This window comes from Jaculus jaculus, chromosome 8 (genome assembly GCF_020740685.1).
Source record: "Jaculus jaculus isolate mJacJac1 chromosome 8, mJacJac1.mat.Y.cur, whole genome shotgun sequence".
NCBI classification, from domain to species: Eukaryota; Metazoa; Chordata; class Mammalia; order Rodentia; family Dipodidae; genus Jaculus; species Jaculus jaculus.
This window is the reverse complement of record NC_059109.1, coordinates 11,844,254-11,895,733: the sequence shown is the minus strand read 5'-3', so window position 1 is coordinate 11,895,733 and position 51,480 is coordinate 11,844,254. Positions and strand designations below refer to the sequence as shown.

The 51,480-nt window shown below is 49.5% G+C and overlaps 3 protein-coding genes across 9 annotated transcripts; 1 reads left to right on the top strand and 2 right to left on the bottom strand.

The window, feature by feature from the left end:
- Positions 1 to 3,196: 3,196 nt before the first annotated feature.
- Dlk2 (delta like non-canonical Notch ligand 2) lies at positions 3,197 to 24,510 on the top strand. Of its 6 annotated transcripts, none has more exons than XM_045156224.1 (6): positions 3,197 to 3,297; positions 18,818 to 18,954; positions 19,244 to 19,307; positions 22,140 to 22,270; positions 22,664 to 22,808; positions 23,587 to 24,510. In XM_045156224.1, exons 2-6 carry the CDS (start codon positions 18,876 to 18,878, stop codon positions 24,320 to 24,322), a joined length of 1,155 nt encoding a protein of 384 aa, XP_045012159.1. In that variant the 5' UTR covers positions 3,197 to 3,297; positions 18,818 to 18,875; the 3' UTR covers positions 24,323 to 24,510. The 6 variants fall into 6 exon arrangements, with proteins under 6 accessions (XP_045012159.1, XP_004649529.2, XP_045012158.1 ...); XM_004649472.2 differs by lacking the exon at positions 3,197 to 3,297 and adding an exon at positions 17,537 to 17,657; XM_045156223.1 differs by lacking the exon at positions 3,197 to 3,297 and adding an exon at positions 17,709 to 17,770.
- Positions 17,973 to 18,596, bottom strand: LOC101604410 (basic salivary proline-rich protein 3-like). Its single transcript, XM_004649734.2, has one exon. The coding sequence runs from the start codon at positions 18,594 to 18,596 to the stop codon at positions 17,973 to 17,975; it is 624 nt and encodes a 207-aa protein (XP_004649791.2).
- On the bottom strand, positions 24,434 to 50,868 carry Abcc10 (ATP binding cassette subfamily C member 10). 2 transcript variants are annotated; one of them, XM_045156218.1, is made up of 22 exons: positions 50,730 to 50,867; positions 50,363 to 50,527; positions 44,508 to 45,729; positions 44,171 to 44,398; positions 42,944 to 43,100; positions 42,578 to 42,687; positions 39,192 to 39,271; positions 38,536 to 38,707; positions 37,312 to 37,410; positions 36,592 to 36,781; positions 35,156 to 35,233; positions 33,440 to 33,634; positions 32,370 to 32,523; positions 32,010 to 32,199; positions 29,389 to 29,732; positions 28,717 to 28,886; positions 28,133 to 28,293; positions 27,142 to 27,395; positions 26,006 to 26,151; positions 25,828 to 25,925; positions 25,176 to 25,288; positions 24,434 to 24,919 (listed from the first exon to the last, which is right to left on the bottom strand). In XM_045156218.1, exons 2-22 carry the CDS (start codon positions 50,521 to 50,523, stop codon positions 24,757 to 24,759), a joined length of 4,485 nt encoding a protein of 1,494 aa, XP_045012153.1. In that variant the 5' UTR covers positions 50,524 to 50,527; positions 50,730 to 50,867; the 3' UTR covers positions 24,434 to 24,756. The 2 variants fall into 2 exon arrangements, with proteins under 2 accessions (XP_045012153.1, XP_045012154.1); XM_045156219.1 differs by having other exon boundaries at positions 24,771 to 24,919; positions 25,159 to 25,288; positions 50,730 to 50,868.
- Between the last annotated feature and the right edge of the window lie 612 nt (positions 50,869 to 51,480).

Genomic DNA, 51,480 nt, shown 5'->3' with positions numbered 1-51,480 from the left:
GTTAGCCTGGGCTAGAGCAAGACCCTACCACAAAAAACAAAAGAAAACAAAAAAAGAGAGAGAGAAATTATATATATATATTTTTTTCATATTCCTTACGGTTATCTTCAGGTACATTTTGCATTTTTTTTTCTAATTAGTCCTTAATGGTAGGTATATCCTTAATTTAAATTTGTTAGTCCCTGTTGTGAAAGAATGAATCAGAAGGGTAGATCAAAAAGTGGATTGTACAGTCGAGTGTGGTGGCTCACGCCTTTAATCCCAGCATTCTGGAGGCAGAGGTAGGATCACCATGAGTTCGAGGTCACCCTGAGACTACATAATGAATTCCAGGTCAGCCTGAGCTACAGTGAGACCCTACAAAAAAAGGGTCTGGACAGATGACTCATAGGTTAAGGCGATTCCGCAGGACCCATATAAAGCCAGACACGCAAGGTGGCGCATGTGTCTGGAGTTCCTTTCGCAGTAGCTAGAGGCCCTGGTATGCCTGTTCTTTTATCACCTCTCTCCTTCTCTTAAATAAATAAATAAATGCTTTTTTTCCCTAGCCCTTGATTTTTTTATATTAATTTATCTTTTTATTGACAACTTCCATAATTGTAGACAATAATTTATGGTAATTCCCTCACTCCCCACTCTCCATCGTATCCCCTCCCCCTCTCAATCAATCTCTCTTGTTTTGATGTCATCATCTTTTCCCTCCTATTATGACGGTTTTGTGTAGGTAGTGTCAGGCACTGTGAGGTCATGGATATCCAGGCCAAATAAATGCTTTTAAAAAAAATGCCAAAGCGGGGCATGGTGACACATGCTTTTAATCCCAGCACTCAGGAGGCAGAGGTAGGAGGATCGCGGTGAGTTGGAGGCCACCCTGAGACTACAGAGTGATTTTCAGGTCAGCCTGGACTACAGTGAAACCCTACCTCAAAAAAAACAAAAAGAAAAGAAATTTGCATTTCAATCATTTTCCCTTACCTTGCTTTAATGTTTGCTTTAATAAAAAGTGTCATTATCTGGGCTGGAGAGATGGCTTAGCGGTTAAGCGCTTGCCTGTGAAGCCTAAGGACCCCGGTTCGAGGCTTGGTTCCCCAGGTCCCACGTTAGCCAGATGCACAAGGGGGCGCACGCATCTGGAGTTCGTTTGCAGTGGCTGGTAGCCCTGGCGCGCCCATTCTCTCTCTCTCTCTCTCTCTCTCTCTCTCTCTCTCTGCCTCCTTCTCTGTCTGTTGCTCTCAAATAAATAAATAAAAAAATAAACCAAAAAAAAAAATTAAAAAAAAAAAAAAGTGTCATTATCTGGGCTGGAGAGATGGCTTAGTTAAGTGCTTGCCTGTGAAGCCTAAGGACCCCAGTTCGAGGCTCGATTCCCCAGGACCCACATTAGCCAGATGCACAAGGGGGCACATGCGTCTAGAGTTCATTTGCAGAGGCTTGGAGCCCTGGCATGCCCATTCTCTCTGTCTCTCTGTCTCTCTGTCTCTCTCTCTCTCTCTCTCTGTCACACTCAAATAAATAAACAAAAATGAACAAAAAAAAATTTTAAGTGTCATTATCTGATACCATATTAATATTTCATTTATTGCTGGGTATGGTGGCACACACCTTTAATCCCAGCACTTGGGAGTCAGAGGTAGGAGGATCTCCATGAGTTCAAGGCTACTCTGAGACTACAGAGTGATTTTCAGGTCAGCCTGAGCTAGAGTGAGACCTTACCTCAAAAAAAAAAAAAAAAAAAAAATCATTTATTGACTATGTACCTCACTACTTGCAAACTCCAGAAGATTTATTTTCCTACTTATCACCGTGTCTCCAGTGTGTAAAACAATGCTTGGAGCTGGGGAGATTGCTCAGTGGTTAAGGTACTTCAAAGCCTAATGACCCTGGTTTGATTCCCCAGTACCTACATAAAGCCAGATGCACAAGGTGGCACATGCTTCTGAAGTTCATTTGCAGCATCTAGAGGCCCTGGCACATCCATTCTCTGTCTCTCCCTCTCTCCTTGCAAATTATATATATTGCAATGCCTGTATTCTTTGATAAATAAATGGCCTGGAGATGAGTGATGGAAAGATTCTGCAATATAGTAGTGAAACAGAGGAGTTGAAAATACTATGAAATAGAAGACGGGTATGGTGGCGCATACCTCTAATCCCAGCACTTGAGAGACAGAGGTAGGAAGATCACCTTGAGTTCAAGGCCACCCTGAGACTCCATAGTGAATTCCAGGTCAGCCTGGGCTAGAGTGAGACCCTACCACAAAAAAAAAAAAAAAAAAAGAAAGAAAGAAAGAAAGAAAGAAAGAAAGAAAGAAAGAAAGAAAGAAAGAAAGAAAGAAAAGAAAAGAAAAGAAAAGAAAAGAAAAGAAAAGAAAAGAAAAGAAAAGAAAAGAAAAGAAAAGAAATAGGACTAGAAAGATGACTTTGTGATTAAAGGCACCTGCTTGCAAAGTCTGCTGTCCCAGGTTCAATTCCTCAGTACCCATATAAGCCAGATGCACAAAATGCATGTATCTTGAGTTTATTTACAGTAGTAATGGGCCCTGGAAGGCCCATTCTTTCTCTGTCATTCTTCACAAATAAAGAAATGTCACAAAAAATATTATCAAATTTAAAAAAAAATTCTGCCACTCATGGTGGCACATGCCTTTAATCCCAGAATTCAGGAGGCAGAGGTAGGAGGATCACCGTGAGTTTAAGGCTAGCCTAGAACCACACAGGGGTAGAGTGAGACCCTACCTCTAAAAAACAAAACAAAAAAAAAAATAGGGCTGGAGAAATGGCTTAGTGGGTAAGGCGCCTGCCTGTAAAACCAAGGACCTCAATTCAATTTCCCAGGACCTACATAAGCCAAATGCACAAGGTGGTACATGCATCTGTAGTTCGTTTGCAGCGGCTGGAGGCCCCAGCATGCTCATTCTCTCTCTCTCAAATAAAAATTAAATTAATTTTTTTTTAATTGCAAAAGAAGCCGGGCATGGTGGCACACGCCTTTAATCCCAGCACTCGGGAGGCAGAGGTAGGAGGATCACTGAGAGTTCGAGGCCACCCTGAGACTACATAGTGAATTCCAGGTCAGCCTGAGCCAGAGTGAGACCCTATCTCAAAAAAAAAAAAAAAAAAATTGCAAAAGAAAATGTACCCATGAATGTATCATTTGCTGCTAACCAGAAAAGTAGCAAAGACAGGCTCCAGACTTAATTGAAGAGAACCTGAGATGAGAGCCAGGTGGAGTTCTGAACCTGTGTCCTCTGGGAGCAGAGTCATTCTGAAAAGGCCCAAGGGACAACAAACCAACCAGGTAAAGGAAATGGGGTGGGCTGGTGGCCAGGGGGTTTACTCAGACCGAAACACAACATCCACCCTAAGCCTGGGCCTCTCTTGGCCAGATGGTTCCGGAGGAGCCTTAGCATCTGTCCCTACATAAATTATCCAGGGCTTCTTCCTGCCAGTCTTCTCTGGTGACAGCCGGAACAATTGTCCAGGAATTCCATCTGCTCCTCCTGTCCTTCTCCCATCCTCGGCTCATCAACATTTCATTGCAGAGAGGTGTCCTGTTTCCCAGGGTCTAGAGAAGAAGCTGGGTGCACCCCACAAGATGGTTTCAAGCACCTTCCCTGCCCCTCCCATCAACACACACAAATAAAATCATAGCAGAACTACCTAGAGCTCATCTTTATTTTTCATCCTGTCTGTGCTTTTCTACCCCATGAAGCTTTTTTTTTTTCTATAATAAAATTACTCTTAAAAAAGTAAGTTAAGGGGGCTTGAGAGGTGGCTTAGCGGTTAAGCACTTGCCTGTGAAGCCTAAGTGCACCGGTTCGAGGCTTGATTCCCCAGGACCCACATAAGCCAGATGCACAAGGTGGCGCATGCATCTGGAGTTCATTTGCCATGCCTGGAAGCCTTGATGCATCCATTCTCCTCCCCTCTCCCTCTCTCTCTCTTCCTCTTTCTCTTTGTGTCTGTTGCTCTCAAATAAATAAAAATAAAAATAAACAAAGAAAAAAATAATTTAAGGGCTGGGGGGATGGGTTAGCAGTTAAGGCGTTTGCCTGCAAAGCCAAAGGACCCTGATTCAATTCCCCAGGACCCATGTTAGCCAAATGCACAAGGGCACGTGTATCTGGAGTTCATTTGCAGTGGCTGGAGGCCCTGGAGAGCCCATTCTCTCTCTCTCTCTCTCCCTCTTTCTCTGTCAAATAAATAAATAAATAAAAGTTTTTAAAGTAATTTAAGGGCTGGAGAGATGGCTTAGTGGTTAAGGCACTTGCCTTTGGAGCCTAATGAGCCAGGCTTAATTCCCCAGGACCATGTAAGCCAGATGCATAAGGTGGCACATGTGTCTGGAGTTTGCAGTGGCTAGGGGCCCTGGGTTGCCCATTCTATCTCCCTCTGCCTCTTTCTCTCTATCTCTATCTCTCTCAAATAAATATTAATTATTTTAACTTAAAGAGTAATTTTAGCCAGGCATGGTGGCACACGTCTTTAATTCCAGCACTCGAGGGGCAGAGGGTAGGAGTATGCTGTGAGTTTAAGGCCAGCCTGAGACATAGTGAATTCCAGGTCAGCCTGGGCTCGAGAGAGACCCTACCTTGAAAAAAAGAAAGAAAGGGTGCACCTTTAATCCCAGCACTCGGGAGGCAGAGGTAGGAGGATTGCCGTGAGTTCAAGGCTACCCTGAGACTCCATAGTGAATTCCAGGTCATCCTGGGCTAGAGACCCTACCTCGAAAAACCAAAAAAGAAAGAAAAAAGAAGAAAAAGAAAAACAACAATGATAATTATTATTAATAAATAAAAAATTTAAAGAAGCCAGGCGTAGTAACTCATGCCTTTAATCCCAGCACTTGGGAGGCAGAGGTAGGAGGATTGTCGTGAGTTCAAGGCCACCCTGAGTCTACAGAGTAAATTGCAGGTCAGCCTGGGCTAGAGTGAAACCCCTACCTCTAAAAAAAATTATTTTTTTAAGAAGATAACAAAAATAGACCACAAACTCAGATGTTGAAGCCAGAAGTTGGCCCATATTTTTATTGGTGACCTTGACTGGACATGCTGAATATTAAGAATGTAGTTGTTATGATTCTTTCACAGCCAGGTGCTGTGGTACCTGCTCATAATTCCAGCATGTGGGAGGACCAGAAGGTCAAGGCTATCTTCTGTCATACAGGGAGTTAAAGAGCAGGCAGGGTGCATGAGCTTGTCTCAAATTTCCAACCTTCAGTCCCAGGTTCCAGAAACTTCAGGGAAGCCTGTAGGAAGGACTCCTTGAGCTACAGGAGAGACTGGATGCTGACCCACCTGCGATTTTTTTTTGGATGCTTTTGCCTCCTCTTCACCTGGGCAGTTCTAGGTGGCAGAGGCTCCCAGGTGTGTCTACAGAGTTAATTCCAGGTCAGCCTGGACCAGAGTGAGACCCTACCTCGAAAAAAAAAAAAAAAAAAAGAAGTGAAAAGATCCCTGAGGTAGGCCCTCGCTATAGTCCAGGCTGACCTGGAATTCGCCATGTAGTCTCAGGCCGGCCTCAAAGTCACAGCGATCCTCCTGCCTCCAGAGTGCTGGGATCACAGGCTGTGCGCGCCACCACACCCACTTTAGAAGTGACTCTCTTGTCCTTCCAAGTCTGTGTGCACATTTCTGCACGTGCTCACAGGTCCAGATAGACCTGCTTCCTCTTTTGACATTTCAGAAAGGAGTTGCATGGCTCCCCCTTCCACCCATGGAGGACATGGGCCTCTGTCACCACTCAAACCATGGCCACCAGGGTCAGCAATTCCCCCTAACCCAGGCCCCGCCTCTTCCAGCACCTTTAACCGTGCCCATCTCCCCAGCCCCTCCTCCTTTGGCCTGGACAGGTGTTCCCGGGAACCCCAAGCATAGCATCCAAGGCTGAGACTTGGCACAACAGCCCCTGAGGCACCCAATTGGCTCTGCCAACACACACACACACACACACAGCCAAAAGGTAGGAACAATGGCTGCACTTTGATTTCAGCTCTTGGCTCCAATTCCTGCTGTGAGGTAGGGTGGGGGTGGATGGAGGACCAGAAGCAGCCAAAGGGAGGAAACATTTATTTCAAGACCCAAAGGCCTCAGTGCCATCATCAAGGTTCACGAAAATGGACTCCTTAGATATATCTCACTCCCTCCCAGAACAGCTCAGCCCCTACATTAAAACTGTACTGGGCTGGCCAGAACTGACTTGGAGAATATCAGCAGAGCTCAGGTAGATAAATGATTGCCCAAACCTGGTGAGGAGCAGAACCATACCTATCCCTAGGTCCCCATGAGCCCCAAAACCCACAGGTACATCTGTGTCCTCCCCACCACCACCACCACCATTTACTTGAAGTATGTGTATGGTTAGTGGGTCTGTCTGTGTTTTTCTTTTAAATATTTTTTTATTCAAATGGTAAAGTGTGGGGGTGGGGAGGGAGGGAATTACCATGGGATATATTTTGTAATCATGGAAAATGTTAATAAAAATTAAAAATAAATAAATAAATATTTATTTATTTATTTGCAAGCAGAAAGACAAAGAGACACAGAGACAGAGAGAGAAAGGGGGCACCAGTGCATCTTACCACTGCAAATCAACTTCAGATGCCTGTGTCACTTCGTGCATCTGGCTTACGTGAGGATTGGGGAATCAAACCCAGGCTGTCAGGCTTTGCTGACATGCAGACAAACGCCTTAACTGCTGAGCCATCTTTCTAGCCCCTGCTTTTATTTAATTAATTAATTTATTTATTTGGTTTTTTGAGATAGGGTCTCACTCTAGCTCAGGCTGACCTGGATGGAATTCACTATGTAGTCTCAGGGTGGCCCAGAACTCACAGCGATTATCCTACCTTTGCCTCCCAAGGGCTGGGATTAAAGGTGTGTGCCACCACGCCTGGCTATTTTTTTTTTTAATTTTTATTTATTTATTTATTTGAGAGCGACAGACACAGAGAGAAAGACAGAGAGAGGGAGAGAGAGAGAATGGGCGCGCCAGGGCTTCCAGCCTCTGCAAACGAACTCCAGACGCGTGTGCCCCCTGGTGCATCTGGCTAACGTGGGACCTAGGGAACCGAGCCTCGAACCGGGGTCCTTAGGCTTCACAGGCAAGCGCTTAACCGCTAAGCCATCTCTCCAGCCCTATTTATTTTTTAATTCCATTTTATTTTGGTTTTCCGATGTAGGGTCTCACTATAGCCCAGGCTGACCTGGAATTCACTATGTAGTCTCAGGGAGGCCTCGAACTCACTGTGATCCTCTGCCTCCCGAGTGCTGGGATTGAATGTGTGTGCCACTATACCAGGCTAAGTGCCTTATTATTTTTTTTATTTTTATTTTATTTGTTTGGGAGGTGGAGGAGGAAAAAGAGAGAGAATAGCCTATTGCAGATGAACTCCAGATGCATGTGTAACTTTGTGGGTCTGACTTTACATGGGGACTAGGGAATCAAACCTGGCCATCAGACTTTGCAAGCAAGTGCCTTTAAGCATTGAGCCATCTCTCCAGCCCTGTCTACCCTTTTACATGCTTGAGATCAGGAGCTCAGCGTGTTTTTTCTGATTGTATTGATCTGTTTGCTTTAGCTCTCACTTTTTTTTTTTTTCTTTTGGTTTTTCGAGGTAGGGTCTCACTCTAGCTCAGGCTGGCCTGAGCTGCACTTTGATTTCAGCTCTTGGCTCCAATTCCTGCTGTGAGGTAGGGTGGGGGTGGATTTCTGGAATTCAGTCTCAGGGTGATCTTGAATTCATGGCAATCCTCCTACCTCTGCCTCCGAGTGCTGGGATTAAAGGCATGTGCCACCACACCTAAAACACAGCTTGGCCTCCACACTGCCTACCCTAGACCTAGTAAATGAATTCTCAAATTTCCTGCCTGTATCTGTGGGATCCTTTTCACAGAAAAAGACTTGTGTATTATCAAATTAGTTAAGAGGTAAAACAACAGGGAATGGGAGTCACTCATTCAGTGACTCATCTATAAATAGTTCTCATCTTGGGCTGTCAGAGTCTTACATGATTATCAATACTGTGGGAGGCAGAGGTAGGAGGATTGCCGTGAGTTTGAGGCTAGACTGAGACTAATTCTAGGCCAGCCTGGGCAAAAGTGAGACACTACCTGAGAAAACCAAAATACCATTGTGGAAAAGGTGGCAGAAAGAATGTAAGAGCCAAAGGAAGGGTAGGACTCCTTACAACATGCTCCTCCAGACACAAAATGGCCTGGATATCCATGACCTCACAGTGCCTGGCACTACCTACCCAAGACCATCATAATAGGAAGAAAAGATCATGACATCAAAATAAGAGAGAGACTGAGAGGAGGAGTGGATATGATGGAGAATGGAATTTCAAAGGGGAAAGGGGGAGGGGTGGGAGGAGGGATTACCATAGGATATTGTTTACAATTATGGAAGTTGTCAATAAAAAAAATTAAAAAAATAAAATAAAATAAAAAAATAGGGCTGGAGAAATGGCTTAGCGGTTAAGCACTTGCCTGTGAAGCCTAAGGACCCCGGTTCGAGGCTCGGTTCCCCAGGTCCCACGTTAGCCAGATGCACAAGGGGGCGCACGCATCTGGAGTTCGTTTGCAGAGGCTGGAAGCCCTGGCGTGCCCATCCTTTCTCTCTCCCTCTATCTGTCTTTCTCCCTGTGTCTGTCACTCTCAAATAAATAAATAAAAAATGAACAAAAAATATTTAAAAAAAAATAAAATTTGAGCCAGGTGTGGTGGCGCACGTCTTTAATCCCAGCACTCAGGAGGCAGAGATAGGAGGATTGCCATGAGTTTGAGGCCACCCTGAGACTACATAGTTAATTCCAGGTCAGCCTGAGCCAGAGTGAGACCCTACCTTGAAAAAAAAGAAAGAAAGAAAAGAAAAGAAATAAAAGTTGAGCAGAGGGCTGAGTAAAATGAGGGGATGAACTATGAATATATCTGGTTTGAAGCATTCCCAAAGAGAAAACAGTGAGTGCAAAAGACTTAAGGTAAGGACCATGTTCATGTGTTCCAGGATCAACACAGAGGCCAGGCTGAGCAGAGTGAGGCCTCCTGCTGCTGCAGACCATCTCCAGGCACATCCACCACTTAGCACATCTGGCTTTAGGTGAACGATTTTTATTTTTACTAGTTTTATTTTATTTATTTGAGGAAGAGAGAGAGAATGGGTACACCAGGGCCATCAGCATCTGCAAATGAACTCTAGACACATGTGCCACCTTCTGGAACTGGCTTATATGGGTCCTGGAGAATCAAACCTGGGTTCTTTGGTTTTGCAGGCAAGTGCCACCCTGAGACTACATAGTGAATTCCAGGTCAGCCTGCACTAGAGTGAGACCCTACCTCGAAAAGAAAACAGCAAAACAAACAAACAGAAAAGATGGGCTGGAGGGATGGCTTAGCCGTTAAGGTGTTTGTCTGCAAAGCCAAAGGACCTAGGTTCAGTTCCCTAGGACACACATTAGCCAGATGCACGAGGTGGCACACTGGTCTGGAGTTCTTTTGCAGTGGCTGGAGGCCCTGGTGCACCCATTCTCTCTCATTCTCTTTCTCTGTCAAATAAATAAATATAAATTTTAAAAGATTTAATAAAATGATGGGGGGTTTAGCCAGGTGTGGTTGCACACTTTAATCCTAGCACTTGGGAGGCAGAAGTAGGAGGATCACCGTGAGTTCGAGGCCACCCTGAGACTCCATAGTGAATTCCAGGTCAGCCTGGGCTAAAGTGAGACCCTACATCAAAAAAAAAAAAAAAAAAAAAAAAAGATGGGTGAAAGGATAGGATCCAATACACAGGCAAACTGATGATGCTGAAGAGCTGGGGAGAAAGACAGAGCCCTGCTATTACAGCACAAGAGGGGATGGAACTGGTACCCAAGTGGAGAGGCTCCCCTAGGTAAGAGGGCAGGCAACAGAAGGATGATATAGTGTTTGGAGACAGATATATGTAGGTGTTTCTCCATGAACCAAGATCATCAGCAGAGTGAGCAGAAAGGAGGGGATGGAGGTTGGAGGAGAGAGGAGAATAAAACAGCTGTCGGGGCCGGAGAGATGAGACAGCTTAGCAGTTAAAGGCATGCCTGCAAAGTCTAAGGACCCAGGTTCGATTCTCCAGGTCCCATGTAAGCCAGATGCACAAGGTGTTGCATGCATCTGGAGTTCATTTGCAGTAGCTAGAGGCCCTGACATGCCCATTCTCTCTCTCTCTCTCTTCCTCTCTGTTTCTCTCAAAGAAAAATAAAATAAAATTTTAAAAACTCTGGCACTAGGCTGGGCTAAGGTATATAAGCTCTGAACCACCAAGAATCAGAGTCCAGGCTTAGGAAGAGGTTCCCCTGGAACCACATTAGCACAGAAACAAACTGATCCTCCACCCAGTCTCTGGTGCCTGGATCAATAAGATCAATGGATGAGACAGGGACGATTTAGCCTCATCGAGAATAGCCTACCACACTTTTGGAGACCCTACAAAATGTTGTAATTAATTCATTCATTAATTTTATTTACTTTGGGTGCTTGAGAGAGATCTTGCTATATAGTCAAGACTGGCCTTGAACTCCCAGAAAAAGCCAGAAAATGTTTAAAGAAAGCACCCTACCACAGCATTCTGAGCACTCAGGTAAACATGTGCTACCACTTCCGGCCTGTTAAGAAGAATAAAATAGGCAGATGTACTTGGATATGGTGGCACTTTTGTTTTGTTTTGGTTTGAGGTAGCGTCTCACTTTAGCCCAGGCTGACCTGCTAGGCTGGTCTTAAGCTCAACAATGATCCTCCTACCTCTGCGTCCCAAGTGCTAGGATCAAAGGCGTAAAATAAAAGGGGGACAGATGTGATGTTTGCATGCCAGTAATTTCAGCCAAGTGAAGATGGGAGGATCCAGAGTTCAAGGTCATCCTCACCAGTTTGAACCAGTTTGGGCTACATGTGAAGCCTGTCTTAAAAGAGGGGGAGGGGCTGTAAAGATAGCTCAGTGGTTAAGGTGCTTGTCTATAAAACCCAAGAACCCAAGTTTGATTCTCTAGAACCCACATAAAGCACAAGGTAGCGCATGTGTCTAGAGTTCCTTTGTGGTGGCTAGATGCCCTGGTCTGCTCAGTCATTCTATCTGCCTTTTCCTCTGTCTCTCTTAAAAAAATAAATAAAATATTTTAAAAGTTGGGGGGGGTGACTAGAGCATAATTCTACCTCAAAAAACAACAACAAAGAAGAATAAACTGGGCAGGGTGTGGTGGCGCACATGTTTAATCCCAGCACTAAGGAGGCAGAGGTAGGAGGATCACCATGAGGCTACCATGAGACTACATAGTGAATTACAGGTCAGCCTGACCTAGAGTGAGACCATACCTTGAAAAAAAAAATTCCGGAGTGGTGGCGCACGCCTTTAATACCAGCACTCGGGGGGCAGAGGTAGGAGGGTCACCGTGAGTTCAAGGCCACCCTGAGACTACATAGAGAATTCCAAGTCAGCCTGAGCTAAAGTGAGACCCTACCTCGAAAAGCCAAAAAATAAAATAATAATAATTATTATAATAATTCCAGATCAGCCTAGGCTAAAGCAGAACCCTACCTTAAAAAAACCAAAACAAAAACTGAGATTATAGAATATATGAAACTATTGGTAACAACAAAGCGTAAGGCAGAACCACCCTTTTCCTCAGAGATTTAAAAAAAAAAGCGAGAACATGAAAAACTGATTTTGAGCTGGAGAGATGGCTCAAGCAGTCAAGGCACTTGCTTGCAAAGCCTAACAACCTGGGTTTGATTCCCCAGTATCCACATAAAGCCAGAAACACAAAGTGGTGCATGTATCTGGAGTTTGTCTACAGCAGCTAGAGGTCCTATGCACCTATTCTGTGTGTGTGTTTGTCTCTCTCTGCTCGCAAATAAATAAAATATAAATTATGAAAAAAAAAAGAAAAGGGCTGGAGAGATGGCTTAGGGGCTAAGCGCTTGCCTGTGAAGCCTAAGGATTCTGGTTCGAGGCTTGATTTCCCAGTACCCATGTAAGCCAGATGCACAAGGTGGCACACACATCTGGAGTTCCTTTGTAGTGGCTGGAGGCCCTGGCGCATCCATTCTCTCTCTCTCCCTCTGACTCTTTCTCCTTGTCTGTCGCTATCAAATAAATAAATAAAAATAAACAAAAAAAAAAAAAGAAAAGAAAAGAAAAGAAAAGCTGGTTTTGTTGGGTATCAATCGTTACGTTAACAAAATGTAGTGGCATACCCCCCGCCAATCTTTTTGGAGATAAGGTCTCACTCTAGCTCAGGATGACTCATAATTCATTCTGTAACTCAGGCTGAACTTGAAATCATGGTGATCCTCCTACCTCAGCCTCCCAAATGCTGGGATTAAAGACATCAACCACCAATGCCTGATCTAAATCCCCAGAATCCAGTGACATATAAACACCACTAACAATTTCCTTTGGCAATGCAGGTTGTGCTCTGCTGAGCACTTCTATTGGTTTTGCCTGGGATCACCCATGTGACCACAGTGCTCTGGAAGTATGGTGGGGATGGGTGATCCAATGTGACTGCCTATCTGGTTGCTGTCCAGGGTGCCTTGATTTTCCTTTATGAGACTTCTCATCTTCCAATAAGCCAGCCTGGCCTTCTTTTTTATTTTTATTTTCTTATTTTAGAGAGAGTGAGAGAGAGAGAGAGAGAGAATTAGCGCGTGCCAGGGCCTCAGCCACTGCAATCGAACTCCAGATGATTGCGCCACCTAGTGGGCATGTGCCACCTTGTGCTTGCTTCACCTTTGTGTGTCTGGCTTACATGGGATCTGAAGAGTTGAACATGGGTCCTTAGACTGTGCAGGCAGGAGCTTTAACTGCTAAACCCTCTCTCCAGCTCCCCCCACTTTTAAATTTATTTATTTGAGAGAGAGAGAGAGAAAGAGACACGGTGTGTGAGAGAGAAAATGGGCATGCCAGGGCCTCTAGCCACTGCAAACAAACTCCAAATGCATGCATCACTTTGAGCATTTGGCTTTATGTGGGTACTGGGGAATCAAACTTGGGTCCTTTGGCTTTACAAGCATGTGCACTAACCACTAAGCCATCAATCCAACCGCAGCCTTGACTTCTTTATATCTTGTTGAAGGTTCTCTAAGACCGTCAAGAGACAAACTCCAAAATTTCTAGAGACCTAAGCTCTAGGCCATTTCTACATCATTCTATTAGTCAAAGCAACTCATAAAGCCTGCCTAGCTTCAAGGGACACACCTCTTGCTTGGAGGAACGGCAAAATCACTGGAAAAAGTCATATGGAGCAGGAGGGAGTGTAGTAGTCATCCTTGAAACAATCTATGACACTTATTGGAAGAATTGTCTGTGTTACACTAAATGATCAAGAACCAGACTCAGGGGCTGGGGAGATGGTTCTACAGTTAAAGGCGCTTGTTTACAAAGCCTGATGGCCTGGGTTACATTCCCCAGTACTCACATAAAGCCAGATACACAAAGTAGCACATGCATCTGGAGTTTGTTCTCAATGGCAAGAGGTCCTGGTGTGCCTATACTCACTCTCTTTCTCTGCAAATAATTTTTAAAGTATATATATATTATATTAAATATATATATTATTATTATTGGTTTTTCGAGGTAGGGTCTCATTCTAGTCCAGGCTGACCTGGAATTCACTATGTAGTTTCAGGCTGGCCTTGAACTCACAGCAATCCTCCTGCCTCTGCCTCCCGAGTGCTGGGATTAAAGGCGTGCACCAGCACACCCAGCTCTTACTTTTTTTTTTTTGTATTTTACTTTTATTTATTTATTTGAGATAGGGAAAGACAGAGAGAGAGAGAGAATGGGCGCACCAGGTCTTCCAGCTATTGCAAACAAATTCTAGACACATGCACCCCCTTGTGCATCTGGCTAACGTGGGTCCTGGGGAATCCAGCCTTGAACCGGGGTGCTTAGGCTTCATAGGCAAGTGCTTAACCACTAAGCCATCTCTCCAGCCCTATTTTAATTTATTTATTTACAAGGAGACAGAGAGAGAGAGAGAGGCAGGGAGCATATGAATGAATGAACAGGCATTCTAGGGCCTCTTGCCGCTTGCAAAGGAACGCCAGTGCATGAGCTACTTTGAGTGTCTGGCTTTATGTGGGTACTTCAGAATCAAACCCAGGACAACAGACTTTTCAAGCAAGCACTTTAATCCCTGAACCATTTCTTTAACCCCCTGTTGTTGCTTCCTTTAAAAAAAAAAAAACTGGGGCTGGAGAGATGGCTTAGCGGTTAAGCGCTTGCCTGTGAAGCCTAAGGACCCCGGTTCGAGGCTCGGTTCCCCAGGTCCCACGTTAGCCAGATGCACAAGGGGGCGCATGCGTCTGGAGTTCGTTTGCAGAGGCTGGAAGCCCTGGCGTGCCCATTCTGTCTCTCTCCCTCTATCTGTCATTCTCTCTGTGTCTGTCGCTCTCAAATAAATAAATAATTTAAAAAAAAAAAAAAAACTGGGCCAGGCGTGGTGGCGCACGCCTAACATGCCTTTAATCCCAGCACTCGGGAGGCAGAGGCAGAGGTAGGAGGATTGCATTGAGTTCAAGGCCACCCTGAGACTCCACAGTGAATCCCAGGTCAGCCTGAGCTAGGGTGAGACCCTATGTCGAAAAACCAAAAAAAAAAAAAAAAAAAGGGGGGGGGTGGGGGACTGGAGATGGCTTAGCAGTTAAGGAACTTGCCTGCGGAGCCTAAGAACTCAGGTTCAATTCCCCAGTACCCATGTAAACACCAGGTGGCGCACACATCTGGAGGTTGCAGTGGTTAGAGGCCCTAGAATGCCTGTTTTCTATCTATCTACCTGCCTCTCTCTCAAATAAATAAATAAAATACTTAAAACAGAACCAGGCACAATCCGCAGCACCAAAAAAGAAAAAAAAAATCAGCAGGAATTAGAAGTGGGAGTAAAGAGAGTGACAGAAAACCAGGAGTGAAAATCTTCAGAGCATGAGGGGGAGGTAAGTGACATCATCTGATACCATCAGCTTCAAACACGCTTCATCTGTATAGTTTTATCAGTGAACTTTTATACAGTTCCTCAATGAAAAGGAGTTGCTCATTCTTCACAACCTCTTTGGCTCAGTCACTCATCACTGAAACTTGTGGCAAGGGCTGAAGCTGTCATAGCCACATGGAGTGCTTGTCTAGCATGCACAAGGCTTTGAGATCGATCCCAGAACTGACAAAAAAAAAGAGTGGCAATATCATTTACAAGGGATATGTGTTTCCAGTGTTTAGAATCATATCTGGCACCATGTACTAACAGAGATGCTCAATGTTGTGTGTGTGTGTGTGTGTGCATATATATATTGGTTTTTCAAAGAAAGGTCTTACTCTAGCCCGTTCACTATTTAGTCTCAGGGTGGCCTTGAACTCACAGCAATCCTCCTACCTCTGTCTCCCAGTGCTGGGATTAAAGGTCTGTGCCACCATGCCTGGCTGCCATAGACAAGTTTTAGGGGTTCCAGTTCTTCCTGTCTGGGTTATATTTTGAGTCTTAGCCTTAGAACTCCAGTTACACTTTCCCTTGGGCTTGGATGGGCAGCCACCATTGCCACAGGTCGGCTTCTGAATGTGGTGGGGTCACAGAGCCATAAGGCGTACATCTGATGGCAATGCTTTCCAAACGATGGCAGTTCCTTCACCATTTTGCTTCTGCTACAGAGATCAAAGAGCTGAAGTGTGTGTGTGTGTGTGTGTGTGTGTGTGTGTGTGTGTGTGACAGCGTCTCGCTATGTAGCTCAGGCTGGCCTCCAATATGAAATCTTCTCTTTTGGACATCCTTAGACTTCATAAAGGTGACATCATAGTCACAAACCAGTGACATTAAATGCTAACATACCATAAACTCTTTCTTTCTACAGTAAAGTTTCCTGAGAAAATTTTTAGGATAAAATAAATAATAGGGGGCTGGAGGGATGGGTTAGCAGTTAAGGCATTTGCCTGCAAAGCCAAAGGATCCAGGTTCGATTCTCCAGGTCCCACGTTAGCCAGATGCACAAGGGGACACACGCCTGGAGTTCGTTTGCAATGGCTGGAGGCCTTGGCGCACCCATTTTTTTTCTCTCTCCCTTTCTCTGTCAAATAAATAAATAATAAAATATTTTAAAAGTAAATAACATGCCTTTAATCCCAGCACTCAGGAGGCAGAGGTAGGAGGATCACCATGAGTTCAAGGTCACCCTTAGACAATATAGTGAATTCCAGGTCAGCCTGGGCTAGTGAGACCCTACCTCGAAAAGCCAAAATAAATAAATAATAATAATAAAAGTAAATAAATAAATACACACACACACACATATATAATAGAAGTTGGGGCGTGGTGGCTCATGCAGAGGTAGGTGGATCGCTGTGGCCAGCCAGAGACTAATTCCAGGTCAGCCTGTGCTAGAGCGAGATCCCACCTTGAAATCGCCACCCCCAATAAAATAAATAATAGAACCATACCATGACTCAAACCTAGAAAATTCTTCAGAAAAGACAGGATCAGAGAGGAGGAGAAACCTTCTGAGAGCCAGTAGCAGCGTGGGTGTGATGTCCAGAGGAGACTGCTCAGGAGAAATGAGGGCAGCAGTTCTGTCCCTGTGGGGATGGCTGTGGAAAGCTGCTCTGCAAAGCTAGAGACTTCTCCCTGCAGTGTCTTGAATTGAAAGATATCACCAAAATAATAATATAATATAATGATAACATAGTAATAAAAAGCATGTCTTGCAGGCGGGAGGCACACACCCTTAATCCCAGCACTCGGGAGGCTGAGGTTGGAGGGTCACTGTGAGTTTGAGGCCAGCCTGAGACTCCATAGTGAATTCCAGGTCAGCCTGGGCTCGAGGGAGACTTTACCTCAAAAATCCAAAAATAATAAGGAATAAATTAATTACTAAAGTGAAAGGTAGCAAAATTTCAACAGGAAGGGTCTTTTTTTAGAGGTAGGGTCTCACTCTGGCCCCAGCTGATTTGGGATTCACTATGTAGTCTCAGGCTGGCCTTGAACTCACAGTCATCCTCCTACCTCAGGCTCCTGAGTGCTGGGATTAAAGGCATGTGCCACCATGCCCAGCTGTTGTTTTTTATTTTTTAAATGTACGTATGTATGTATGTAGAGAGAGAGAGAAAGAGGCACAGAGAGAATGGGCCTCTCTAGCTGCTGCAAATAAACTCCAGATGCATGTGCCACCTTGTGCATCTGGCTTTACATGGGTACTGGGAAATCCAATCCAGGTCCTTAGGCAAGCGCTTTTAACCGTTGAGCCATCCCTCTAGCCCCAGGAAGGGTTTTCTTGCCTTTGGCACTTTTGTCCTATGCAAAGCAGAAACTCCATTAGGTCCTTGTAGGTATTTGGACCATTGGCTTGCAGAGTAATTAGTTCTTCCCATCTTCCAGCAAGACTCTTTAAATCCCAGCTCTCTGAAATAGTGGAAGATTAGCTCAGGGCTAGGAACGGAGGTGATGGGGTTCAGAGGCAGGGACGCGCGCCTGTGTGTGTGTGTGTGTGTGTGTGTGTGTGTGTGTGTGTGTGTACACACACACTACCAGGGGCGTTTCCAGCCCCGGTTGTCTTCCCAGAGATGGTTTTGGAATGGAATGGACCTAGAAGACAGAGCTGGCGGATGAAAGGATGACAGGATGGAGGGCGCATCGGGCTGATGTTTACATAGGTATGGTCTATCTTGGAAGGCAATAGCTGGTAATGAAGGACAGAAACCCGGGGAAGAGGAGGCGTTGACAGATGAAGCCGGCGATGAAGGCTCTACAAGAGGGCGAGGCGTGGGTTGGTGACAGAAGGAGGGTGGGTGGGTGTGTGTGGGTGGGTGGTGGTGCAGTAAATGTGCCTAGCGTGTGCACGGGATACAAATGGGAATCTGTAATGGGCAGTGGACGGGGGAGGGGAGGAGAGGGTTAGAGAAAAAAAGCAGGGGCATGCATGCACCCTGGGCTGGCACTCCACAGTGTCGTCCACGTCCTGTGATTTATTATTTATTTTTATTTTTCTCCTCGGGTTGGATGGATGGAAGAAAGCGTGCTTGGGGAGGGTTGGTGACAGCGCAGGGGGTGGGGTGAGGGGCCGGTGGCGGAGGCGAGGTGTGGCCGTGCGTGGCGGGGGGTGGGGGAGAGGCGGGCTCCGCCGGCACACGCCGCCCCTGGCAGGGGGCCCGAGCGCGCGAGGAGCCGCCGCCGCTCGGGGTCGCCTCCAGCCGCACATTCCCCCCGGGCGGGCGAGCGCTCGGCTGGCATGGCAGCCGCCTCGGCCAGCTAGGGGCGGCCTGGTCCCTCGGCGGAGCCCGTCGGATCGCGCCTCGCTCGGCACCCCAGCCGGAGGTGAGACCACCTCCCCACCCCCCCACAGGTGGGCTGGCACGCACCGCGGGGGAGGACGACTCCAGGCCCTGGCGAAGCCACCGAGCCGGGCAGAGAGATAGAAAGGAAGGGGGACCGAGGGGACGTGGGAGCCAGGCCTGGGGGTGGGTGGGTGGGTAGGGGCGGAGACTGCTCGCTGCCGGGAACCGTCCCTCCCCTCCGGTCCCCTCGGTGCTCTCGGCGCGGTCCCCATCCTGGCGGATCTCTCCATCCGGAACGCCGTCCCCAAGCCTGGCCATTCGCGCGCGTGCTGCCCATCCTTTGGCCTCCCTCCCCGCGGACCTGGCTGGTGGGCTTCTTCTGTCTCCAGTGCCCTCGCCTGCTTGCTCATCGCCTTCGTCCTTCCGCGACCCCATTCTCCCCTTCCTCGGTCTCGGAGCCCCTCTCCCTCCCTCCTCCGCTCCTGTCACTTGGAACCCATCCGCGTCTTGCCGCCTCGCAGATAAGTGCTGTCCCACAGGTGCCCCATACGTCTGGCCGTTCATCCCGTCCGACCCTCCCGGGGGCCGGCACTGACCATGCCCAGCGGCTGTCGCTGTCTACATCTCGTGTGCCTGTTGTGCATCTTAGGGACAACCGGTCAGCAGCTTGCCAGAGGTGAGCGTCCCCCGCCCCTTCCCCCACCCCGCGCCCGCCCGGGGCTCGGGTCGCGGCCCTGTCCTGCAGTCCTCGCCTGCACGCTGACCTCTGCCGGCTAGAGATGGCACTGCAGCCGCAAGACCCAAAGGATCCCTATTTTGTGGATGGGACGCACCTCTGTGGCTATAGCTAGAGCCATCCAATTTCCTGGAATCCCCCCCCACCCAGTCCACTCTCTCCCCGAACCCCGCATCCCTGGGAACCAGACCCTGACCCAGATTCACGTTCCCACCTTACTCTCTTGCAGCCGATGACTGCAGCTCCCACTGTGACCTGGCCCACGGCTGCTGCGCGCCTGACGGCTCCTGCAGGTACCTACGTAGAGCACGTGTCTCAAACTTTCCTCTTAGTCCCCAGCCCTCCACACCTGCAGCCAGGTCACACCCTAGGGTACTGTAAGGGGTCTTAAGACTTGTTTGGGCACACACACACAAAACAGGCTAGTCAGCCTCCTCCCCTACATTTTGCCTTTTTTTTTTTTTTTTAAATAAATGGAGTTTGTATCTCCCAGTTTTGACTCTCTCAAGGGATTTTTAAAACGCTGCTCTACCAGGTACCTGTAGAGACACCGGAAGCTTGAGAGCTTGAAGATTTTGAGAGCCACTGGAAAGAGGAAGTTTAGGGGAGCTCCTTACGACTATGGCTGGGGAACAGTGCTCTGATGAAAGAGGCTGCCTGGAAATTTGAGCAATTCATTCATGGGGGTGGCAGAGGCTGCAGCATTTGAGCATAAGAAGTGAGCTGACAGGGGCAGGTTATTACATGGACTAGGGCTAGAATAGGTGGTAGTCTTGGAAGACTTTAAAAAATTAGGTCAGATAGCCAGGCATGGTGGGTATGTGCCTATAATCCCTGTGCTTAAGAGGTGGGGGCAAGGGCCGGAGAGATGGCTTAGTGGTTAAGGGCTTGCCTGTGAAGGCTAAGGACCCCGGTTCAAGGTTCGATTCCCCAGGACCCACCTTAGACAGATGCACAAGGGGGCACATGCGTCTGGAGTTCCTTTGCAGTGGCTGGAGGCCCTGGCGCGCCCATTCTCTCTCTCTTTCTGCCTTTCTCTCTGTGTCTGTCGTTCTCAAATAAATAAATAAATAAATGAACAAAAAATTTAAAAAAAAAAAGAGGTGGAGGCAAGAGGATCTGGAATTCAAGGTCAACTTTGGGTAAATTAGGGAGTTAGCCAGTCTGGGGCTACATGAGACCTTGTCTCTAAAAAATAAAGTTAAGCATTTGTTGCATTTGTTCTGGAGTCAGGTGATATAGTCCTGATAACCTTTCAAGGTCATTAAAAATCCGAGTAAACTGGCCGGGTGTAGTGGCGCGTGCCTTTAATCCCAGCACTCAGGAGGCAGAGGTAGGAGGATCACCCTGAGTTTGAGGCCATCCTGAGACTCCATAGTGAGTTCCAGGTCAGCCTGGGCTAGTGTGAAACCCTACTTCAAAAAACCAAAATCCGGAGCTGGAGAGATGGCTTAGCAGCTAAGTACTTGCCTGTGAAGCCTAAGGACACCAGTTTCAGGCTCCATTCCCCAGGACCCACATTAGCCAGATGCACAAGGGGCACATGCATGTGGAGATCATTTGTAGTGGCTGGAGGCCCTGGTGTGCCCATTCTCTCTCTCCCTCTTTCTGTCACTCTCAAATAAATAAAAATAAACAAATTTATTTAAAAAAAAAAAACACCAAAATCCAAAAACAGAGTAAACCGGAAGTGGTTGGTGCACACCTGTACTCCCAGAACTCTCGAAAGGCAGAGATAGGAGGATCTTGTTTATTCCAGGTCAGCCTGAGCTAGAATGAGAACTTGCCTTGAAACAACAAAAATCTGAGTACAGACAGACGGCTGAGTGATTAAAGGCACTTGCTTGCAAAGCAAACCCCAGTAGCCACATAGTAAAGCAACAAAGGCCCTGATATGGCTAAATCTCACTATCTATGTACCTCAAATCTGTAAGTAAAAATATTATGAGGATGGACATGGTGGCACATACCTTTAATCCTAATATTCAGGAGGCAGGTAAAAGGACCACCATGAGTTCAAGGCCAGCCTGGGATAACACAGTGAGTTCCAGACCAGCCTGGGCTAGAATGAGACCCTACCTCACCCCCTCAAATTATATATATATAGGCATGTATGTATGTGTATATAGAGAAAGTGGGAGATTGAAGATTGAAGGGGGGTGGCTTATCCCTTCCTACCTTTTTTTTTTTTTTTTTTTTGAGGTAGGGTCTCACTCTAGCCCAGGCTGATCTGGAATTCACTATGTAGTCTTAGGGTGACCTTGAACACGTGGTGATCCTTCTACCTCTGCCTCCCAAGTGCTGGGACTCCAGCATCTCTTTCCTTATCTTTTAAAAAATTTATTTATTTGAGAGAGAAAGAGGCAGAGAGGGGGAGAGAGAGAACGGCCACTCTGAGCATACAGCCACTGCAAGCAAACTAGATGTATGCACAACCTTGTGTATCTGGCTTACATGGGTCCTGGGGAATCGAACCTGGGTCCTTTGCCTTTGCAGGCCAAGTGCCTTAATGGCTAAGCCATCCCTCCAGCCCTCTTTCCTTATGTTAATCTAATAGTCTTCCTAAATTAAAAAAAGATTGGAGTACATCAGACATGCAAGAGTGGAGTGGTCCTGGAGGCATTATCTTATTCCTTCAGCACCACCCTTCCAGGGAGGTGTATTCTGTTGCAGGGGAGAAAACAGGTTCTGAGAGGTTAGGCAAAACACAGATGTTGGGACTGGAGAGATGGCTTAGTGGTTAAGGCGTTTGCCTGCAAAGCCAAGGATCCCAGTTTGGCTCTCTAGGACCCACGTAAGGCAGATGCACAAGGTGGCGCATGCATATGCAGTTTGTTTGCAGTGGCTGGAGGCCCTGCTGTGCTCATTCTCTCTCTCTCTGCCTCTTTCAAATAAGTAATACATATTAAAAGAAAAAAAAAGCAGGGTGTGCTGGTGGGTGCACACCTTAGTGGAAAAAAAACCAGAGGTTGAACTTGAACACTGGTGTCTGGTAGTCCGGCTCTATGACTCTACACCTACTCGGGACAGGTCTGCTTTCTCTTGGGGTCCATTATCTACCTGTCATTCCTGGTTTCCATTTCCTTACATCTCCCTAGAGCCCTGACCCTCTTTCTCCCCCTCAGGTGTGACCCGGGCTGGGAGGGGCAGCACTGTGAGCGCTGTGTGAGGATGCCTGGCTGCCAGCATGGTACTTGCCACCAGCCCTGGCAGTGCATCTGCCACAGTGGCTGGGCAGGCAAATTCTGTGACAAAGGTAGGGGGGAAAGAGGGAGCTATTGGCTGGGGAGTCCGTGTGTTCTCGAGCATCTATGAATATTTGTTGTCTTTTATTCCTATTTGACGCCTGAATTGATCCTTAATGTAAGTCTGTGAGTTTGTATTCATTTTAAAGGAGAAGTGGAGGTCCGCAGAAGAGATATAATTTGTCCAAAGTCAGTTTGATGCGGCCTGTCAAAAGCCAGGGCCTGGCACCTCTTAGGTGCAACGTCAGTGTGGTTTTCCCCAGTACGCCACAGCAGCGTGGGGTGGGTTAGTAGTGAGTGGTCCTCACAGAGTGGGGGGTCTTGGCAGGCCCGGCCACGTATGCTATGGGCAGGGCTGGGAACCAGATTTGAGATTTTATCCCAGGGCCTTGTCTCCTCTCCAGATGAGCACATCTGTACTTCGCAATCCCCCTGCCGCAACGGCGGCCAGTGTGTGTATGATGGGGGTGGTGAGTACCACTGCGTGTGCCTACCGGGCTTCCACGGGCATGACTGCGAGCGCAAGGCTGGACCCTGCGAGCAGGCAGGGTGAGTGCTGGGCTCCGGGGGAAGTGACACAGAACCTGCTGACGAGCTGGGGGGGCGGGGCGTGGTGGCGCAGGCCTTTAATCCCAGCACTCGGGAGGCAGATGCAGAAGGATCACTGGGAGTTCGAGGTCATCTTGAGACTACATAGTGAATCACAGGTCAACCTGGGCTAGAGCGAGACCCTACCTTGACAAACAAAACCAAAGGGGGAAAAATATTAGAATCTGGTGATGAGGAAAGAGGCAGGACTGCCAGGAGGGTGAAAACTAAGGGCCAGACTCACGCGAGGGTACTTCAGGGCAGAGCCCACTACCCCACTGTGACAGCGCATCTGGTTAGGGACTCTTGACTTCTCCTACACTTCTGAACCATTTCTTCACCAACTGCAGGATCTGAGGGGATGTGTGTGTGGGGGGGTGTTGAGGGATCTAGAACTTCCTTCCACCTTGTTGGCGTGCAGCCCTTAGGAATGGCCCCACAGCAGCCTCTCACTGCGAATGACGAAACGGCCTGCAGGGCTGGGCTTGTTCTCATTTCCGCTTCAGGCCTAAGCACACGAGAGGGTGATAATAGCGCACGCATGCCCCGCCTTCAGGCCTGACCCTGTACCAACTGCTTGCCACTGGCTTCCCTCACCTACCCTTCACAGTTTGGGAAGTGGGGTACTATTTTTATTCTCATGTTTACATTAAGGCTATTTGAGATACAGCTAGAAAGGAAGAGGCAATGGCCAGGATACTGAGTGTCAAGTTGGTGACAATGTCCTCTCCTACCTCAGCTCCCCGTGTCGGAATGGCGGGCAGTGCCAGGATGAGCAGGGCTTTGCCCTCAACTTCACATGCCGCTGCTTGGCGGGCTTCGTGGGTGCCCGCTGTGAGGTGAATGTAGACGACTGCTTGATGCGGCCTTGCGCTAATGGTGCCACCTGTCTTGATGGCATCAACCGTTTCTCCTGCCTCTGCCCTGAGGGCTTTGCTGGACGCTTCTGCACTGTCAACCTGGATGACTGTGCCAGCCACCCATGCCAGAGAGGGGCCCGCTGTCGGGACCGTGTTCACGACTTTGACTGCCTCTGCCCCAGTGGCTACGGTGGCAAGACTTGTGAGCTTGTCTTACCTGTCCCAGACTCTGCCACCACAGTGAGCACCCCTCTAGGGCCCACCTCGGCTGTGGTAGTACCTGCTACAGGTCCAGCGCCCCGCAGTGCAGGGACGGGCCTGCTGCGGATCTCAGTGAAGGAGGTGGTTCGGAGGCAGGAGGCTGGACTAGGTGAGTCTAGCCTAGTGGCGCTGGTGGTGTTTGGAGCCCTCACTGCTGCCCTGGTCCTGGCCACTGTGTTGCTGACCCTGAGGGCATGGCGCCGGGGCATCTACCCCCCTGGACCCTGTTGCTACCCCACCCCACACTATGCGCCCGCCCGACAGGACCAGGAATGTCAGGTTAGCATGCTGCCAGCCGGGTTCCCCCTGCCACCTGACCTGTCCCCTGAGCCTGGCAAGACCACAGCACTGTGATGGAGGTGGGGGCTTGTCGGCCCCCCTCCTCATCTCCTCCACACCTCAGACTTAAGTGGTCTTTTCTCACCAGCCCTTAGCTTGGTTATATACATAGAGGGGACTTCAGCCTCATAGGAGAAATATTATTTTTTTAATATACAGAATGTAAGATAGAAGTTTTATCAAATAAAACTATGAAAATGCAAGTGGGCTTCTATGACAGAAACACTGACCCAGAATGCCGGGTGAAGACGACCCAAGCTGGACCTGGTTCTGGGGATCCCTTGGCCCTCAACCCACTAAGGAGTGTTTTTTCTGGGAGGAACGCGGGTACCCTCTCCTGTCTGGGGAGCGAGGGAGAGGTAGTGACACAGGAGACTGTAAACGAGCAACTAGCACCTCTGTGCCAGCCCTGCCCAGGTCAGTCAGAGGGGAGAGCCTTGGAGGGAGGCTCAGCGTCCTCCGGGAGGGCAGTGGGCTCTCTGCTGGCTGCTCTGCAGCAGCTGCTGGAACAGTGAATGGGGCTGGTTGCGCAGGGCGGCAGGGGAGTCCAGCTCGACCACTTTCCCGGCTTGGAGCACCAGTACCCGATCTGAGTTTAGGATTGTGTTGAGCCTGTGTGGGACAGTGTGGTCAGCAGGGGAGGGGGAACGATACCCTCAAGCCAACTTGCTCTCCCTTCCTGCCCCTCTGGACTGTACAGGACTGTCCCTGTAGGTTTCAGTCGCTGGGTCCATGCTTGGAGAAGGCCTGCAGAGGGCCCTCAGGACTGTGCCTGGCCAAACAGGGGCTGGAATTCCCCAGCCTTGACCACTGGGGACCTTGAAAGAGTCAGAGGCCCATGCCTCGCTCACCCTGAAGAGTCTCACACCTGTGGGCAATGGTCAGCACTGTCTTGTTGGCAAAGCGTTTGCAGATGGTCTGCTGGAGCAGCTGGTCTGTCTTCTGGTCCACACTTGCTGTGGCTTCGTCAATGCACAAGATCTGAATGGTGTGGAAGCAGAAGGGAAAGAAGAGAAGACCACAGGGCACAACAGCTTACCCTCTGCTGCTCTACACCACTAGTTTTCCCGAAACTTCTCCCAGCCCACCTCCTCCCCAAACCACCTCCTCCCCTGACATGCCTGTTGTTTGTTTTTTCTCTCTCTTTTAAATATCTTATTTATTTGAGAGAGAGAGAGAGAGAGAGAGAGAGAGAATGGGTACACCAGGGCCTCAAGCAAACAACTCCAGATGCATGCACCCTCTTGAGCATCTGGCCTATGTGGGGTCCTGGGGTCCTTTGGCTTTGCAGGCAAATGCCTTAACTACTAAGCCATCTCTCCAGCCCCCCCCCTTTTTTTTTTCCGAGGTAGGGTCTCACTCTCTAGCCAAGGCTGACCTGGAATTTACTATGTAGTCTCAGGGTGGCCTTGAACTCAGAGCAATCCACCTACCTCTGCCTCTGGAGGGCTGGGATTAAAGGTGGGCATCACCACACCTGGCCTGACATGCCTCTTTAATGTCTCTTCCTCTTGTCTTACCTTGGCATCTGTGAGGAGAGCCCTGGCCAGACACAACAGCTGCCTCTGTCCTAGGGACAAGCTCCGGCCCCCTTCGCCCAGCTTTCCATCCAGGCCGCCTGCAAGGCAGAGCTTCTCAACTGTGGGCGGGCCACTCCCTGCTCCTTCCCTGCTCCCCAGGCCAGAGCCCAGCACTCACCCACAGACACGATCACCTCGCTCAAGTGGCACTGCTCCAGCACCTGCCACAGGGCCCTGTCCTCATGTAGGCCTTGGGGATCCAGGTTCTCCCGAACACTCCCACTGAACAAAAAAGGCTCCTGGGGGATGATAGCAAGCTGGGATCTGGGGGACAAGGACGTGGGGTTCAGAGTGGAGATGTAACCACTATCTGTGGCAAAGGTTTTACTATGGGACTAGTACTTCTAGGGAAGTCTGGGGATGAAACACAAATATAACCCCCTCTGCTTCCCACCCCTTCTCTACCAAGTCACCAGTTGGTCAGCTATATACCTACAATGTGCCAGTACTCTGAGTGGTACCAAAGTAAACCAAAAGCCTGGATTCTGACCATAAGGAGCCTACACCTCACAGAGGTTCAAAACTGCAGAGGAAGCTAGGCGTGGTGGTGCATCTCTTTAATGCCAGCACGCAGGAGGCAAAGTAGGACGATCACTGTGAGTTGGAGGCCACCCTGAGACTATAGAGTGAATCTCAGGTCAGTCTGCAGTACAGTGAGACCCTACCTCAACAAAACAAAACAAGAGAGGAAATGACCAGAGCAGAGCAGGAATGGGATGGGGTACTTACAGGTTGGAAGGGCTGGGAGTTATAAGGGCAACTTATAAGGTAAGGCCACCATGACTTGGCAGAGAAGAAAGAGGAGGTGGCGCAGGCAACAGTCACAGGAAGGGCCTGGGATATAGACTCCCTACCTCTTCTACGTCATGGAACTGGGAGGAAATGATACTAGATTAAACCACTAGATGAAGCCACTTGTGGCCAACCGCCTCTTAGATCACAGCTCCTGGGAGGCTCTTGTCTACAAGGCAGTAATTTGTGTCTGAAGTGCAGAGCGTATGCTGGGAAGCACAGGAGAGATGAAGCTGGAATGTGCTCTGGTCAGGGTGAGGAAGACCTGGATCACCAGCTGGGAATATGGACCCGAGACCAGGAGCTCTCCACCCTCGCCTGCTTGCCTTGTCCTCTGCCTTGTCTGCTGAGTGGCCCGGGCTATCTTGAACCTCTACAGGCCTTCCCAGCTATAGTTCTGTGGAGTGCCCATAGTTCCCACTGCCCACCTCCCTGCTCAGCAACTTCCCTCCACCGCCGTACCTGAGCTCAGCCAGTTCCAGCTGGCTGGTATCCACACCATCTAGCAGCACTCGGCCTGCACTGGGCTCCAGCAGCCGGAAGAGAACCAAAAACAGAGAAGACTTGCCGGAACCTGTGCGACCCACAATGCCCAGCTTCTCCCCAGGCTGCACGCAGAAGGTCACCCCATCCAGGGCGTTTGGCAGCCCTGGACGGTACACCAAAACCACATCCTGGAACTCCACACTCCCTTGGGTCAGCCAGCCGATGCCCTGCTGGGAAACCCATGGGTAAGAGATGAAGGCAGAGGGCTGCAGAGATGGCTCAGTGCTGAAAGATGCTTGCTTATAAAACCTAGTGTCCTAGGTTCGATTCCCTAGTACCACGTAAAGCCAGACGCACAAGGTGACACATGCGTCTAGAGTTCATTTGCAGTGGCAGGAGACCCTTGGCATGTCCATATTCACTCTGTGTCTGCCTTTTTCTCTTTATCTCTTAAACAAATAAATAATAAATAAGAGATGGAGGCAGAGTAGTGGTGAAGAGGAGACTAGCAGGTAGAAAGAGGGAGATGGACGAGAAATGGATGGTATGATGGGCTGAAGAGATGGTTTAGTGGTAAAGGCACTTGCATTCAAAGCCTAAGGACCCAGGTTTGAGTCCCCAGGACCCATGTATGCCAGATACACAAGGTGGCATATGTGTCTGGAGCTTATTTGCAGTGGCCGGAGGCCCTGGTACACCCATTCTTCTTCTTTCTCTTTCTCTCTCTCTCTCTCCAATAAATAAGAGAAATGGATGATATGAGAGGAAAGACAAGGAAAATGGAAAGATGGGAGTATGGACATGAGGATGAGAGCCGCAGTGAATAATAATGCTGGCTATAAATGGAGAGAGAGACTTGGTGAAGTAAGGAGAGTGAGGAACAAAAGAAAAGGAGCTGGGGAGACTAGGGCCTTTGGGAGACCTGCCTGGGTACCACAGCCGTGGCCCGAGAGAAATGAAGACCCACCTGCAGGGGCTGGCCCCGGGGCTCCTGCGGCAGGTCACAGGAGTACTCCTCTAGCCGCTCAACACTCACCATCATGGCCTCAGTCTGCGTGAAGCTGCTTACCAGGCCGGAAAGCAGACCCGTCAGGGACAGGGCGTAAGACAGCGACAGGCCCACCAGCCCTGGGGAAGAGGAGTACCAGCTGCTAGGGGAGGCCTGCAGACTGTGGGTGTTTAAGGAAAGTCAGCGGAGAAGCAGGAAGGCGGTGGTTTAGGCCAGGGGCACGGGGGCTAAGCGTGAGGGCAGGGGAGGGATGCGACGAGAGGTGACAGGCTGGGGTAGGCTGCGGCAAAGGGTAAGGGCTGGGGTGGAAGCGGAGACGGGACAAAGATCAGCAGACTTGCCCTAACCCCAGATCCACTACCATCTACACAAGTCACTCCAGACTCAGTTTCCTCAGCGCTCAAGTGGGGGTGATGGGAAGATATCCTGACAGGGGACTCTGGGGGGCAGATGACAACAGTTGGGGGCAATGCAGGGAGGTCCAGGGCGAGGAGTTGGAATGGCTTGTTCCTGAGGTGAGGGTGATGGGTCTCGGACGGTACCTGGGTTGGCGAGGCCCTGCTGGTGTTGCACCAGGGCGATGACCGCGATGGCACTGACCACTGCAGCCCCCATGAGCTGCAGCCGAATGTCTAGCCACTGCGTGGTAGCACAGGAAGCAAACTGGCACCTCTGGTTTAGCTCCAAGAGCTGCTGGTTCTCTTCCTCGAATCTGGGGAGGGCCAGGAGAATGGAAGACATTTCCTTGCTGCACGGACACAGACAGGCTCCTTTCCAGAGGCACAGCCCCTTCCTGGGAACCAACCCACACACCATGGCCCTCACCTCAGGGACTGATACTCTTTTTTTAAATTTATTTATTAGAGATGGGGCAAGGGGGAAGGAGAGTGAGAATAGGCAGGCCAGGGTCTCCGGCCACTGCAAATGAACCCCAGGTGCAGGTGCCACCATGTGCATCTGGCTTACATGGGACCTGGGGAATTGAACGGGGGTCCTTAGGTTTCGCAGGCATGTGCCTTAGCCGCTAAGCCATTAAACCAGCCGCTGGTGCTCTTTTGAAGAGGACACTGCTGTGCTCAGGCTGACCTAGGACTCTACTGTCCCAGGCTGGCCTCGAATGCACTGCGATCCTCCTACCTTTCTCTGCCTACCAAGTGCTGGGATCAAAGACATGCACCACCACACCCAGCTTGAGTGAAGCAAACTGCATGTACCTGTAGGTAGCCCCTGCTGCCCGGAGCACAGGGAGGCCCATCAGGGTGTCGGCCAGGTGGGTGTAGAGTGGAGAAAGGGTGAGGCTGCCCAGGCGCCGCAGCTCCCTGGAGGAGGCCCTGTAGTGGTGCTGCACGTGGTAGTAGATGAGGCTCAAGGCGGGCAGCAGCAGCAGCAGCCAGGGCAGACCAGAGCCCAGCACAGCCAGGAGGCCCAGCAAGCCTACTGAGTTGGCCAGCAGGATATTGAGAAGGAAGGGCAGGCTGTCGTCCACACAGGCCACGTCTGAAGAGAAGCGGTTTAAGATTCGGCCAGTGGGTGTAGAATCAAAGAACGTCACCGGTGCCTGGAAGAGAGGGGTGGTTGGATAAGGGAGGGGGCCAGAAAAGGGATGGTGGGCAACACTGCAGAGGCAGGAGACGAGGAGCAAAATATCCCCAAAGTGGGGGAGCACAGGAGTTGATGGACTTGAAGGAGGAAGTGTCTCAGGGTATAAAGATACTCTCTGGTCCCTCAGGCCCATGGCAATCCCACAAAGGCATGCTGACTCTAATTCTGGGTTGGATATACTCTTTTAAGGGCAAAGAGTTATTCTCTCTCCACAATCAATCTCCAGATAAGAGTTAAATGTCACGGGAACATTGATTACCTGTGGCTGCAAACTGGTAAGTACTATAGGTCAAAGTCATAGTTAAGAGCTCAGGCTTTGGGCTGGAGAGATGGATTAGCAATTAAGGCATTTGCCTGCAAAGCCAAAGGATCCCAGTTTGACTCTCCAGGACCCAAGTAAGCCAGATGCACAAGGGGGTATATGCATCTGGAGTTTGTTTGCAGTGGCTGGAGGCCCTGGCGTGCCCATTCTCTCTCTCTGCTCTGTCTCTCTCTCTCTTTGCCTCTTTCTCTTTCTCAAATAAGTAAGTAAATAAATAATATTTAAAAAAGAGCTAAGGCTTTGAGCCAGGCATGGTGGCATGTACTTAAAAAATGGCTTTCTAGCCAGGTATGGTGGCAAACGCCTTTAATCCCAGCATTTGAGAGGCAGAGGTAGGAGGATCACCATGAGTTCTAGGCCACCCTGAGACTACACAGTGAATTCCAAGTCAGCCCGGGCTAGAGGCAGTCCCTACCTCAACCCTCCTCCCCAAAATAAAAACTAAATAAAAAATTTCCGGGGGCTAGAGAGATGGCTTAATGGTTAAGATGCATGCCTATGGAGCCTAAGAACCCAGACTCAATTTCCCAGTACTCACATAAGCCAGATGCACAAAGTGGCACATGTGTCTGGAGTTTGTTTTCAGTGGCTAGATATGTTGGAGCCCCATTCTCTCTCTTAAATAAAAGATTTATTTAAAAGAAGAAAAGAAAAATGAAAAAATAAGTCAGGCATGGTGGTGCATGTCTTTAATCCCAGCACTCAGGAGGCACAGGTAGGAGGATTGCCATGAGTTTGAAGTCACCCTGAGAATACATAGTGAATAGAGTGCCTCAAAACAAACAAACAAACAAACAAAAAAATAGATGTATATGGGGAAAGTAAAAGACTAGATATACAACAGGGATTAATGTCATTTATTGTTATTTTAAGTCTTTCTTCTTATTTTATTTTATTTTTTTTTTTGAGGTTGGGTTTCATTTCAGCTCAGGCTGACCTGGAATTCACAACGTAGTCTCAGGGTGGCCTTGAATCCATGATGATCCTCCACGGTGATCCTCCTACCTCTGCCTCCAGAGTGCTGGGATTAAAGGTGTGCGCCACCACGCCCAGCTTGGTTTTTATTTTTTGTCAGATAAGGTCTCACTCTGTAACACAGGCTAGCCTGGAACTCACTATTTAACCCAGGCTGGCCTTGAACACAGTATCCTCCTGTCTTAGCCTCCCAAGTGCTGAGATTGTTCATCACACTAGGCAGAAAGGGACCTTAGAAACAGCCATAACTAAAAAATATTTAAAAACCAGGATTTAAAAATATATGTACAGGGCTGGAGTGATGGCTTAGTGGTTAGGTGCTTGCCTTAACCTTAGCCTAGAAGCCTAAGGACCCATGTTTGACTCTCCAGTTCCCACATGAGCCAGATGCAAAAAGGGGAGGAAAGTGCAAGGTTGCACATGCCCACTAGGTGACTCAAGCATCTGGAGTTCAATTACACTGGCTGAGGCTTTGGTGTGCCAATTTCCCCCCCTCTCTCTAAATTAAAAAAAAAAACAGTATGCACAAAGCCAGACTACATCGTGAATTCCAGGTCAACCTGGGCTCGAGTGAGACCCTACCTCAAAAAAACAAAACAAAAAAGCTGTTTTATGTGCATGTATTTTTGTGCAAATATATATATAATATATTTTTTACATTATTATTATTTTTTTTTAATTTTTTTTTTTTTTTTTTGGTTTTTCGGTTTTTCGAGGTAGGGTCTCACTCTGGTCCAGGCTAACCTGGAATTAACTCTGTCATCTCAGGGTGGCCTTGAACTCATGGCAATCCTCCTACCTCTGCCTCCCGAGTGCTGGGATTAAAGGCATGCGCCACCACGCCCGGCTTACATTATTATTTTTTAATCCCAAGTGTTGGGATTAAAGGTATGCACCACAAGCCTAAGGATGTCCCCTGCCCGCCTGGCCCCTCACCAGAAGGACGCGACCCAGCAGGCGGCGATGTAGGGAGGCGGCTGCCTGGAGGGTGCCAGCTGCGAAGAGCGCCGCCCGGACAAGGGTGCACAGAGAGTTGGCGCCTGCGATGGTCGCGTACACCACGAGGTAGAAGCGGATGTCCGAGGAGCCGTTGGGGGCAGCTTTGGACAATGGGAACACCGGGGTGCTGGGTGGTAGGGAGGGGACTGTAGGTGACCAAAAGAAGGACCATTCAGGGTCCCCTCTTTTCCCAGGGCCACCTCTCCCCACCCGTATGAGGTACATCCCCAAACGCTTGCCCCCGCCCCGTAGGCTCCTGGGAGAGCACCACGCCCACTCCCGGCCTCAGCCACTCACTATAGGTTTCCAGGAGAGAAGAGGAGCAGCTGTGCGGAGAGGAGACCCGTGGAGCCTGGGCCGGGAGAGGCTGGCACTTCCTGGGAGCTGTTGCTGTCTTCCTTCAGCTGAGAGATCCAGTGGGACAGCCACCAATCCGCAGCATTGCGTGTTGCTGGTTGGGGGGGGGGGGAGGTAAGGTAAAGCTGGAGAGGCTCATCTGCTCAGGTCTATTCAAACCCTCGTCTTGCTGGTCCATGACTGATCCTCCCCTTCCTGCATCCTCCTGAACCTCCCCATCTTGCTACTCTCCTGAATCTTCGCTAGTGTTTTGTCTTTGTTTTTCTGGGTAAGAAGATCTCACTCTAGCCCAGGCTGACCTGGAATTCACTATGGAGTCTCAGGGTGGCCTCAAACTCATGGCGATCCTCCTACCTCTGCCTCCAGAGTGCTGGGATTAGAGCCTGTGCCATCACACCCAGGTTGAAAAAAATTTTTTTAAATGTTTTTGTGGGCTGGAGAGATGGCTTAGTGGTTAAGCACTTGCCTGTGACGCCTAAGGGCCCTGGTTCAAGGCTCCATTCCCCAGGGCCCATGTTAGCCAGATGCACAAGGGGGTGCACGCATCTGGAGTTCATTTGCAGTGGCTGGAGGCCCTGGCGTGCCCATTCTCTTTCTCTCTCTCTCAAATAAATAAAAATAAACAAAAGATATTAAAAAAAAGTTTTTTGTTTTTTGACGTAGGGTCTCTAGCTCAGGCTGACCTGGAATTCACTAACTAGTCTCACAGTGGCCTCGAACTCACAGCGATCCTGTGCATCCTGAACACTATGATTAAAGGAGTGCACCACCATGTCCACTGAAAAAATGTTATTTTTTTTTTAAAGGATCCTGTTTATTACAATAACATAAAAAGATAGCTATGATGGAGCACATGATCTGGCCCCTGGGATTTTCAGAAATGGGGCACTTTCGTTATTGTCCCAACTGTTGCCCATGCTTGGTGAGGCTCTTGGCTTTGTGAGCACAGTGACAGGCTCCCAGAAGACAGGGCTATGGAAGTTGGTACGGACTCTTGGGGACAGTCTCACCTTGCATGAGGAACAGAGAGATGAGGATGGCGAGAGCCAAACCCCCACCCACGGCCTTCCAGTATGCTCGATACACGTGCCAGGCCACAGCGCCCTCCTTCTTGCTTTCTTCCTGCAGCAGGCGGCCCGGTGTGCTCTGCTCCACCTCCAGCCCGTCCTGTGTTTTTTCTGCATTCTGCACTGACGGTGACCTGCCTGGGAGGGTCAAGGGAGGCCATGGAGGACTTAAGCTTGAAAGAGGGCAGTTGAAAACTCAGGTGTTTCAGAAGAGCAGGGACACTTTAAGAATTAATCCTGGGGGGCTGGAGAGATGGCTTAGCAGTTAAGCACTCGCCTGTGAAGCCTAAGGACCCCGGTTCAAGGCTCGGTTCCCCAGGTCCCACGTTAGCCAGATGCACAAGGGGGCGCATGTGTCTGGAGTTTGTTTGCAGTGGCTGGAGGCCCTGGCACGCCTGTTCTCTCTCTCTCTCCCTATCTGTCTTTCTCTCTGTGTCTGTCTCTCTCAAATAAATAAATTAATTAATTTAAAAAAAATTAATCCTGGGGCTGGAGAGATGGCTCAGTGGTTAAGGTGCTTGCCTGAAAAGCCTAACAACCTGAGTTCGATTCCTTAGCACCCATGTGAGGCCAGATTCACAAAGTGGCGCATGCATCTGGAGCTCCTTTACAGTGGCTAGTGGCCCTGGTATGCCCATTCTCTCTCTTTCTCTCTCCTTCCCTTCCTCGCCTCCTCCCTCTCTCTGCATGAAAATAAATAAATAAATATGAATCGGTCTCTATTGTGTGGCAATGAAGAGCAAGCCCCTAAGACTGGTGATGTAGCTCAGTGGAGAGCATCTGACTGGTATGCCAAGTTCCTGAATTCAACCACCAGGACTACAAGAGGAAACAAGAAAACAATCCTTGGGTTGGAGGGATGGCTTAGTGGTTAAGGCATTTGCCTGCAAAGCCAAAGGACCAAGGTTTGATTCCCCAAGACCCACATTAGCCAGACGCACGAGAGGGCACATGGGCCTAGAGTTCGTTTGCAGGGGCTGGAGGCCTGGCGCATACATTCTCTCTCTCTCTCTTCCTCTTCTCTGTCAAATAAATAAATAAATAAAAATATTTATTTAAAAAAAAAATCCTTGCGGGGCTGGAGAGATGGCTTAGTGGTTAAGCGCTTGCCTGTGAAGCCTAAGGACCCCGGTTCGAGGCTCGGTTCCCCAGGTCCCACGTTAGCCAGATGCACAAGGGGGCGCAAGCGTCTGGAGTTTGTTTGCAGAGGCTGGAAGCCCTGGCGTGCCCATTCTCTCTCTCTCCCTCTATCTGCCTTTCTCTCTGTGTCTGTCGCTCTCAAATAAATTAAAAAAAAAAAAAAATCCTTGCCAGGCGTGGTGGCACATTTTAATCCCAGCACCCGGGGAGGCAGAGGTAGGAGGATCGCAGTGAATTTGAGGCTACCCTGAGACTACATAGTGAAATCCAGATCAGCTGCGGCCAGAAAACCAAACCAAACCAAAACAAAAACCCCCAAACCAAAAAACAGCAACAACAACAACAAACAATCCGTCCACCAAGCATGGTGGCGCACACCTGGAACCTCAGCAGCCAGAAGACTGAGACTGGAGGACTGAGGCCAGCTTGGGATACACAGTGAGATCCTGACTCAACCCGCACCCTCTCCCTCACAGAGAAAGTGGGGGGGAACCCCTTCCTCCCACCCCTGGGGCACACCTGAGTCAGGTACTGGTTCATCCTCAGCCCAGGCTTTGGGATCAGCTTGTACCAACAGCAGGATCTCAGAGGGAGGCCCTGGAAGGCAGAAGGGGGAAATGTGTGGTGGAAGAGGTTGCTGTGCGTCTGTATTACACCCTTCTAGATGTGGATGTGATCCCGTGTCCCTTCTTCCTGGCCCTCCTCCCTATCCCACCTGAGCAGGATTTTGCCCCGTCCCAGGCCTCTTAGCAGGAGTTACCAGGCCCACCACCGTGCACTTGGAGTGCAGCCAGCAGATAAACAAAGGGAGTCGTGGCCACGAGCAAACTCCCCACCGCGTCACTCCTGCCGACACTTAAGCCGTCACTCAGTGACGGCTACCCCAGACGGGCCTCACTTCTTCCTTGTGTCCCTGCCAGGGAACTTGCAGGTGGTCACAGCCCTCTGGATAATAATCCTTCAGAGCTTTCTTTTCTTTCCTTTTTTTTTTTTTGTTTTTTCGAGGTAGGGTTTCACTCTAGTCTAGGCTGGCCTGGAATTCACTCTGAATTCTCAGGGTGGCCTCGAACTCACAGCATCCTCCTACCCCTGCCTCTTAAATGCTGGGATTAAAGGCATGCGCCACCACGCCCGGCTGTTTACTTTTCTTTACAAAAAGGCTGCTCGGAAGCTCACTGCCCTTTCTTCTGTGGGGACATGAGACTGTTCTCAGAGATCCCAGGCCTCTAAGTTCAAGAGCACCCAGTTAGAAAACCCACTGAGTCCCACATCCTTGGGCATGTTGTCAATATCCTTTTTGTTGTTGTTTTTACTGGTTTTTTTTTGGGGGGGAGGGGTCAAGATAGCATCTTGCTCTAACCCAGGCTGACCTGGAACTCACTATGTAATTTCAGGGTGGCCTCGAACTCACAGTGATCTTCCTACCTCTGCCTCTTGAGTACTGGGATTAAAGGCATGTACCACCACGCCCAGTGCTTCTTTCTTTTTCTTTCTTTCTTTCTTTCTTTCTTTCTTTCTTTCTTTCTTTCTTTCTTTCTTTCTTTCTTTCTTTTTTTTATGAGAGAACAAGAATGAGACAGGGTGAGACAGAGAATTGGCACATCGGGGCATTAGCCACAGCAAACAAACTCCAGATGCACCACCTGGTGCACATGTGCCACCTGTGCGTACGCACCACCTTGTGCATCTGGCTTATGTGGATTCTGGGGTCCTTAGGCTTCACAGGCAAGCACCTTAACTGCTAAGCCATCTCTCCAGCCCCCAATATACTTTCCTTCCCACCTGCTCTCTGGTTTCCTCACACCAGGTCTGTGGAAGCAGGAGGTGAGAGCTGGACTCAAGGAACATGTGGGAGGAGCAACAGGGTCTGATGTGGATGTGACACTGCACCCGCCCTCCTTTCCTTTCACACCTGGATGGGTGTCTCCCTCACCACTCGGCCTGGCTCACATTACCCATGCAGATGAGGCGGCCAGCCTCCATCAGCAGCACCACGTCAGCCCTATCCAGATACTCCATGCGGTGGGTGCACAGCAGCCGGGTGGTGTTGCTCAGCACTCCCAGGATGCACCTGTGCAGCAGGTGGTTGGCCACATCTGCATCCACAGCAGCCAGAGGGTCATCAAGGAGATAGAGTGCCTTCTCCTATGGAAAGTAGAAACAAGCAGGTATCGGGGCCCAAGTCCTCTGGCTGGTCCCAGGGGCTCTCCTACACTCTGGTCTCACAGCAGTCAGAAAAGACAGGTGAGCCGGATGTGGTGGCGCACGCCTTTAATCTCAGCACTCGGGAGGCAGAGATAGGAGGAGCACCATGAGTTCAAGGCCACCCTGAGACTACCTAGTGAATTCCAGGTCAGCCTTGCTAAAGTTAAGACCCTGCCTTGAAAACAAACAAAAACAAAAAAGAAAAGACAAGGGAGGGGCTAGAGAGATGGCTTAGCAGTTGAGGCACTTGCCTGCAAAGCCAAAGGACCCAGGTTTGATTCCCCAGTACCCACATAAGCCAGATGCAGAAGTTGACACAGGTGTCTGGATTTTGTTTGCAGTGGCTAGAGGTTGGAGTGTGGGAGGAAGAAACTTACTGCTGATGCAAGTATCTCTAGCCCCAGCTCAGTCAACCTCCCACAGCTCCACACTACCTCACACTCCCGTCCCACCATTCTCCTGTGACTTGCCTGGTAAACAGCACGAGCAAGGGCAATCCGGGCCCGCTGTCCCCCACTGAGGGTCACACCCTTCTCCCCCACTTCTGTTTGGTCTCCGGCGGGTAGCATCTGAGGGAACAGGCACCCCAGTGGTTGGTGAGCTAAAACACCTTCTCCCCTGTTTCATGCCCTTTTGTAGGAAAGAGATGATGAGGTCAAAAGGGCTTGCAAGCTCAAGTGTGGGCCAAGTGAGTCAGAGGAAATAAGCGTTAACTACACCGTCTAACATTTACCAAATACTTACTATGTGCTTAGCACCACTGAGGCATTACTTAATTTAATCCTCCAAAGATTTTCAAAGCAAAGGCAGATTAACTACCTTGCCTATAGAGTGTAGAGACATTTTTCCCCCATGGTAGGGTCTCACTCTAGTCCAGGCTGATCTGGAATTCACTATGTAGTCTCAGGGTGGCCTCAAGCTCACACTGATCCTACAACCTCTGCATCCAGGCTGCTGGGATTAAAGGCCTGTACCACCACGCCTGGCCACAGTGTAGAGACAACTGATAAAGGGAAAGAGGTGCCCCATGGTCAAAGTCAAAGGTCCTTCTTCCCAGGGAAGTTCCAAGTGGTGACAAGTCATGGAGAAAATATGGAGGTTGGCTAGAGAAATCTGGAGTCTCTCTCCAGTGTATTTAGTAAACTGGCTTGGGAAAACCAGAGAACCTAATGGGTTTGGCAGGTTTCCCAGGTTTCCAAATAAGACCTTTGCATTGGTGATTCAATGGTAGCATTCTTGCCTGCCGAATGAGACCCTGACTCTCCTAAACTTTCCCATTTGGGATGGGTTATGAATTAGAACCATGGGTCCCTGAATCTTCATCTGGCCCCCGAGGCCTCAGGGCTCTCCCAGTGGTTACTTGGAACACTAGCCAACCCTACCCTCGGTAAGGTCTGCAGAGGGTGTGTGTGTGTGGGGGGGAGCAACGAAGCAGTTGGACACTCTGAGAGAACCTCAGGCCAACCCTAGATTAATGATGTCTGTGCAGAAGCCTTTCGCAAGAGGCAAGTCTCTGCTTGGGACACGTGAGGAAGCACTCAGCCAGGCGTGGAAGAGGTAGGAGGATCGCCGTGAGTTTGAGGCCACCCTGAGACTACATAGTGAATTCCAGGTCAGCCTGAGCTAGAGTGAGACCCTACCTTGAAAATAAATAAATAAATAAAATAAATTAAAAAAAAAAGATAAGCACTCACACTGAGGTCGTCATCGAGGGCACAGGCCTCCAGCACCTCCCTGTACAGCTGGGCATCAAATGCCTTCCCAAACAGGATGTTGTCTCGGATAGTGGCAAACTGGATCCAGGGTTCCTGGGTGGCCAAGCCAAAACCCTTCGACAGCCCCAACACAGCCACCTGCCCACGCAGCCTGCAGACGGACAGCACAGCAGTGTGGGGACTGGCTCCCTGCTGGGCCCCTCCACACCCAGCGCTGCTCGCACGGCTGCCTTCTCCACAGCATACCCTGTCCTGTCAGGTGTCTCTGAGTTGACAGCCTCTGGGGTCAAGGGGTCCTAATGAAGTTACAGACTGGGAAGGGAAGAAACTGTTCTTTGGTTACAGCCAAACAGCTGTCCTACACAATCAGAATCCTACACAGCTCAGAGTGCGGCTCATTTTCAAATGAAAATCAGGCCTCTTCTCATATCTCTATGGACTCCTTCCCTACCTGGCTGCATTTTACAAAAAAACAGCTGGAAGCAGATGGCATTTCTACCCTCTTCTACCTCTCCATTATAGGGTTATGACCCTCTGGTGTGACAGTGATGAAGACAGGAAACTCTCCCAAGAAAGGGGTGTCTGACACAGCGCAGAGGCAAGGCCAACAATGGGGTACACCAGAGGCACATTACCTGTGCAGCTCCCCAGCAATGGCAGCCAGCAGCGAACTCTTCCCACAGCCCACCTTCCCCACAATGCCCACCAGCATACCCTGCAAGAAAGCCACATGGTGAGTGCCTGTTTACGGGAAAAAGACAGAGGGCAGTGATCTCCCTCATGAAGCCTTGGGGTGCCAATCCCTTGACCAGTGCTTCTCTCTGGACCCCAGTTAGTCTTCAGGCAAAGATGTCAACACCCCAAAGATGATGTGGGCCTCAGCGACTGACTGTACCTAATCCAGACAGACAGGATGCTTTCTTCTCCACACAAATGCTATCAGTCTCACTGGCTGTATGAAGGACATAGATAGGTAGAGAAGCTTGCCAGAGAAGAGAAGAGGTACGTGTCTAAGAATCTGCAATTACCAGGTGTGGTGGCACATGACTTTAATTCCAGCACTCGGGAGGCAGAGGTAGGAGGATTGCTTTGAGTTCAAGGCCACCCTGAGACTACAGAGTGAGTTCCAGGTCAGCCTGGGCTAGAGCAAGAACCTACCTCAAAAAAAAGAAAAAAAGAACTTGCCATGTATGCTGAGGCAGGCGACCCAGACTGCAGAACAGGGAGGAAAGGATTCCAGACTTTGAGCCCTGAAGGCTGAGCTACACTTACAATCACTGTGGGGGGAAAAGCAGTGCTCTGCATACATGCCCTTTCCTGAGATTTGCAGTTAAATGTTATGTTCTGAAAAAGCTGGGGGTGGTGGCACACGCCTTTAATCCCAGCACTTAGGAGGCAGAGGTAAGAGGATCACTGTAAGTCCGAGGCCACCCTTAGTTTACATAATGAATTCCAGGTCAGCCTGGGCTAGAGTGAGACCCTACCTTGAAAACCAAAAGTTCTATTCTGGACTGGAGAGATTTCTCAGTGGTTAAGGCATTTGCCTGCAAAGCCTAAGGACCTAGGTTCAATTCCCTAGTATCCACATAAAGCCAGATACACAAGGTGGCACATGTCTGGAGTCTACATGCAGTGGCTGGAGGCCCTGATGCACTCATTCTCTCTTTCCCTTAAATAAATAAATTAAATCTAAAAAAAAAGTTCTGTTCTGAGCTGGAGAGATAGCTGAGAGATTAAGGTACCTGCCTGCAGAGCTTAAGGACTCAGGTTCAATTCCCCAGAATCCACATAAGCCAGATGTACAAGGTGGTGTATACATCTGGAGTTTGTTTGCAGTGGCTAGAGGCTCTAGCATGCCCATTCTCTATCTGCCCCTCTCTTTCTCACTCTCTCAAATAAAAGTAGGGTCTCACTTTAGTTCAGGCTGACCTGGAATTCACTATGTAGTCTCAGGGTGGCCTTGAGCTCACAGCAATCCTCCTACCTCTGCCTCCCGAGTGCTGGGATTAAAGGTGTGCACCACCACACCTGGAAATGTTCTGTTCTTCCTTCATGGCTTAGCTGTAATGTACATTCATGGAGCCATTACCCTACCCACAAAGAAAATAGTGGAAGCCGGGCAGGGTGGTGCCCATGCCTTTAATCCCAGCACTCAGGAGGCAGAGGTAGGAGGATCGCCATGAGTTTGAGGCTAGCCTGGGCCAGAGTGAGATCCTACCTCAAAAAAAGAAAAAAGAGGGTTGGACAGATGGCTTAGTGGTTAAGGTGCTTGCCTGTGAAGCCTAAGGACACATGTTCTACTTCTGAGGTCCCAAGTAAGCCAGAGACCCAAGGTGATACACGTACACATGGTTGCACATGCACACAAGATGACACATGCTTGTGGAGTTCGGCTGCAGTGGCTGTTGGCCCCGGCGTACCAACTCTCTCTCTCTCTCTCTCTCTCTCTCTCTCTCGACATACATATACAAAAAAAAAAAAAAAAAAAAAGGAAGAAAAAGAAAATAGTGGAACAGGCAGTTAGTCTCAGCAGCTATTTGTCTCTGGAGCCCACACTCTGCCAGCGAGGGTCTATCTATATGCGCTGGGCCCCAGCCTCATCTGTGACCTTCCCTGGGTGTGTGGGTCAGGCAGCTTGTCTCTTGCTGGCTCTCTGCAGCCACACTTCTGCTCAGTGGAGCGGGCGTCAGCGCGCAGCACAAGGCAAGCAGAGCAGCACACAGAGCCGAGAGCGTGACAAGCCGTGGCTGGTTCTGGGCTGCTTCTGAGACCTGGCTGTGTTCCCGCCGTTGGGTTCTGACATTTATCTCTGTATCCTTATTACAAACTCTTGTTTGCTGAAGCTAGTTCCAGTGGGTTTCTGTGACTTACTTCTATATTTAAAAAGAAAAGCCTCTACACATTAGTAAAATTCCTTTGAAATATTCCAGCCTTGTCTTGCCTGAACTAAGAGGAAAACAAAACATACAATGAAAGCCAGAAAAGTGAGCCAAATGTGGTAGAAACAATTCAGCCATCACCAGAGAACTCTGGGTTGAGACATGGGTGAAAGGTTAGACAAAGGTCAGGAGAGACTAAAAACTCAGGACAGGCCGAGGGTGGGCATGGAGGCTTGAACAGAAGTGACCTTCCTAGAAATGGTCCTACTGGCCATGCAGAGTGTGTGGTGGCGCACACCTTTAAGGTCAGCACTCGGGAGGCAGAGGTAGGATGATCATGAGTTTGAAGACAGCCTGAGACTACATAGTGAATCTCAGGTCAGCCCAGACTAGCATGAGACCCTACCCTGAAAAATAATTAAAAAAAAAAAAAATCTAGAAATGCTCCCACTATATGCAGGCTATGCAGGTCACATTATGAGTCACAAGGTGTGGCTGTTTGTCACCAGGATAAATAGGGGTTCATCTATGGCATTTGTAAAATTTCTTGGAAGAGGTTGCTAGATCTCTCCACCAGGCTCCTAGCCTGAGATAAGGGTGGACAAGCTCTGGCATCAGGTTGACCTCTGTAGCTGGTGAAGGTGTTGATACCGGAAGAAGGAGTTAACGTACCAGTGGACTGGGTGGTTGTGAGCTGCCTAGACCAGGGAGAGATGTGACTAGTCTGAAAAACTGGTTAGGAATAGGCTGGAGAGATGGCTTGGTGGTTAAAGGACTTGCCTGGAAAGCCTACCAACTTGGGTTTGATTCCCCAGTACCCATGTAAAACCAGATGCACAAAGTGGTGTATGCATCTGGAGTTCATTTACATAGTGGATAGAGGCCCTGGTATGCCCGTTTTTTCTCTCCCCTTCCAAATAAATAAATAACACAAAAAAGAAATCTTATTTAAAAAAAAAAAAAAAAAACCGGCTGAGATGCAGATACTCTGCCATCTCCTTTCAGAATGGAACAAACTCTCACCAAACTCGCCCCTCCTGCCCAGGAGTGGTACAGGGCCATGCAGGTATAACGGGGTTTGTCCTTGTCTGGGTATCTCCCTTGTTATCTGGGGACCCTCCCAGGGTGTCTGTCCCATGAACCTTTTTCACTTCGAGGTGACTGATGAAGGTCTCCTGGCTGTTTCCAGCTGGGTCCCAGGAGAACAGGGCCTCATGTAGCTCCAACACCGTAGACGGCTCTGTGGGGGGATCTGAACAAGGAAGCAAGCGCTCACCCTGTGCTCATGTTCTACCAGCCTGCTGGGCCGTGAAGGGTAAACCAGTGCCATGCCACCAAGTCACCAGTCCCTTATCTGCCTGCCCAGGGCTAATTCAGTTTCAATCCGAGTCTGTGCTGCTGGCCCTCTGCCCCCATCTCCTCTGGTGGCATCTACACATAGTGCCCGAGAGAGAGGTGACATTCCCCTCCTCACCTGTGCTGGGACCAGTCCTCTAGTGTCCTCTTACCTAGGCTGTAGTAGGCTTGCGGATTGTAGTTTGGAAGGTCGAGGAAACCCTGGATCCGATCCAAGGATACTCTGGACTCCAAGAGGCCATTGATCACCCAGGGGAAGTTGTTGAGGGGAAGGATGAGCATGTGCACCAGCGCCAGGGCTGTGAAGACCTAAGCGGTGTGCGAGTGAGACGTCACCTAAAGCCCGGGGGCTCTGGGCAGGCCTGCTCTGGACTCACCCTGTAGGGGAAGGACAGGGCAGCGGCAGATCTGAGGGCCTGGCTGGGCAACCTTGGGGTTGGAAGCAGTAGTCACTATAAGAATCTTAGAAATTCCAGATATTCCTTCTGGGATCCAGGTTACACACGGCAAGCCCTGGCTTTAACATTGAGCTGTACTCCAAACTCTAAGACCTATCTTTTTCTTTTTTGAGGTAGGGTCTCATTCTTACCCAGGCTGACCTGGAATTCACTATGTAGCCTCAAATTCATGGTGATCCTCCTACCTCTGCCTCCTGAGTGCTGGGATTAAAGGCGTGCCAGCTCCTATCTTGACAAGCACAAAGACCTAGATCACTTAGAGGCCACCTCAGAATCTCTAAGTGTCAACAGTATCACCAGATCTTGACCAGGCCTAGCCCTGAATTATGGATCCCCTGCATCTTGCGACAAAGACCATTAGAATGAGGGTAAAAGTACCTAAGCCTAGTTTGATGCCAGCCTGGGTTACCCCCACGACCTTGTCTAAAGAAAAAAAAAAATCCACCTCCTCCTCTCACCCAAAACAGAGACCTAGCCCCAAGTCTAGACCAGACAGGAAGATGAAAGGGAGAGGAAGAAAGGAATTTCTTCTCATAGAAAAAGCATGTTTCCAGCTGGACGTGGTGGCACAGGCCTTTAATCCCAGCACTCGGGAGGCAGAGGAAGGAGGATTGCTGTGAGTTCCAGGCCACGCTGAGACTACACAGTGAATTCCAGGTCAGTCTGGGCTAGAGCAAGAGCCTACCTTGAAAAAAAAAAAAAAAAAAAGGAAAAGAAAAAGAAAAAGAAAAAGCAAGCAAGCTTCTAGGGTCTGAGAAAACTGGCCCTTCAGAGCGACCCCTTGAATTGGAGAGGAGGAGACTTCAGGGGTCCTGCCAGCGCTGAGGGCTTGAGCCCACACCTTTACTCCCAAGGCAGCCTCTTCACCGCTGCCGCCCTCCTTTCCTTGCCGGGGCTGCCCTCTCCCTCCCTGGCCCTCACCTTGGTGGCGGTGAGTTGGTGGCCCGTGAGAACGTAGGTGATGAAGATGGCAATGGAGACGACAACCGGCAGGGCGGCCCACAGGTACACGCAGGCTGCGTCAAGGTATTTGATGACTCGGAGTCGCCCCAACTCGCGAGCCCGGTGGGCCTCTACTCGGGCCCCCAGGGCCTGCTCCCACCCGAAGAACTTGATGACCCGAATGCCACTCAGCAGCTCCGTCACAAGCTGGAGACGGGAGACAAGAGAGCCGTGGGAAGTGGGGACTCTGCTCACAGCTTTTCTGCCTGGGCCGGGGAGAGGGGACGGGCTCCCCGCCAGCTGAAGGACCCCTCACCTTAACCCGTGCATCCTTGTGCTGTAGCATTTCCTGATTACTGGACATGATGCGGGAGGCAATCACTTTGTTGACAGGTGCTAACAACAGTGCCAAGATGAGACCAGCCATGAAGGCCATGCCCACCTGCTGGTACAGCAGGTAGAGGGTGATGGCCAGCTGCAGGGGCAGGCCCCAGGCCTCGTGGAAGCCACTGGCGAAGCTGAGCAGCCGTTCAGAGTCAGTGCCTAGGAGGTTCAGGGCCTCCCCAACCGGAGGGCGGCTGGGTCCCAGCTGCAAAGCCTTGTGGTACAGGATGCTCATCACGGCCCCACGGACCTGCAGGGTCACCTTCCGTACCTCGTACCCATACTGATTCTGCAGCACAGCGCCTAGCACAGCCCCGCCGGCCAGCCCCAGGGCATAGAGCAGGCCGTGGCTAAGGGGCTCTTGCCCGTCCTCCAGGAAGCTCACTAGGAGAGAGAGCAGCAGAGGCCCCGACAAGCCCAGCAGAGTCCCCACCAGCTTCAGCAGTCCAAGGGCCAGGTAGCACCGTCCAAAGGCCCCATATAGGGCCCTCCACAGCTGGGCCTTCTCCTGCCAGTGCACCAGGAAGGCACGCGCCACGTAGGCGGGATGCAGTTTGCGGGGGAGGCGGCAAACATCTTGGGGTTGCTGGAGTTCTCCGCGGACCCCGCGGGCAAGCAAGGGCGCCAGCCAGGTATAAGAAAAGCGTGACAGCCAACTCTCCCCATCTTCAGCCACCTCGGCTTCTTCACCCTCAGAGGACAGAAAGGGCTCCGGAGTCCAGGGTTCTCGTGGCCCCCCAGGGGCTGCCCAGCCCAGTCCATAGGCCAAGACTGCTGCCAATTGCAGAATGAGAAAGCAAACGCGGGCCAGGGGCCCTGGGAGAAGTGGGGGCAGAAATGTGCCTCTCTGGCAGTGCCAGAGCAGGGTCAACACTAGGGCTGGGGTTGGCAGCAAGGCTGCTAGAGCCAAGGCCAAGGGTCCCCGGGAGCGGCCCTGAGGGGAATGAACCAATGCCCACAAGGCAAGGCTATGGGTAAGCCAGGCCACAGCTGCCATACATCCTGCCAGCACTTCTAGCCCTATGGGCCCCGGGCCCGCCCCGGGGGGCAAAGCAACTGGAAGGAGGTCTATCAGTGAGAAAATAGACAGAAGGGAGGAAGTCGCGAGTCGGAGGCGCCAGCCAGGACTGAATGGTAAGGTGTGATCTGCAGTCCTGGGGATAAAGGGAAAGAGAAAAAGAGGCGTATCATGGCTGACTCAGGACTCAGATGGGTCCATTATCTCTAACAAGTCACCTACTTGCAGGAAATGAACTCCCTTTCCTACCTCGAACATGGTATTCCTACCCACTGGACACTGAAATCCAGAAACCTTCCCAGGCTGCAAAATCCATTTCCTTTCTTTCTTTCTTTTTTTTTTTTTTTTTTTTTTGAGGTAGGGTCTCACTCCAGCCCAGGTTGACCAGGAGTTCACTATGTAGTCTCAGGGTGGCCTTGAACTCACTGTGATCCTCCTACCTCTGCATCCCACAGGCCTTCTAATTCTTTCTTTCAAAACAGGCACTAACAAGTTTAACTTAAGGATATACCTATTATGAAGACTAATTAGAAAAAAATGCAAAATGTACACAAAGATAACTACTAAGGAATATAAATAAATAAATATACATATGTATTTTTTTCTCTCCTTTTTTTGTTTTTTCGAGGCAGGGTCTTGCTCTAGCCCAGGCTGACCTGGAATTCACTATGGAGTCTCAGGGTGGCCTTGAATTTACAGTAATCCTCCTACCTCTGCCTCCCAAGTGCTAGGATTAACGGCATGCACCACCACACCTAGCTCTATATTCATGTTTTACAAAAGGATCCAACTGAGATTACTTTTAATTTCATCTGGAATATTCTGAAATAAAAATTTAACCAGAGGCTGAAGAACTGGCTCAGCAGTTAAGACATTTGCCTGTAAACCCTAATAACCCAGGCTTGATTCCCCAGTATCCACATCAAGCCACATGTACAAAGTGGCACATGCGTCTGGAGTTTGTTTGCAGTAGCTAGATGCACTGGTACACCCATCCTCTTTTTTTTTTTTTAAAAGAGAGAGAGAGAGCGGGGTGTGGTGGCACACACCTTTAATCCCAGTAGAAGGATCACCGTGAGTTCAAAGCCACCTTGAGACTCCATAGTGAATTCCAGGTCAGCCTGGGCTAGAGTGAAACCCTACCTTGAAACACAAAAAACAAAGAAAGAGGGCTGGAGAGATGGCTTAGCGGTTAAGCGCTTGCCTGTGACGCCTAAGGACCCCGGTTCGAGGCTCGGTTCCCCAGGTCCCACGTTAGCCAGATGCACAAGGGGGAGCACGCGTCTGGAGTTCGTTTGCAGAGGCTGGAAGCCCTGGCACACCCGTTCTCTCTCTCTCCCTCTATCTGTCTTTCTCTCTGTGTCTGTCGCTCTCAAATAAATAAATAAATAAATAAATAAATAAATAAATAAATAAAATTTAAAAAAATAGCATTTATAAAAAAACAAAGAGAGAGAGAGAGAATAGGCATGCCAGGGCCTTTCAGACATTGTGAACAAACTCCAGATGCATTCGCCCCCTTTTGGGCATGCATGGCATTGCATGTTTGTGCCACTTGTCTGGCTATATGTGAGATCTAGAGGATTTCAAAAGTTCTTAGGTTTTGCAGGCTAGTGCCTTAACTGCTAAACCATCTCTCCAGCCCCTATCCTCATTTTTTATCTCTTTTTCTCCCACTCTCTTTGATTGCAAATAAATAAATAGTTTAGCCAGGTGTGGAGGCACACACCTTTAATCCCAGCAGTTAGGATGGTGAGGTAGGAAGATCATTATGAGTCTGAGGCCAGCCTGAGACTAAGTGAACTCCAAATCAGCCTGGGCTACAGCAAGATCATACATTAAAAAAAAAAAAAAAAAAAAAAGAAAACAAAAAAAAAAACAGGGGCTGGAGAGATGGCTTAACAGTTAAGGTGTTTGCCTGTAAAGCCAAAGGACTCAGCTTCGATTCTCCAGGACCCACATTAGCCAGATGCACAAGGGGGTGCATGTGTGTGGAGTTTGTTTGCAGTGGCTGGAGGCCCTGGCGCACCCATTCTTTCTCTCTCTCTCCCTCCTTCTTTCTCTGTCAAATAAATAAATAAATAAAAATAAAATATTTTAAAACCCAAAAACTATGTTTTTAATAAAGAAAAGGTCTACCTGAGAAATCAAAGACAGGTTGGCCAGGTGGTACACACCAGTAAGCCCAACACTGGGGAGGTGAGGAAGGAGGCTCAGGAGTCCAAAGACATCCTGGGCTACATGACATTATATCTCACCCCACCCCACAGAAAAAGAATAAAACAGTGTCATCCAATGGTGTATACACCGACACTCCTAGCATTAGAGAGGCAGAGACAGGAGGATTGCCATGAGTTCCAGGCCAGCCTGGTCTATATGGTGAGTTCTACGTCAGTCAGGCAGGGCTCATAGCAAAACCGTGTCTCGAAGGAAAAAAAATCAATTACAGGGCTGGAGAGATGGCTTAGTGGTTAAGGCACTTGCCTGCAAAGTCTAAGGACCCAGGTTTGATTCTCCAGGCCCCATGTTAGCCAGATGCACATTGTAGTGCATGCATCTGGAGTTCATTTGCAGTGGCTGGAGGCCCTGACATGCCCATTCTCTCTCTTTCTCCCCATCTCTAATAAATAATTTTTTTAGTTAAAAAAAAATCAATCACAGAAAAACACCTGCAGCAGTATCAGAGTCCTCAAATGTTTGTATAAAATAAAAACTGGGGCTGGAGAGATGGTGTAGCAGTTAAGGCACTTACCAGCAAAGCCAAAGGACCCAGGTTCAATGACCCAGTACCCACGTAAAGAAAGATTCACAAGGTAGCACAAACTTCTGGAGCTCGTAGAAGCTCTGGCGTACCCATTCTCCCTCTTTCTCTCTCTCTCTCTCTCTCTCTCTCTGCCCCTTTCAAGCCAGGTGTAGTGGTACGCACCTTTAATCCCAGCACTTGGGAGGCAGAGGTAGGAGGATATTTTGCCTGGCTAGGACTGTGCCCATTTTTAATAGCTACACCTCTGAGCAGGCTGTGAGTGCCTGGCCAACCTTCTCTAGACTTTTGTCCTGTTTTACATATGTAAGAGACAAATCAAGATTCTTCTCATTAGGGCTGGGAAGATTGCTCAGTAATTAAGACAGTTGCCTATAAAGTCTTATGGCCCAGGTTTGATTGCCCAATACCTGTGTAAAGCCAGATGCACAAAGTGGTGCACACATCTGGAACTGGTTCTCTGTTTCCCTTCTCTCTCTCTCTGCTTAAATAGTATTTTTTAAGAAGCCAGGCGTGGTGGTGCATGCCTTTAATTCCAGTACTTGAGAGGCAGAGATTGGTGGATCGCTGTGAGTTTGAGGCCACCGTGAGACTACCCAGCGAATTCCAGGTCAGCCTGGGCAAGAGCAAGACCCTACCTCAAAAAACAAAGCAAACAAAAAGATTCCTTGCAGAAGCAAGTATGTGTATCTCCTACCTAAAGGAAAGGATGCGTTAGCTCCCTAACTACTTTTGGATAGACATTCCCTCCATTAGGATAGGAGCTCCCAAAGGCAAAAACCAGATTGTCCTCCAGCTTTCTCAGTAGACAGAGAACGATTTACTTGGCTATATATAGCTATCCAGTAACTAAGTACAAAACTGAGGTGATGGCTGGAGAGATGGTTCAGCGGTTAAGGGGCTTGTCTGTAAAGCCTAACAAACTGGGTTCCATTGCCCAGTACCCAGATGCACAGTGGTGCATGCATTTGGAGCTCATGTGCAGCAGCTGGAGGCCAAAGTGGGTCCTGGAGAATTAAACCGGGATCCTGTGGCTTTGCAGGCAAACTCCTTAACTGCTATAAGCCATTTCTCCAGCCCCAATAAATATCTTTAAACATTTTTTTGATGGGCTGGAGAGATGGCTTAGCAGTTAAGGCACATGCCTGTGAAGCCTAAGGACCCAGGTTTGATTCTCCAGGTACCACATAAGCCAGATGCACATGGTGGCACATGCATCTGGAGTTCGTTTGCAGTGGCTAGAGGCCCTGGCATGCCCATTCTCTCTCTCTCACACTCTCTCTAATAAATAAATAAAATAATAATAATAATAATAATAATAATTTTTTAAAGATTGGTGAGTTTTGCACCTACATCTTAGAACTCTAAACCCAGGAAGTCCTAAGTTTTGATTTTGCTTTCTCATCTACCTACAGCTTCCTCTCCAGCTGGGTATAACTGCTTTTCTTACCCTACGAATACTAAGGTTTTATAGAAGTGATGAAAACCTGGCCCTACAACTTAAACACAAACTGCCTTTTTTTGGTTCACCCAACTTTGTCTCCTTTTCATGATAGCGTATGGACATCTGGAAACCTACAGTAGTGATGATTCCTATCATGCACTGGGCCTTATGCCAGGCACCACTTTATCTGTTTAAATTCCTTATTTTTATTATAAATTAACTTGCAAGCAGAGAGAGAAAGGAGACAGACAGAATGGGTGCGCCATGGCCTCCAGCCACTGAAAACGAACTCTGTGCATCTGGCCTTTACGTGGGTCCTGGGGAATCGAACTCGGGTCGTTAGGCTTTGCAGGCCCCAATCCCGTACTTCATTTGAGCCTCTCAACAAGTGAGAGGGTAGGAAGCTAGCTAGCAAGCTCAAGCACCTCCAGCCCTACCCGCTAGGTGGCAACCCTCAAGCTGTCTTTTGATTCGGCTTCTGCCCTGCTCCTGAGGCCTCCCGGTTCTGGTGACACCGCGGGGCAGATGGGAGTGCGCGGGGCTCAGCCCGCAGCGTCTACCCACCTCGGGGTGCCCAAGTAGCAGGCACTGAGCACGGCGAGGAGCGCGTGGGGCAGGGCGCTGAGCACCAGCTGGGTGAAGCAGTGGCCCGTGGTGTCTCCTTCCCACAGCGGGAGCGGCCGCGCCGCATCCGTGCCACAGAGCTGGGCCAGGAGGCGCTCCATAGACCTGCGACGCCGAGGGAAAGCCGCACAGCGCCTTTAGCAGCGCCCAGCCTCCAAGTCCCGCCCCCCACTTCCGCCCCGAGCCAGGCCCCGCCCCTCACCTCCGCCCCGAGCCAGGCCCCGCCCACTCTCGCGAGCACGCGAACGACGGCGGGATTCTGGTTCCTTGCCCCTACCAGCTCTTTTAGAGTTCCCCTGTCTCCTACCCCGGGGATCCCGAACTGCAAAACCTAAGCAAGTTTCGCGCCAGATCTCGATTATCCTACGTGCAGATGGATGTCAAGGGGTGTCGCGCCCAGCAGCTCCGCTGGTGCCCCGCAGAGACCGGAAGCCCTGCCAAGCGGAGCGCCACTCAACCCTGCGCGCGTGCGCACTGCTCCGCGGTGGCCAGCGCCTCCGCGCATGCGCTTCGCGGCAGCCGTGGCGCTGTTTACTTACAGACCTACCTGTGCCCTGTGGCAATTCATTTTACTCCCCCTCAGGTGGAGTGCCTGTTTCCGTTTGAAGGGTTATTAACCCTTCCCTGAAAACTAAAGGGAACTAAAGAGTTAATAACTGCCCCTAAGCAATAAAGAAGCAACAGAGGTCTTCGGCCTCCTGAAGGTTGACACCTCCCCTGACCCTGACTGATGTACTACTTACTCCCTTTATCCTAGATGGCCTTGAAGGACCAGGGCCTATCTGGGCATCCTCCCTTAGACATTCCTGGCTGAAGAAGCCTATTCTGAACAAGGACGCAAACAGCTACAAGTTTCTTATCAACTGCACCTGGTCCAGTCTGTTTTTCTTAGGATCCTCCAGGTAAGTCTGAACCGCAGCCTGGCTCAGGGCTTCAGCCTGCATCCTAGGGGAAGGCTGCTGATCCTCTCAATAAACTGTAGATCAAGTCCAATATTCTCTTTTGCTTTTCTCTTACACTTTCCTTACACCAGCACCACTTACCTGCCTGGTGCTGGC

Bases quoted from the DNA above. Each gene is read 5' to 3' on its own strand.
- LOC101604410 (XM_004649734.2), bottom strand. From the start codon at position 18,596: ATGGCCAGGCTTGGGGACGGCGTTCCGGATGGAGAGATCCGCCAGGAT.
- Dlk2 (XM_045156224.1), top strand. From the start codon at position 18,876: ATGCCCAGCGGCTGTCGCTGTCTACATCTCGTGTGCCTGTTGTGCATC. The intron at 18,955-19,243 runs GTGAGCGTCCCC...ACTCTCTTGCAG, and splicing joins CGGTCAGCAGCTTGCCAGAG to CCGATGACTGCAGCTCCCAC. The intron at 19,308-22,139 runs GTACCTACGTAG...TCTCCCCCTCAG, and splicing joins GCGCCTGACGGCTCCTGCAG to GTGTGACCCGGGCTGGGAGG.
- Abcc10 (XM_045156218.1), bottom strand. From the start codon at position 50,523: ATGGAGCGCCTCCTGGCCCAGCTCTGTGGCACGGATGCGGCGCGGCCG. The intron at 37,411-38,535 runs GTGAGTGCTTAT...CTGTTCCCTCAG, and splicing joins CCCTCGATGACGACCTCAGT to ATGCTACCCGCCGGAGACCA. The intron at 32,524-33,439 runs GTGAGACTGTCC...CCCCCCAACCAG, and splicing joins CTCTCTGTTCCTCATGCAAG to CAACACGCAATGCTGCGGAT.